Source organism: Schistocerca piceifrons, chromosome 4, assembly GCF_021461385.2.
Source record: "Schistocerca piceifrons isolate TAMUIC-IGC-003096 chromosome 4, iqSchPice1.1, whole genome shotgun sequence".
NCBI classification, from domain to species: domain Eukaryota; kingdom Metazoa; phylum Arthropoda; class Insecta; order Orthoptera; family Acrididae; genus Schistocerca; species Schistocerca piceifrons.
Genome location: NC_060141.1, coordinates 166990061 through 167062149, shown reverse-complemented (window position 1 = coordinate 167062149; position 72089 = coordinate 166990061). Strand labels below are relative to the sequence as shown.

General features: G+C 43.6%; 1 pseudogene; it reads right to left on the bottom strand.

The window, feature by feature from the left end:
* Positions 1-50243: 50243 nt before the first annotated feature.
* On the bottom strand, positions 50244-50361 carry LOC124796703 (annotated as a pseudogene).
* Between the last annotated feature and the right edge of the window lie 21728 nt (positions 50362-72089).

Genomic DNA, 72089 nt, shown 5'->3' with positions numbered 1-72089 from the left:
TCTGTGCGGGGGAGCTACACTACTGGCCATTAAAGTTGCTACACCAAGAAGAAATGCAGATGATAAACGGGTATTCATTCGACAAATATATTATTCTAGAACTGATATGTGATTACATTTTCACGCAATTTGGGAGCATAGATCCTGAGAAATCAGTACCCAGAACAACCACCTCTGGCCGTAATAACGGCCTTGATACGCCTGGGCGTTGAGTCAAACAGAGCTTGGATGGCGTGTACAGGTACAGCTGCCCATGCTGCTTCAACACGATACCACAGTTTATCAAGAGTAGTGACTGGCGTATTGTGACGAGCCAGTTGCTCAGCCACCATTGACCAGACTTTTCCAATTGGTGAGAGATCTGGAGAATGTGCTGGCCAGGGCAGCAGTGGAACATTTTCTGTATCCAGAGAGGACCGTACAGGACCTGCAACATGCGGTCCTGCATTATCCTGCTGAATTGCAGGGTTTCGCAGGGATCGAATGAAGGGTACAGCCAAGGGTCGTAACACATCTGAAATGTAACGTCCACTGCTCAAAGTGCCGTCAGTGCGGACAAGAGGTGACCGAGACGTGTAAACAAAGTCACCCCATACCATCACGCCGGGTGATACGCCAGTATGGCGATGACGAATGCACCCATCCAATGTGCGTTCACTATCATGATGCTGTAAACAGAACCTGGATTCATCCGAAAAAATGACGTTTTGCCATTCGTGCACCCAGGTTCGTCGTTGAGAACACCATCGTAGGCGCTCCTGTCTGTGATGCAGCGTCAAGGGTAACCGCAGCCATGGTCTCCGAGCTGATGGTCCATGCTGTTGCAAACGACGTGGAACTGTTCGTGCAGATGGTTGTTGTCTTGCAAACGTCCCCACCTGCAGACTCAGGGATCGAGACGTGGCTGTACGATCCGTTACAGCCATGCGGATAAGATGCCTGTAATCTCGACTGCCAGTGATATGAGGCCGTTGTGATCCAGCACGGCGTTCCGTATTACCCTCCTGAACCCACCGATTCCATATTCTGCTAACAGTCATTGGATCTCGACCAACGCGAGCAGCAATGTCGCGATACGATAAACCGCAATCGCGATAGGCTACAATCCGACCTTTATCAAAGTCGGAAAGTCCTCCTTACACGAAGCATCACAACAACGTTTCACGAGGCAACGCCGGTCAACTACTGTTTGTGTATGAGATATCGGTTGGAGGCTTTCCTCATGTCAGCACGTTGTAGGTGTCGCCACCAGCGCCAACCTTGTGTGAATGCTCTGAAAAGCTAATCATTTGCATATCATAGCATCTTCTTCCTGTCGGTTGAATTTCGCGTCTGTAGCACTGAATCTTCGTGGTGTAGCAATGTTAATGGCCAGTAGCGCAGTTGATTGTGAGCCGTTGATCGCTTCGAATGAGTGTGTCCGCACGTTCCAAGCATTGCAGGGGTCAGAACTTGTTGCGGGCAGCTAAGGCTGGGTTTACACTAGCAAGTCGCTTGCAGAAATTATTGCTGTAAGTTATTGCAATCCGCTTGCTGCTGTGTTTACACTACAACGCAAGAATTAAGCAAGATTCTTCCGCAAGTTCTTTGGCATTAAACTTCCGTCAATAAGTTGCAGATACTGTTTACATATGCTTTCAGTACCACTACGAGTGTCTGCCGAAGTGTAAAATGACAAGTAGGCGTGTGAGATATGCTGCAGCTCTTGTAATTGTAATGAAAAACGTGAAAAAGAAAATGAGAAGTATTTGGGTTAGAGAGTGGATAATGAGAAGATCGCAATATGGTGCCTATAATAACCTTTTGCAAGAACTTAGTATCGAGAGCATGGATACTTTTGAAAACTTTTGCAGAATGTCCTCAAATGATCTGGAGTGTTTGTTAACGTTAATAGCGCCCGTCATATCAAAACGACACAAAGTTCCGTACTGCTATTTCAGCAAAGGAACGTTTGCTTGTCACTCTACGATTTATAGCTACAGGTGAGCTACAAATACAATAGGTCTTTTCGTTTGTTTGTGTGAAACATACAACCAAAACAAGTTTAAATTTTGAAATCTTTTCTTTGTAGGAGATTCATACAAGTCCCTGATGTACTTGTTTCGTATTCCGGTCAGCACGATTTCTCTGATCGTACCTGACGTATGTAGAGCCATTTTTGACGTATTGAAAAGGGAAAATTATTTGAAGGTATGTGAAAACACAACAATGAAACTAAATTTTTATTGAAATAAACTGCATTTTACAGAATGATATGCTTAAAAAATGTTTTTTTCTAAAGCTCAAAAAATGGAAAGTGATTAGCTAATTAAATAGAACATGTAATAATTACACATCATCTGTTTCTAGACCCTGAAACAACAAGCGAGTGGATGCAGGTGGCAAAGGGGTTTGAAGAGAACTGGAACTTTCTACACTGCATTGGGGCATTGGATGGGAAGCATATTGTAATGCAAGCTCGAAAAGACAGTGGAAGCTATTATTATAATTATAAACATTGCCACAGTGTTGTATTATTGGCACTTGTAGATGCCAGTTACAAGTTGTTATACATGGATGTAGGCTGCAATGGAAGAGTTTCAGATGGTGGCGTATTCAGTACCTGTTTCTTATCTTCAGCCTTCAAGCAAGGACATCTTGACATTCCTCTGCCCAAACCACTTCCTGGCAGAGAAAAGGACACCCCCTATGTAATCATTGCAGATGATGCATTTCCAATGAGGTCATATTTAATGAAGCCCTATCCATTCCATAACCAACTGGGTTCGAACAGAGTGTTTAATTACAGGTTATCGAGGGCCAGAAGAGTTGTGGAAAATTTTTTTGGACAAATTGCACAACGGTTTAGGATATTGAGGCGTCCATTGTTACTAGGTCCTGAAAAAACTGTGACAATAGTTTCAGCTATATGTGCCCTACACAATTTCTTAATGGACAGGAAAGATGGCAATTATGCAAACTGAAGTAATTTTGATGTAGAGGATGTACAGAATGGTGAGGTAATATGAGCCTCATGGAGGAATGAAGAGCAAGGAACACACAATTTAATCCCCATTCAAACAGGACAATGTAACAGAAATTCTCATGATACTGGAGCAATTCGTGAAGAATTCATGAATTACTTTGTATCGCCATTAGGTGAAGTACCTTGGCAGTACAGATACATTTAAAATGTAAACTGTAGACTTGGAAAATATATTTGCTACCTGCGACTTATCATTTATAGCCTTACCATTAAGTTCAGTAGTGATGTTCTTTTCTGTGGCTGGCTGTCCCATCACTCATTTCACTACATTCCATATGACCCTAAGCATGTTTTCGGAGTTACTGATTTCTGACATTACATACATGTTCCTGGACTTTATAATAAAGTTTCTGGTAATTTTTAGTATTTTTTTTAACGTGCAATTTACTGCAGGACCAGTTGAACACTTATTTACTTAATGTTAAATTGCAAAGATTGGCTGCAGTGAAAAGAAGTATAAAGCCTATCAATGTCTGCAAAGAAGCCTGTTAGTAAGTAGTGAAATTCAGTTTAAGATCGGAAGAATTGGAGCTTGCACTACTTGACAAAAGTTGTGCATAATTTTGTTCCACATGGCCATAATGTATGGGCACTCTCATATAATCAGTGTTAGTGTACCACATTTAAGTTTCTAGCTAATAATTATACAGATTTAATAAGCGTTTACTGTTCCTATATGTCAAACATTTAAAAAAATCAATTTCTGAAGATGTTATTTGTAAGACCTTAACAAAAGCCCAAAATGTACACATTCCAGTGAGCCTAAATTCACCAATCATTACCGGTTTACTGAGCCATTTTTTTAAGGTTGTTGAATGAACACTACATTCTGAAAATAAAATAATGTTTTATTTCGGTATCATACAGATATTCTATTATCATTAGTCTATGTTTATAAAATCTGTAACATTAAGTACACATTGACTGGCAGCACTTGTCTCTCTCACTAGCGAAACTGGAGCGGATGGTATTTCTGTACTGTCAATCTCGCTTATTTCAATGATGTTTTTCAAAATCATTATTTTCAGTTTGTTTACTTTTTTTCATTCTTTAGTGACCGAAGTTCACTAGCCACATAATCTCTAAAGGTTTGGAAAGCATCAATTTCCTGGCCCAGAATTTTTTCTGCCTTTTCAATGAGTCCATTACCACTTTCTTTAGTCTCCTTTCTTTTTCGTTTCTTCCCCTCATTAGCAACAGGCGCATCATCTCCTGTAACTATTTCTTCTTCCTGCAAAAAGTAACAAAATTGAATATAACAGCAGATCAAGGAATACAAGAGGCAAACAAATGGAACATAACTGAGTTTCCATACAGTGTTGATAGACTTCATTGGAAGCATATTGCTCATACTACAACCAAAAGACAGTTAAGGTTATTAGAATTTAAGTTCACAATGTAAAATGTGACTAATACATATTAATTATACCATTTTGTACTATCTGTGTTAATGTTATGCGAGAACCACTATTGTGTATTAAGTAAAACAGTCAGCAATCAAAAGATTGTTTTGAACATCACAGGGCTTTACAAGCCCTGGTTCTGTTGGTGGTGGTATTATGAAAATAATTTGTTTACATTCCCAAAAAATGGATCTACTCAATATTATGCCTAATGATCTTACTGCAAATGTATAATTCCACATGGCAATCAAATTTGCAGAGACTAATATAGTTAGTTTCATGTTACGTGGATCATTTAGCATGATAAATTGTAACAATGTGGAAGGAGTCATTATACATAGCAAATTAATTTGTGAACATGTCTACATGCTGAACATTTACAAGGCGTATATATTTTTTATATCCATAAAAGTCTATAACATACAAACTAGTTAGTACCACCACGTACTGCACATCACAGTAAAAGAAATTCTTCTATGGAAAAGGAGTTGTCAAAGAGAAACTTTTTCAGTTTCTTTTCAATTTTTTACTTTGCTATCTGTCAGACACTTCATATCACTGTGTAAGTAGTCAAAACTTTTAGTTGCAGCATGGTGCGCTGATGACAATTTTAATGTAGAATAATGAATGTAATTTCAATAAGGCATAAATATGCTGTGAAGTAGTAGTCAGAATACCCAATACCTTAAACTGGTGTCTACTGGATGATTGTGGGTAAGCATCACATATTATTCTTACAGCACGCTTTTGGACAATGAAGACTTTCTTACTTAGATATGAGTTGCTCCCAGAACACTATTCCATATAACACTGTATGAAAATATGTCAACTTACTGATTGGTCTCTCCCCAATGATTCTAAGTTCAAATGTGGATGAACTGAATTGTTTTAGGATTCCAAAATGTGCTTTTTCCAGTTTTAATTTTCATAAATATGGACACCTAAGAAATTTGAAGTTTCCACCCAATTCATTATTTCCTCACCATCTATTAACTTATCACTAGTGTAGTACACACCTGGATGTGCAGGAGTGATTTTTTTTTCTTTTTAAATTGAGGGTGGGACCATTTGCAGAAAATCAGGCAATGATACTTTTAAGAACACTGTTTACCAATTCTTTTGTTGAAGAATGATTGGATTGATTACAATACTAGTGTCATCAACAAAAAGAACTAATTCTGCTTTTTGGATATTAGCTGGAAGGTCATTCACCTACATGAGGAACTATAATGCTGGAAGGAGATAAGTGTTGTGCTGAAGCATTCAGTAGAGAAATACTACACAGATACTTAATTATTGGGCTCTGAACAGTGATATTATGCTAGACAATCATTATTAAGTGTTATAAGAAGCCTTTAAAAGATATGAACCCACCCAAATCATTTCCACAAATATTGAGGCAACAGACAGTGGTGTAAAAACAAGGTTCTCAAACATCTCAAGGGGGATAAATAAATTATGAGAGTACACTGTCACAGTATTTAGCAGTTAATTCTTTAACATAATACAGATAGGTGGTAAAAGTCATAAAATTGAAATCTCACAATGAAGAGCAGCCTACCCCACTTTTACTTCTCAACAAGGAGCTACAGTAAACAAAAAAGAAATCCCAGCTTAACTTCACAGCTACTTACCTTTGTTGACAGCGAAGATATTCTGTTAGAGGTTGTGGCAACAATACTTTCTAGAAATTTCATTGCAGAAAATACGGCCACCGAGAATCCGAAACTATGCCAGGAGAGCCGCTTTTTATTTTCTGCAGTTTCCTAACTTCTTGAGAAAATTGGGTCTTCAAGTTATGCCACTTTCTTTGTACCTCTTTCACTGACGTGTCGAATATTGACGAGATTTCGTTCAATGCACACGTCTTCTTCATTCTATCCTTAAAGTCCCGGTTATGGTTCAAATGGCTCTGAGCACTATGGGACTTAACATCTGAGGTCATCAGTCCCTTAGAACTTAGAACTACTTAACCCAACTAACCTAAGGACATCACACACATCCATGCCCGAGGCAGGAGTCGAACCTGCGACCGTAGCGGTCACGCGGTTCCAGACTGAAGCGCCTAGAACTGAACGGCCACCACGGCCGGCTGGTTATGTACGTCCCAAATTTCGGGGTAGCTCTCCACGGCTTCAATAAAATTTTCTGTGTCCTGTTTCGTCCATTCTCGTTTCTCCTCCATTCCTGAAATTTGTTCGCATATAATAAGTGAAATGGCTGCTTAATGTGGTGACATTAAGTAAACTGTTAAATATGAGTGTTATGCAGACGACATACTTATTATAACTTGCGCTTCCTACTTGCAGGAAATAGAAATAAATCCTAAAAGCTGCAAGTTACTTGAAGGTAGCTCTTGCGTGGTGTTCACACTGGAAGCGGAAAACGTGCAGCAAGTCACTTCCGCAATAAATTGCTACGGTCGCAAGTCGACTTGGCGATAAGTTTACACTCGAAACTCGCGCGGCAAGTTCTTCCGCGCAAGTAAATTGCTGCAATATGTTGCTAGTGTAAACCCAACTTAACAAACAAGAAATCGGACAGGTTTGCGCGACCATATTGCGATGATGACAGATCCCTCGCCCAACGACTCACCGTACTTTGTTTCACTGCCAAGTCCCCGTAGACATTTTGCAAGCATTTATGAATCTCTGTGATACACTGATTTCTCGCCTCAAGACGCCGTTTCGAAGGATACGCCGCCTATGCGAACTTCATGAAACTATAGGGGTTGAACCGGGAATACTCCTCAATGTCCCACAACAAATTCCAAATTTCAACTGAAACTAGCCGAGAAAAAAGTCTTGGATTAGTTATTCAGCGCCCCTTGGACCACATTAAGAACTACTTACTGAATCTGCTATGAAATCTTCTAGCGCCTCTGAGAATTGTTCAGATACACCGTATAGTTTCACGTTGAACGTTAGCGACTGTACGACAGTACTGTGAAAGGTTCCTCTGATTTGGATAATCATTCAATTCACATTGAAAAAAATTATCAGGGTTGTGGTGTAACACAAAACATCTTGTTAAAAGTAAATGTGGACGTCGTACAGCATTGTTGGCTGCGATATTACAGGCGATCGTTTCATTCGCTTGTCGGAAAGCATGTTCTTCCACCACACACACGGGCCCTTTTCCTTACATATGTGTGTAACACGCCCGGAGCTACAAATGGCGGGTGGACCCTTTAACTGGTTCTCGCTTGCCGCTTCTGACCGTGCGTCTTGTCCACACCACGTACCTGATAATCCTGCGGGGATCGTATTGTTCTGCTCCACACGGCTGCTGGCTTGCCTGAAATTATGTATCTAAATATGCAAGCATTTTAGGGGAGCCACTAAACATTAAACACAACACTGCCCTTCATCTCGTATGAACAACTATATTCTGATACTATAAGAAGAATAGCAGGTTGCACTGTTTACACTCTAACTCACAAGTGTTTATGCCAACTTCTAGATAGTTATCTGTCCACAGTATCACTTGGACGAGTGTACGCGTAACCGAACACGACGTGGGTCATTGTTAATGATGCGGAAGCTGAATGATCGAACGAAAGTTCTTACGTTCGCCACGCATACACAGATTTCTTTTGCTACCAGTCCTCCTTGACGCTAGTAATGATATAACACTGCTCATTAAGTTAAATTACAGTTCACAGAACATACTTGTACGAGCGTGCTCGTAACCGTCGCGGTGCGGCTGATTATTGATGATGCGGAAACGCGATGACCGAACGCACGTTCTCACGCTCGCTACGGGACACTGGCACTTCATTGCATTCTTTTATGGTAACTAATTTCTACTGATTCACATCAGTTCATTCTGAGAGGCCGAACACGGCGCGGATGATTGATGTACGGTGCGACACGCAACGAGAGGATACACAAATATGTTGTCGGCGGCACTGCTTATTTTTAATTACATCATTACGCACTTTCCTCTGAATCGCTTCCATATTTCATCACTTTATTGTAATAGTACTTGTAGCAACACTTGAACTTCCGTAATAACAATGCCTCTCACATGCAGAGCTACCCACAACACAACATAACAGTTCCGTGACCCGTACTCGACTCTGCAAAAGCGTTGCCCGCAAAGATACTCACAAGGGAACCTTCCCATCGCACCCCCCTCAGATTTAGTTATAAGTTGGCACAAGGCCTTGAAAAACGGAACACAGATCAATCGAGAAAACAGGAAGCAGTTGTGTGGAACTATGAAAAAAATAAGCAAAATATACAAACTGAGTAGTCCATGTGCAAGATAGGCAACATCAAGTATAGTGTGAGGTCAGGAACGCCGTGGTCCCGTGGACAGCGTGAGCAGCTGCGGGACGAGAGGTCCTTGGTTCAAGTCTTCCCTCGAGTGAAAAGTTTACTTTCTTTATTTTCGCAAAGTTATGATCTGTCCGTTCGTTGATTGACGTCTCTGTTCACTGTAATAAGTTTAGTGTCTGTGTTTTGCGACCGCACCGCAAAACCGTGCGATTAGTAGACGAAAGGACGTGCCTATCCAATGGGAACCGAAAAAATTTGATCGCAAGGTCATAGGTCAACCGATTCCTTCACAGGAAAACAAGTCTGATACATTCTATACGACACTGGTGACTGCAAATGCGTCACATGACAGGAATATGTTGTCGACCCACCTTACTTGCACACTTGGCGAATGGGTTTAAGGATTCTTCTACCTTGCCCGATTTAGGTTTTATATTCACTCCCAAAAAAGTGATGAAAACAGAAGAGTTTGTCACATAAACTGCAACAAATGAATGCAACAGTTTCACAGTCGCACAGTTTTCTCTGTGCTCTGTCAAAACATATGCTTTTAACGTTCTCAAATTTTTCCGTGTGTAGACCGTCAAATCCTGCATATGTCCAAGCAAATCTGAACATGTCCTGGAATTTTGGAGAGCGAAGTTGTTTATGTGTGAGTGCCTGAACTTTGATAATTGTCTGAAAATAAAAAATTAAACTTTTCACTCGAGGGAAGACTTGAACCAAGGACCTCTCGTTCCGCAGCTGCTCACGCTTACCACGAGACCACGGCGCTCGTGATCCCACACTGTCCTTGATGTTGCATATCTTGCGCATGGACTACTCAGTGTGTATATTTTGCTTATTTTTTTCATAGGTCCACACAACTTCTTCCTGCTTTTTCGATTGATTTGTGTTCAGTTTTTCAAGGCCTATCCACTGTGCCAATTGTAATTAAATCTGAGGGGGGTGTGATGGGGAGGTTCCCTTGTCAGCAACCAAACCAGCGATATGACAATACGCTTACGAGGGCGTTGTGTCGTATGTGTATTTGTAGAGTGTAGGTGCGTGTAAAGGATGTGTGTGTGATGTACTGTGGTGTTTGTGTTGGTGACTGGAGAAGAGAGGGAGTGAAACTCCTCTCGAATAACACCAAGGGGGTCATGAGCTTAACATCCCCATCCGATGGGCGGATCAGCGTCAACAGTGCCCCAGGCCCTCGCTTTCGTGAGACACTGCGGAGAGGTTTGAGCTTTTATCCGAGACACAGGCGCAATGTATGTTGGTTCGAAACTTAACGCAGCCACCTCTCCTTCCCTTGCCGGACTAACAGTGAAAGTTTATCCTCCACCAGGATTCGAACCGGTTTTCCTCCGAATCGTGCGTCACCGCATAAGCGTGCGTACCTCGTCTACGTAGGCGGGCTACTTTGTTTTGCTCAGAGTAAAGCAATTAGTGGAACTTCGTTGGAAACTACGTAACATTTAATAAAATCAATCTCGGTTTACAAGCAGCGTCTCTTCGACTAAAATACTCGAGCTTTCGGTAGCGGTCTCCTGCATCGTCATCAGAACTCAACGTCACTGACAGCCAGCACGAACTGCCACTGTGTTCCGCATTTAGAAGAACGATAGCAGTGTCTGGAACCTTCCAGAGAGGGCTCAAGTGACGCTTGCGGTGAAGGCGAGTTCGGCACCTCTTAGCAGCTCCGGCTCACTGAGGGACCGAGTGACATCAGATGGCACGACGGACCGGCCCCACGTTTGAAACTGCCGCTCCTGCTTCCCTACAAACGTTAAGCACCCGTCTTTGCTTTCGCTTGATGTCCTATGCCCTCTCTGGAAGGTTCCAGGCGCTGCTATCGCACTTATGGAAACGGAACACAGCCCGAACCCCGGCAGTCACCGATTTTAACCCCAGATGACAATGGTGGAAGCAGCTATCGAAAGCTCGAGTATTTTTCTCGATGATACGCTGCTTGTACGCTGAGGAGATTTTTGTGACTTAGGAAGTCGGGATTAGAATGGAAGGTCAAGGCTCATATAATGTCACTTCTTAAACACAACAAGTAGTAGATCAATAAATTAACAATTTATTCAAGACCACATTTATAATACAACTAACATACAATCAACACGTGGCCATCTTAAAAACAATATCCAAAATAACCAATAGCTTCCTTCTCAAGCAAGCAGCAAGTTAGCATTACATAATGAACAATAAATCTCAAGTAATTTAAAAGGGCGGCTCAGTTAATTTTTTTATTTCTTTCGGCTCAGTTAATTTATTTTTATTTTTTTAGTAGTAACTCAACCAGCACAATACATTACATCTTAATATAACTCATTGGCAATCAAATTTAAATTTTAAAAAAAATACATGAGAGATGTTAAATATTTATCAAATGTGCAGTGACGCCAGGCTGCCCTGGGCAAAAGGTGACTTAACTTAAAACGCCGGAAGCAGCAGACCATCCGTCGAAAAGAACACCTAAACGCCGAGAGCCAACCGGGAGTCACTTCCCATTAGACGACACGTCACATCTTCTGTGCACCGAAGCGGAACGTGGCGCCGCTCCCACACAACCCAAATCGCAGAAAACTGTAAAACAAAAAGACAGCAGAAAACACGGCAAACATCAAGCAAACATCAACTAATATAAGTTAAGGGATCAATAAGCAGTATAAGTTAAAAAACCGATAAGTGCTTTCAATACAATCTACTAAAATTTTCCAGCAATATCAATGCTGTAAAAAAAATTAAACTTCGACTTGTACACAAATGCAATGCTGTAAAATAATATCAGACTTTTACACTCTCATAGTTTACCCAACAATATTTAAACCTACGATTAAAGCCGACAATGTGTACAAAGATGAAATGGAGATACATTACTTGGCATTAAAATTGGTACACCAGGAAGAAATGCAGATGGTATACGGGTATTCATTGGACAAATATATTATACTAAAACCGACATGAGATTACATTTTCACGCAATTTGGGTGCATAGATCCTGAGAAATCAGTACCCAGAACAACCACCTCTGGCCGTAATAACGGTCTTGATATGCCCGGCCATTGAGTCAAACAGAGCTTGGATGGCGTGTACAGGTACAGCTGCTCATGGAGATTCAACACGATACCACAGTTCATCAAGAGTAGTGACTGGCGTATTGCGACCAGCCAGTCGCTCGGCCACCATTGACCAGACGTTTTCAATTGGTCAGATATCTGGAGAATGTGCTGGCCAGGGCAGCAGTCGAACATTTTCTGTATCCAGAAAGTCCCGTACGGGACCTGCAACATGCGGTCTTGCATTATCCTGCTGAAATGCAGGGTTTCGGAGGGATCGAATGAAGGGTAGAGCCACGGATCGTAACTCACCTGAAATGTTGCGTCCACGGTTCAAAGTGCAGTGAATGCGAACAAGAGGTGACCGAGACGTGTAAACGATGGCACCCCATACCATCAAGCCGGGTGATACGCCAGTATGGCGATGACGAATACACACTTCCAATGTGCGTTCACCGCGATGTCGCCAAACACGGATGCGACCATCATGATGCTGTAAACAGATCCTGGATTCATCTGGAAAAATGACGTTTTGCCATTCGTGCATCCAGGTTCGTCGTAGAGTACACCATCGCAGGCGTACCTGTCTATGATGCAGCGTAAAGGGTAACCGCAGCCATGGTCTCCGACCTGATAGTCCATGCTGCTGCAAACGTCGTCGAACTGTTGGTGCAGATGGTTGTTGTCTTGCAAACGTCCCCATCTGTTGACTCAGGGATCGAGACGTGGCTGCACGATCCGTTACGGCCATGCAGATAAGATGCCCATCATCTCGACTGCTAGTGATACGAGGCCGTTGGGATTCAGCACGGCGTTCCGTATTACCCTCCTGAACCCCCCGATTCCATATTCTGCTAACAGTCATTGGATCTCGACCAACACGAGCAGCAGTGTCGCGATACGATAAATCGCAATCGCGATAGGCTGCAATCCGACCTTTATCAAAGTCGGAAACGTGATGGTACGCATTTCTCCTCCTTATACGAGGCATCACAACAACGTTTCACCAGGCAACGGCGGTCAACTGCTGTTTGTGTATGAGAAATAGGTTGGAAACTTCCCTCATGTCAGCACGTTGTAGGTGTCGCCACCGGCGCCAGCCTTGTGTGAATGCTCTGAAAAGCTAATCATTTGCATATCACAGCATCTTCTTCCTGTCAGTTAAATTTCGCGTCTGTAGCACGTCATCTTCGTGGTGTATCAATTTTAAAGGCCGGTAGTGTAATTTCAAGATAATATCACGTTATTCAAATGCACAAAACTAGGTTTGTGCACTTTAATTTCGTTGCATAGGTCTGCAATGTAACTACCAATTGTGTAAGCTCGGTATGCAGAAAATCAGAACTAGACTATGAGCTAATATCTTCAATGAGCTAATATCTTCAATACCTTACAGTTGTCTTTTGGGGACGCTGATTTCCTTAAAGGAAGAGGTGACTGCTGGTCTTCATGCGATCACACACTTTGCCGGCTGCTCTTACTTCAACAACACATACATTAGGGCAACCAACCAACAAGTGACAGTCGATACATCACAAACAGTTCCACGAGACGAAGGCACCAAAACCACTTACACCATCGATGGGGAGCGTCGTTCGAGATGGTCTCGAGGAACGGGTCTGTCTCAGAAAACAGGCTCCAAAGCAATGCTACGAGCAGCGCCCGGATATGACATCAGGCAGGTGCACTACAAGCCGGCAGCGGTGGTTGAGCGGTTCTAGGCGCTTCAGTCCAGAAACCGCGCTTTTTTTTTAGGTGAACCACAAACTCGTGACCGTCCAGCAAGGCAGACCGACCGCGCCGCTGCTAGGCAGACCGACCGCGCCGCTGCTGGCCGAGCCCGCGTGTTTGCTCCTTCGTCCCCTCAAGCACGTCCTAGCGCCTCGTAGCCAGTCCCACGACCAACCCCCGACCGCAAATACCCCCCGCCAGATCGCAATAGGGCAAAGATCGTAGTACAGCCGGGTAATCGGTAGTCTTGCCAAAGAGCTGGTGTGCCAGAGAGCCGCACTACGGCTCAATTTTATTGAGGCCTACCACGCGGAAGACTCACACGACACGTACGTAACGTTTAATTTACTGCATCTGTCACATAGACAGACATCTCTATGTTGACGTATGACAACGGTTTCCAGCAGCTGTTTGGTGATGCACAGTGGCCCGCGCTTACGAGAGCGCCCCGCACGCATGCGAGTGCACGCACGGCCAGCGTTGCGTGTCTGGGAAGCCTGCCAGCGTCGTCCCGCCGCTCTCCGTTGCCCTGACGAAACACAAACCTCACCGTCTGACCCACTGGGCAGCGCTTGCGGCGGACGCGGCGCTCCGGTGCGTGCAGCGGGTCCCAACAGCGACGGACATCCTGTCTGCATCGTTCATCACCACCGTGACACTATACTTGCTGCAGTCGCCTGCCGTCGACACCACTCTGTGTCGTCACTGATGTCTTTATCTGATACTAATCCCATTGGGAAAAATATTTGGGTATAGAAGTTGTAACAGGTAGTTACGTCACTCTCCACTGCTAAAGTACGTCAGCGAGGTGAACTGGTGCGTATGTACCAGTTGTTTGGAATTAGTGCAGTAAGTTGGGCAGACATAGAGACATGACGGAATGGCTCGTCGAAGTTGCCCAATTAGTTGTTGTATCAACGTGGACTGGCCTGTGTACCAACAAGGAATGCTGTACCACTTCCAGTCGTGTAACACGTCGTGAGAACAACGGTCGTAAAGAGGTAATAACCGGCGGCAGTCAGAGACGAGTGCCAGGCCTTTTCGCTGGCAATCAGTTTCAAACTCGGCAGGAATTGCTGCTGTTAATGAATGTGGGACCATTCAACGAGATTCCGAGGGAATATTGCGAATGGAACTGCGTGCAGTGGATACTCAGAGTCGAGTTCCTCGCGAAAAGACATTGCCCACAGTGGAACATAAAGAGCTGGATGTGGTGATGCAACCAAGCGTAATACATACTATGAAATCTGCGATACCGGTGGGTACCAATCACTACATGTGAAAAGAAAACAGAAACTTTCTAATAGTCGATCTTTATGGCCTTATACTACAATCATATTATAAAATGCAAATTTAACATTTGTCTAGTTAAACTGACATGAACATAAACCTCCCAGTTTTTATAAAGTAGTTTACAAAATTTTTGCACAACCTTTCTATTATTTAGGTATCATTTAATGTAAGACTGAACGTTTTGTCGAAAATCTATGAAAATCATTGAAATCTTTGGTCTACTTGTGCATTATACACTGAAAAGCCAAAGAAACTGGTACACCTGCCTAACATCATGTGGGGCCACCGCGAGCACTCAGAAGTGTCGCAACACGACCTGGTATGGATTCGAGTACTGTCTGAAGTAGTGCTGGAGGGAACCGACACCATGAATCCTACAGGGCTGCCCATAAATCCGTAAAAGTACGAGGGGATGGAGATATCTTCTGAACAACATGTTGCAAGGCATCCCAGATATGCTCAATAATGTTCATATCTGGGGAGTTTGGTGGCCAGCGGAAATGTTTAAACTCCGTTGGCTCTCTGGGACCAAGATCCATTCCCCAATTTCCAGCCTGACAGTGGCAGACGATGTTATCGTGGACCCTATTTCTGTCTCCAGTCTCCACCACCTTGGGCCGCCATTTTGTGGACATTTTTGAGCTCTTCCCACTGTCATCCTGCCTTCCTGGAGTGTTCCTGGAGCCACTCTGTAACAATTCTAGAGGTAAGGGCTGTCGCATTGTCCTGCTGAAAATGTCCAAGTCCGTCGAAATGCACAATGGACATGAATGGATACAGGTGATAAGACGTGTCACCTGTCAGAGTCGTATCTAGCCATATCAGGGGTCCTATATCACTCCGACTGTACACTCCCCACACCATTACAGAGCCTCCTTCAGCTTGAACAGTCCCCTGCTGACATGAAGGGTCGATAGATTCATGATGTTGTCTCTATACGCGTACATGTCCATCCGCGCGATACAATTTGAAACGAGACTCGTCCGACCAGGCAACATGTTTCCAGTCATCAGCAGTCCATTGCCGGTGTTGACGGGCCCAGGCGAGGCGTAAAGCTTTGTGTCGTGCAGTCATCAAGGGTATACGAGTGGGCCTTCGGTCCGAAAGTCCATACGATGATGATGTTTCGTTGAATGGCTTACACGTTCACACATGTTGATGGCCCAACACTGAAATCTCAGCAGTTTGCAGAAGGGTTGCACTTCTGTCACGTTGAACGATTGTCTTCTGTCATCGTTGGTCCCGTTCTTGCAGGATTTTTTTCCCGGTCTTAGCGATGTCGGAGATTTCATGTTTTACCGGATTTCCGATATTCACGATACACTCGTGAAATGGTGGTACGGGAAAATCTCCAATTCATCGCTGCCTCGGAGATGCTATGTCCCATCGTTCGTGCGCCGTGTATAATACCACGTTCAAACTCAGTTATATCTCGATAAGCTGCCATTGTAGCAGTTGTAAACGATCTGCAACTGTGCCAGTCACTTGTTTATTTAGGCGTTGCCGACCACAGCGCCGTAGTCTGCATGTTTACATTCTGTTTGAATAAGCATGCCTACACCAGTTTCTTTGATGCTTGATTGTACTTCACCTTCTTATCGCACTTGACGGGAAGAGTGGTTGTCAAAGAGAGTCTGGCGTAGGCAGTGCAACTAGTCATAAACTTCTGTTTGTTACAGAAGATGTCTATCTCATGTGATTCAAATGGTTCGAATGGCTCTGAGCACTATGGGACTTAACATTTATGGTCATCAGTCCCCTAGAACTTAGAACTACTTAAATCTAACTAACCTAAGGACATCACACAACACCCAGTCATCACGAGGCAGAGAAAATCCCTGACCCCGCCGGGAATCGAACCCTGGAACCAGGGCGTGGGAAGCGAGAACGCTACCGCACGACCACGAGCTGCGGACTATCTCATGTGAACGAATAATAGAATATTAATGCGGAAGTTGTAATATCGTTGTATTCAGCCATCTGAGGGGTGAAGAATATAAAAGATTAAATGAATAAACTGGTTTTATTTGGTAGTTAGTGATCCATCTTAAATTCAGAATACTGGAAATAGTGTAATTCCCTGGTAGAAGCAAGACGTGTGGAGATTGTCGTAGCAATGAGAAAACATAACCCTGAATGTGTAGTTTCGGCCTGAGGTGATCGTGTGATGTCTTGGGGATATTTTTCTCATTACGACATGCACCCACTCATTTAGGTTATCCTGAACACGAATCATTTGCAACATTCTCGGCGATAAAATGTTGCCGTCTCCTCATAAATTTCGAGATGAGTACGCTGTGGACACACCCATCTTCCAAGATGGCAGCAGTCGTATTCACACTGCTTCTCGTGTACATTCCTGGACTGGCGAACACTCAGGCACCCTGTCATCTCGCGTGGCGCACATAATAACCCGATCTTAATGCCACAGAAAATGCTTGGTACTATTTAGGACAGAAAGTGAAACGAATCAGTCAACATCGCCGGAAAAGTGACCTCGCTTTAGCGCCGAACTGAAGTGTTTGTCAAAACTGGAGCCGATATTAAGAAGTATTATTGTGAGTTCTCCTCCAGATGTCGAATGTTTTGTCTGGTGTGCTTACACATTGTACATAAACTGCTGTTCTAAAAGTCCACTCTTCAGTAATAATAAAAAATTATGTAAATTACTTGCCTTAACCCACCCAGGTAGCCGCGAGTGTTAACGCGACCGATAACGGCAGGGTAGATATGCCAGCCCTGGACCAAAAGCACACGGCGGATTAACGATTGGGGGGGTCGCTGTGCAGACCAGTCTGGATATGTTTTTTAGGCGGTTTCTCACCTCCCACTAGACATACAGTATGTTTGAAAAAGAACTCCCTAGTTTTAGTATGTCCTAGAATCTGTACAAAGGGACATACACTATTCTAGTTTGTGGTGTTTGATTCATCAACTCTCCAAGTTTGGCTCCCCTGCAGTTGGCGGGTCTGCTTAAGCTTGAGACGGCACCAGTGCTGTTTTCTTCTTCATTTCCCTCATTTCAGTCCAGGCGTGCGTGCAGTGCAGTGCAGAGCAAATCAGCAACGACGTGTACTCCGCAACAGAAGGCACAGTGTGTTATATGGCTTATGAAAACTGAGTCAGTTATAACAGTGCTACGTAATTTTAGACGTCAGTATGGTGGTGAACCACCTACACCAAAAACTATCCGTCATTGGCTAAAGTCTTTCAGGGCAACTGATAGTGTTTTAAAATCAAAATCACCAGGTAGAATGAGAAATTCTGAAGAGGTTTTAGAACAGATCCGTGTTTCGTGTGTTCAGAGCCCGAAGAAGTCATTGGCCAGACGTAGTCTACAATTAGGACTGCCTAAAGGTACTGTGTATGATGTTGTGCGTAAAAGACTTAAGCTGCGCGGCTACAAATTGCAACTGTTACACTCGTTTCCCAGGAAGGTGGATAGGCAGAGCTGGCCCAATGCCTTGGCCACCACGAAGCCCAGACTTAGCCCCACTGGACTTTTTCTTTTGGGGCCACATATAAAATGTTGTGTACAGTGAACAGATCGCGGCGTCTGGGACAGTTACACCTGAAATGTTGGTGAATACATGGCGAGAAGTGGTATATCGTCTGGACGTGTGCAGGGCAACAAATGGATCCCACGTTGAAGTCTACTAACATTAAACAAAACTTGAAGGAATTCTCTTTCGTGATGTGTTCTCATTAATGTAATTTTTCATTAATTTCCCCATTAAATTTATACTTAAAACTACAGAGTTCTTTTTCTAACACCCTGTGTACCAGAATGGTTTCCATTTTCCGCCTCAGATACATGCTACCCAAGCTTTCTCACAGAATATACTCAACACGCAGACAGATTGGATACACTGCTTCTGTTATGGGGTGTGAATAGCTGACCTGGCATCATCACTTTCCGTAGCAGTTATTGGAGAAATAAAACATTCCAGTTCTCTACAAACATGGACTCTGCTAAAAATAACAGGGTGAATAATACGAATGCGGGTTTTCAATTTGGCTGACTATAGGTTGTAGGATTTTCTATACATAGTTGATTTCTTTTGCCCCTGTGTAGAGCGAACGGAGTCTGATTATGAAATATTGGTTCTGCTCATTTTTTATAATTATATTTTTCTGCCTGATGTTCCCTCCTGGCGATATTCCTCGTTATTGTTATTGATGTTATTACATCCCAAATTGAAGACGTGTTTTCACTGTTGTCACGGGAAACATCTGCCAGTTAATGCAGCCTAGAAACTCTTGAGGGGCATTCTGAGCACACTGGAAGACTTTCTGTATGCTAACCTCGGCGAACACTGTGAAAATCTACCCCGTGTGGTACACGTATGCCAGCAAAAATGATATTTCTTTGTTGTAAGAAGCCTGGATGCACTTATGGCTGACTGTCTGTACTGTATTGTATTGTATTGTGTGGAAGTGGGGACCTAGAAACGACGGAGAGGCTTCGTCCCATCCGTAGCCCTCAGTGGTTCACAACCCCACAACAGGCTACAGCAGTCCACCCACCCCACCGCCGCCCCACTCTGAACCCGGGGTTATTGTGCGGTTCGGCCCCCAGTGGACCCCCCCCCCCCTCCCCCCCCCCCCCCCCCAGGAACGTCTCACACCAGACAAGTGTAACTCCAGTGTTTGCATGGTAGAGTAATTATGGTGTACGCGTACGTGGAGAAAGTGATTGCGTAGCAATCGCTGGCATAGTGTAACTGAGGCGGAATAAGGGGAATCACCCTGCATTCGTTGAGGCACATGGAAAACCGCCTTAAAAACCATCCACAGACTGGCCGGATATGAACATTAGGAAACTGTCTCTCATACTTCGGTCCAATTATGTAAATGAATCAAATTTAGAATTCGAATTACATAATTTAGCTCTTATAAAAGTGCCTTGCACACCTGAAGACTTCAAAAAATTTCGACTACAGCAGAGTTACACGCGTTGCTTTAAATTTGTGGGTCAAATGAGACCCATGACAAAGATCGGGATTAATTTAAGGAAAACACGGAGAAGGTTGGCCCAAATTGATGCGTCATTTATTATTCTAAAACACATACTTTTATTTAATAACAATTCTATAATAAGCCAACTAACAGTCACCAAGATTCTTGCCAAATACACACAAATAGTTAAGATTTTTAAATTAAAATCACAGTGCATAAAGACATTTGCATTATATATAAAATTACAAATGGTACTCGAAGAACATGTTACCTGTGCAATACAATGGTGGTCTGATGACAAACAGTTAATTGATAAAATAGACCTGCCGCGGCACTCTGTCCGCGCAACTAGCAACACAACTGTGGGCTAATCCCACAATAGGACTTGAATATAAGTTCAACAAAATTCAAGTAAAAGACATTAATACGCGTACACCTGCACTGTTTATTCTGCTCTCATATAGACATGATACGGCCAAGCTGTCCAGACGCTACCCACGTGTAAAAACCGAAGCAAACAGTAGTACTTCACTGATTGGCCACAAGCCTGTTACACATAAATGAAGTTAAGTACTTAAATGAACTACCGGGCCCCTAAAATACTATTAAAATAATAAATACAATTGAACTCCACCCTTTTTAAAGAAATCAAGAAATTCAGCCCAAAGGCTTCCATCACATGCCAACAAGGACCTTACAATAATAAAACTATTGGGTAAACTACTTCCTAATCCGGCGACAACACCGCCGCCGCTTGATACCAAAAGAATGATAATAGACTACTCAACTTGAGGCTGGGACGGGAAATCCGCAGAAGTGCGTGTGACCCGTCAACACCTAATCCTCATGAGATAACGAGAAAGCCAGCAAAGCAGAAGGAAAACGCACACCCTGCCCCGGACCAGCAGAACAGCAACGCCTTAACCGCTGACGATACAAAGCTATCAACATATACCAAACAACAAACAGCAAATAAGTTTGATAGAAATTAACATACACAGCAATAGTAAAACAGCCAATTAAAGATTATTTTCGAGGAAACCAACTATTAAAATTTCGGTACAGGAGCGCCCTGCTTATAAACATTGTAAGTTAACGTTCCTAGCAGTAACAATAAACAATGTAAAAAGTCATTTAAAAAATAATTGCTTAATAATTCACGCAAGATTAAATAAGTCAAAGTATAATTTTTCTGGGGCATCTTAGAGACTAGCAGACACTGTAATTTGGATACATACCAAATGACATATGGCCGGTTAAAAAGTACATCTGTAACCCAAAGGGCTCCTCAACACGGAGTAATAGAGTGTGCAAATACAAGCGTAAACACACACAAGACCCACACGTACGTACTTTTAAGCTGAGCGCAAGCAACTTTAGTTGCAGGACAAATTCAGTAACTCGCCCTGCAAGGGCCATAAGGTATTCAACAAACAGAAATTACAATTAGTAGTATCAAATGCTCAGTGCTAACAAACAATGATTTCAAGTACTAGATTAAAGTTGCAAATACTAGCTCGGTGCTTACAGAAAGCTCCAGATTGACACACACAGCCTCAAAAGGGGTCACTGAAGGACATAAAGTAACCGAATTCCTGCCCAGCTCACACCGGGGCACAAGTAATAAGCTTTAAGTGCAGTACTTACGGAACAGTCTTCATACATATTTTCAAATAAATGCTAAGGAGGCCAACAGCTTCAGGACTGCAAGTAGGTGCCGGATAATACTGCTCTCCTGCTCGTAGTTGTTGGAAGTTGACCAATACATCTAGGCCCCCTATTTAGCACACCACAATTGACAGATGCCCTTCGTAATCAGGTTGCACGCGACGAGTGCCGCTAAACTCACCGGTAGCAAGGGTCAACGCTGCAGGAAAACGGGGCCCCCCATAGCCCAGAGGTCAACGTTTTTAACTCGCTGCAGTCACCAGGACGCCGAGTACTCACGCACACCCGTCCAGCTCCGTGTCCCACACACCACTCACTACTACACAGCCCTAGAGGGAACACATAACCAAGCAAAGATGGCCAGAATCGAAGAAACGCGCGCGCAAGTGGAGAGGCATGCTTTGTGTACCATCGCATAAACACTGGACATGTTAGGTATTAACACCTTCATCTCAAAGACGCCGAAAGTTTACATTAAGCCATAGAAATTAATATACATTAGCTACAGCATTTGGCTGTTTCGTTGTGCGCGGTTGGACATTGTGCATCACGATCTTCTAGTGACTACGGTTACTTCTAGCACGTACAGTCTATATTTTTTGTTTCCGCCGTGGGTTTTCATACGAAGAAAATTTAAAATGCTTAACTATTATATTGATAACAAAGTGTTTTTCCCGTGGGTTTCAATTCAAAGAAAATTTGAAATCCGCTGCTATTTTATAAATGACAAAGTGTATCAGTAACAGGGATCAGGAAATAAAAATAAAAGTGCTTACATTTCCGAAACAAATTGACTCCATCAACATTTACCTACAGAGAAATACTGAAACAACTACTATCTACAGTTGTCATGTAAATATTTTATTGGTTCAAATATCTTCTACGAGTTTAGTTTTGAAAGTTACTATAATTTTTATTAACTAGTGATGTAATGATCGCGGCCTTGTAGAATGATTGTGTCATTTGTTGAAGTTTCATTTTCATCATTATCTGGTCTACGTTTTCATTTATCGGAGTTTTAAAACAGTTTTGCGACTACTGAACCAAAGCTGTTGCTATTAGTTACCCTCTATTCTGCCGCATAGAGTTGCTTATGAGAATCGGCCAACCAGATTCAGGTTTTCCGTGGCTTTACTCACTTAGGACAGACGCCGGCAAGAATCCTATGAAATAGACATGGTCGATATCCTTACCCGTCCAGAGCTCGTGCGATCCTAATAACTCATCGTCGACGTGCTACCAGATGCTAATCTTCCTTCGCTCTTTCCTTGATTCCGCCACGTAGCTCAGAATTCAATGAACGTCTTGCAGTTGATAAAGGAAACAGGACTAAAGAAAAATCAAGACATGTTCTTAGTACTTGTCGACCAGGAAAAGTGCTTGAAAACGTCAAATCTGACAAAAATAGAGCTAAGCTATAGGGAAAAACTATCAAATAGAATATATATAAGAGCCAAGAGGGAACAACAACAGTGGAAGATCAAGAACGTGGTTCTCGGATTGAAAAGGGTGTAAGACAGGGATGTAGTCTTTCACTTTTACTTTTCAGTCTTTACGTCGATGAAGCAATGACGTAAATAAAATAAGGGTTCAGGATTCGATTGATATTCAACGTGAAAGGATATCGATCATAAGATTCCCTGATGATATTGCTATCCTGGACGAAAGTGAAGAAGAATTCCAGGATCTGTTGAATGGAATGAACACTAATGCATACAAAATATGGATTGAGACTAAATCTAAGCTCGTAAGTAAAGAGAAGTAGCAGAAATGACAATACCGAGAAACGTAACATCATTGGTGATAATGAAGTAGAAGAGTCAAGAAATTCTGCTGCCTTGGAAGCAAGGCCGGCCGCGGTGGTCTAGCGGTTGTAGGCGCTCAGTCCGAAACCGCGCAACTGCTACGGTCGCAGGTTCGAATCCTGCCTCGGGCATGGATGTGTGTGATGTCCTTAGGTTAGTTAGGTTTAAGTAGTTCTAAGTTCTATGGGACTGATGACCACAGATGTTAAGTCCCATAGTGCTCAGAGCCATTTGAACCATTTTTTGAACCTTGGAAGCAAAATAAACCATGATGGACGAAGCAAGGAGTAATGGCGAAAAGGGCATTCCTGGCTAAGAAAAGTCTACTTGTATCAAATACAGACCTGGATTTAAGTAAGAGACTTCTGTGAATGTAGGTGTAGAACACAGCAATGTTTAGCGAAACATGGGATGAGGAAAAGCGGAAAAGAAGAGAATCTAAGCACTTGAGATGTGGTGCTACAGAAGAACGTTGGAAATTAGGCCTACTGACAAGGTAAGGAATGAGGAGGTTCTCTCTGAATCGGCAGGGAAAGGAATATACGAGAAACTCTGACAAGAGGGAGGGACAGGATGGTAGGACATCACGGAATAACTTTCATGTACTTCTGCATCTACACGGCTAATCTGCAAATGACACTTAAGCGCCTGGCAGAGGGTTCATCGAACTATCTTCACAATAATTCCCTATTATTCCACTCTCGTAAAGTGCGCAGAAAAAACGTATACCTATATCTCTTCCGTGCGAGCTCTTATTTCCCTTATTTTTTTATTATGATGATCGCTTATCTCTGCGTAGGTCGGCGTCAATAAAATATTTTCGCATTCGGAGGAGAGAGTTGGTGATTGAATTTCCTCAGCAGATCCCGCTGCAATGAGAAGCGACTTTGTTTGAACGAAATTCACCCCAAATCCTATGTCACAAGTACAAAACATGCTGACATTCTTTGAACTTTCTCGATGTACTCCGTTAATCCCTCTGGTGAAGACCACACACAGCGCAGCAGTACTCTAAACGTGGACGGACAAGCGTAGTGTAGGCAGTCTCTTTAGTAGATCTGCTGCATCTTCTAAGGCTTCTGCCAATAAAACGCAGTCTTTGGTTCGATTTTCCAACATCATTTCCTAGGTGTTCTTTCCAATTTAAGTAGTTCGCAAGTATAATTCCCAGGTTTTTAGTTGATTTTAGATTTGATTTGATTGATTTATCGTGTAACCGAAGTTCAACGGATTCCTTTGGCACTCACGTGCTTGACCTCACACTTTTCATCATTTAGGATCAATTATCAATTTTCGCAGCATAGAGATATCTTACCTAAATCGTTTTGCAGTTTGTTTTGACCTTCTAATGACTTTACTAGACGATAAACGGCCGCATCATCTGCACGCAACTTGAGACGTCTGCTTAGATTGTCTATTAAACCGTTTATATAGATAAGGAACAGCAGAAGGACTATAACACTACCTTGGGGAACGCCAAAAATCACTTCTGTTTTACTTGATGACTTTCTGTCAGTTACTATGAACTGTGACCTCTCTGACAGGAAACCAAAAATCCAGTCGTGTAACTGAGACGATATTCCATAAGCATTCAATTTGATTACAAGCCGCTTGTGGGGTACGGTGTCAATAGCCTTGAGGAAATCTAGAAACATGGAATCAATCTGAAAACACTTGTCGATAGCAGTCAACACTTCGTGTGAGTAAAGAGCTAGTTGTGTTTTACACAAACTATGGTTTCTAAATCTGCGTTGGCTATGTGGCAATAGACCGTTTTGTTCGAGTTTATTCATAATGTTCGAACAGAATATATGTTCGAAAATCCTGTTGCTTATCGACGTTAACGACATGGGTATGTAGTTTATTGGATTACTCATCTTGCCTTTCTTGGATATTAGTGTGACCCGTGCAACTTTCCAGTGTTTGGGTACGGATCTTCCGTCGAGCGAGCGGTTGTATACGATTGTTAAGTATGGAGTTCTTGCATCAGCATACTCTGAAAGGAACCTAACTGGTATAAAATCTGGACCGTAAGACTTGTTTTTATTGAGGTTCAGTTGCTTCACTACTCCGAGGATATCTACTATGTTACTCACGCTACTAGGGGGAGCTGTAGAGGGTATAAACTGTAGAGGGAAATAGAGATCGAGCAAAAAACTGAGGAGTAGGTTGCAAGTGCTACTCTGAGAGGAAGAAATTGGCACAGTTGAGGAATTCGTGGCGGGCCGCATCAAACCAGTCAGAAAAGTGACGACTCAAAAGAAAAAGTCTTGATAATGAAGCAGATAATCGAGATGCCTGTTCTGCAGACTGGTGGTTGGGCTTCCGATCTGCCTTACCGAATCCGGGTCGTCAGTGGCTGTGCTGATAAGGTTCAGCAGCATATTGGGATCTTTATCTCGGAAGGCGTCGGTCTTCTTCGCACTTGATTTCATAATGTCTACAGCCAAGTTCCACTAAAGTCTGTGGCTTTAGTTTTCGGTGTCATAGTCCCGAACTTTTGTGCTGTTGCTGACTTGCGAGGAGCCTCGCTGTTTGCGCTTCTTGCTACAAGTGCGCTGCCGCCGACCGACCCCGGCGCTCGCGCTGTGCCCAGCTGCCTCCCTTCTGCTCTCGCTCGGGTGTCCCTGTTCTCCTGCTCTCCTGCTCCCCTGCTCCCGGCTCGTCACGGCGGCTTCCAGACGGCGCTGTCGCTTATTTGCGGCCGTGACTGCGCCGCCCGCCGCGCGTATTTCTGAACGCGGAATCAGTTTTCAGGCGGACGAGCGAGTGTGCGCGCCGACGGAAATAACGACCTCTTATCTCGGCCACTCGCCTCGCCTCACGTCGCCTTCCAGTCGAGACGGCAAGGTCTGCAGAGCGACCGTTGTGTACCGAAACTCAGCCGGCAGCACCTCGACCGACATTTCACCTGAAGAAATTAAATTACCTTGCATTTATCATAATCCGTGTATCCCGTAGGCGGGGGAGGGGGGGGGGGAGGGGGGAGGGGGGAGAAGGGAGGAAGAAGGGTTGAGTGGGCGTAGGACCCGCTTCTTAATACCTCTTCTAGTCTGTTTATTGCTCTATCACGAAAACAAATACATCATACACTTTCACACTTCGTATCAAAAAATTGACAAGTAATTTGAAACTTCTTAAGAGAAAATTGGAAAAATGGAAAATTGTACTGAAATGCAGGAGAATCTGCAGCGAATTGTAACATATCACGAAAATAAAAAATTAAAAATTAAAATAAATGTAACACTGGTGACGAACCACTGTTTTGTCGTCAGTGGATGTGGAGAACATCGTTTTCGATTTGCAGTGCAAGTAATCCGCTCAGTTGTTATTGTTATTGTTGTTGTGGTCTTCAGTCCTGAGACTGACGCATGGTGCAGGGAATGGCAATTGAATCTCAATGTAGACAAGTGTAATGTGGTGTGAATACATAGAAAGAAAGATCCCTTATCATTTAGCTACAGTATAGCAGGTCAGCAACTGGAAGCAGTTAATGCCATAAATTATCTGGGAGTACGCATTAGGAGTGATTTAAAATGGAATGATCATATAAAGTTGGTCGTCGGTAAAGCAGATGCCAGACTGAGATTCATTGGAGGAATCCTAAGGAAATGCAATCCGAAAACAAAGGAAGTAGGTTACAGTACGCTTGTTCGCCCGCTGCTTCAATACTGCTCAGCAGTGTGGGATCCGTACCAGATAGGGTAGATAGAAGAGATAGAGAAGATCCAACGGAGAGCAGCGCGCTTCGTTGCAGGATCATTTAGTAATCGCGAAAGTGTTACGGAGATGATAGATAAACTCCAGTGGAAGACTCTGCAGGAGAGACGCTCAGTAGTTCGGCACGGGCTTTTGTTGAAGTTTCGAGAACATACCTTCACCGAACAGTCAAGCAGTATATTGCTCCCTCCCACGTATATCTCGCGAAGAGACCATGAGGATAAAATCAGAGAGATTAGAGCCCACACAGAGGCAGACCGACAATCCTTCATTCCAAGAACAATACGAGACTGGAATAGAAGGGAGAACCGATAGAGGTACTCAAAGTACCCTCCGCCACACACCGTCAGGTGGCTTGCGGAGTATGGATGTAGATGTAGATTAAGTCTGCGTGCCGAATCGGGACTCGAATCTGGGACTTGTGCTTTTCTTGGACAAGCCCACTATCTACTAAGTAATCTGAGCACGGCTCACGCCGAATCGCGCTGCAGCTACGATCGCAGGTTTGAATCCTGCCTCGGGCATGGATGTGTGTGATGTTCAAAAATGTTCAAATGTCTTACGGGACTTAACTGCTAAGGTCATCAGTCCGTAAGCTTAAACACTACTTAACCTAAATTATCCTAAGGACAAACACACGCATTCATGCGCGAGGGAGGACTCGAACGTCCGCCGGGACCAGCCGCACAGTCCATGACTGCAGCGCCCTTGACCGCTCGGCTAATCCCGCGCGGCTGTGTCTGCTGTCCGTTGGTTAGTTAGGTTTAAGTAGATCTAAGTGTAGGGGACTGATGACCCCAGATGCAAAGTCCCATACTGCTGGGTTCCCGGGTTCGATTCCCGGCGGGGTCAGGGATTTTCTCTGCCTCGTGATGACTGGGTGGTGTGTGCTGTCCTTAGATTAGTTAGGTTTAAGTAGTTCTAAGTTCTAGGGGACTGATGGCCATAGATGTTAAGTCCCATAGTGCTCAGAGCCATTTGAACCATTTGAACCCATACTGCTGAGAGCCATTTGAACCATTCGAGCACAGCTCACGACTCGCACACGTTCAGGAGAACTTCTGTGAATTTTGAAAGTAGATGGTACTGTCGAAAGTAAAGCTGTCAGGACAGGTCGTGAGCCTTGCTCGGTTAGTTTAGTCGGTAGAGCACTTGCCCGCGAAAGGCAGAAGTCCCGAGTTCGAGTCCCCATACAGCACACAGTTTTAATCTTCCAGGGAGTATCAGATCAGCGCACACTCCGTTGCAGAGTGGAAATTCGTTCTGGAAACGTCTCCCAGGCCGTGTCCAACTCATGTCTCTGCAATATTCTTTCTCCCGGTAGTACTAGTCCCTCAACGTACGTAGGAGAACTTCTCACAGTTAATAAAATGTTTCGGGCTGTTATGTCGTGGTCGAATGGATTTCACCATGAAACCCAACGTTTCGTCTCCATCTGCGGAGAACATTTTCAAGTAGTATTGTAGCTTCTTTGAATGTCCTGGTCACACCCTGCCTCGCTACTAATTACAACAAAATTCCACTTCCGCGCAGTGGCGTGACGTCACATGTTTTGAATGTGCGAGCGCAATTGGCCGTTATCGACCGCCGTCGTCCACTGTTGCTATCACCCCGCGGTGGAAGACTGATACACATCTTCTTCAGCCCCAGAAGCCAGATATCATTCAATTTCACGCCCTCGTCCTTCCTACTGAAATTCCTGGTTGTTTTACGATCTCTATGGCCTATCTAAGTGAGCTGCCGCAGGTTCTAGTTACTGCGAGCCCTTGTGCATATCGTAAAAATGAAATGGAAGTATGGCATTTTTGGCCGAGAGGCCCCATGCGGGAGAGTTCGGCCACCGTATTTCAAGTCCTTTTTAGTTGACGCCACTTCGGCGACTTGCAGGTCACTGATGCTGAAGGACACACAACACCCAGTCCCCTGCCGGGAACCGAACCCGGGCATCCTGCGGTAACACTACCGATACGCTACAGAGGCGGACTGTGCAGACTGTAGCGACAAGTAGCATGAACACGAAAACTGTGTCGCTGTCGCGATTTAGGAGCTGCAGAAGTGTAGCGTGTATGTTGCTGTCACGTGGAAGCGTGGTGGCGGCGGGTGGTGTTTTATTTCATTATGGTACATATAGAGTTCCAGTTACGAAGCAATAGTCCAACCGGTTCAATAAACGTATCTATATATGATGTAATAACACTAGTCTTTAAGTGGTTTAAGTGTCCTCCTTTGATAGTACTGCGCAGTGATCTTTCCAAAAGCCGAGAAACGTATATGTGTAAGAAGGTATATCTTTGACGTGTATTATCTTCCACCTGCCTTACATAAATATCCAGATGAGCTATTTGATTAAGAAGTAGCTGCCGTGTCTGAGAGGAAAAGCTCTAACAGCTGCTCAGAGAACAGAACAGTTCGGAGTGGCTTGCCCTTAACCAGTGCAAGATGTGACATCACATGCAGGCAAGGGGTAGCAGTGCTTTTCACTGGGACCAAATGCATGGAACATTCCGTTTCTGAATGCATACAGCGCTACACTCTTCACGGGCCATCGGGTCAGTCTTTGTCGTTAGTATCTGACTTCAGGCTAAACAGGCGCTATCAACGACCATACTCAAAAAGGTGTACACAGAGAATAGATAGACAGAGCATCATGTAGCAGTTTAATACACTATAAATGCTGAACCACATGGCTGCTCAAACCGTCTCTTCATTTAAGGTTGCAGAAACTGTCATCCATGACTGTGGTTGTGCTATACGCTTTCCAGCGACATAAAAATAGCTACTGTGGTTTGGAAGCATGAGGAAGATCTCTTTTGATGATTAATCATAACTCCACTAGCTGTTTTCATATATTCCAATCAATCTAATATCTTTATCACAGCATACGTGACGGAGATTCCAGTTGCACACGTTTCCTCTCAGGCAGGTGAGTCGCGCGTGGCAGGCGAACATAGAGCCCAGCATTGCCCCTGTCTTCCAGCAAAGTAGTAGTCTTCTCTGATAGACAAGACGCCTACACTGACACTGTATTGAGAAGTATAGCCACTTACGGCGTACTGCATGAGAAAGCCTAAGAGGCGGCTCCAAATGCGACCTTCTCGCCCGTGGACTGCCCCCGTCTAGCGCAGTAAGACTGATTTCTTTCTCCTTTCCAACAAGCGTATTCTTCCCCTCAAAGTTATTGAGGTCTTTAGCACAAAGACAGGTCTGATGCAGTTCACCATGATAGTCTATCCTGTGCAAGCCTCTTAATATCTGCACAGCTGTTGCAACGTAAATCTATTTGAGCCTGCTTACTGTAGTCAAGCCGTTGTGTCCCTCTACAATATTTATGATCAACATTTCGCTTAGTTATCAAACTCAGTACGCATTGATGCATCAGGTATATATTCTATCAACTGGTATCTTCTTTCAGTCAGTTTATGCCATAACGTTCTTTTCTCCCCACATTGATTCAGTGCACCTTCGTTAATTACTCGATCTTTCCATATTATCTTCAGCACTCACCTGTAGCACCACATTTCAGAAATTTTTATTTTCTTCTCGTCTATTCTGTTTATCGTCACGTTCACTTCGCAAAAATGCTGCACTCTAGACAAATACTTTCAAACAACAATTTGTAACACTTATTTCTTGTTATTTCCAGTCTGCATTACACACTATCTGATCAAATATGTGTAGACACCAATTACTGCACATTAATATTGTGCATGTCCAACCATTGGTTTTATGACGGCTTGAAACCTCATGGGGACACTTTCATACAGGTGTCTGGATGTCTGTGGAGGAATGGCAGACCATTCTTTCCCAAGAGCCGAAACCAGACAAGGTACTGATGATGGACACTGGGGTCTGAAACGAAGTCGACGTTCTAATTTATCCCAGCGGTGTTTCATTGGGTCAGTTTGGGACTGTTGGCAGGCCAGTCCACGTCTCTGCACCTTTCACCTGCTGCATGTATCACCCCCTCCTCCCCTTTCTCTTTTCAATTCCTACTCTCACTCTTCCCATCCCCTCCTCTATCCATCTCAGCCTGTCGCCAACCATACTTATCGACATGTGTACCCCTGCAATACAGTGCAATAAAGCAGTCTGATACCACTTCCTCGTCTGTCATGCAGCATAGGCTGCACATCAGGGGCCCCTGACATATAGGCCATCATGCAGAGCAAGTCAATACTACTACTACTACTACAGTCAATAGTACTGTACTCCAATACAGCACACATGTTGTGCACAGCAGCCTATGGGTTAGGGTCTGGAAAAGAGTTACATGCTCTTATCATGTAGGCTGCCCTGCAAAGCAGTTTCATTTTGCATACAACATGCATCTTTGCAGGACAGCCTATACGCCAGGGGCTGTAAAAAATCTCCTCCTGTTTGAGCTAGGAGATTATAAACTCCGCAGCACAGATACTCAAGAAGCCTGCTGCTTCTGTGCCACATTTTGTTGAGATCAATCCAGGGATTTGGGAGGAGGTCCCAACACACACACACACACACACACACACACACACACACACACACACACACACATAGGGTGGTCCATTGATACTGACTGGGCCAAATGTCTCACGAAACAAGCGTCAAACGAAAAAACTACGAAGAACAAAACTCGTCTAGCTTCAAGGGGGAAACCAGATGACGATATGGTTGGCCCGCTGGATGGCGCTGCCATAGATCAAACGGATATCAACTGCATTTTTTTTAATAGCAACCCCCATTTTTTTATTTCATATTCGTGTAGTATGTAAACAAATATGAATGTTTTAGTTGGACCGCTTTTTTCGCTTTTTGATAGATGGCGCTGTAATAGTCACAAACGTATAAGTACGTGGTATCACGTAACATTCCGCCAGTGCGGACGGTATTTGCTTTGTGATACATTACACACGTTAAAATGGACCGTTTACCAATTACGGAATAGATCGATATCGTGTTGATGTATCAAAATGCCCAATGGGCGTATGCTATGTATGCTGGACGACATCATCCAAGTGTCCGGACCGTTCGCCCGATAGTTAAGTTTGTTATGGAAACAGGAAGTGTTGAGCCACATGTGAAACGTCAACCGCGACCTGCAACAAATTATGATGCCCTAGTAGGTGTTTTAGCTGCTGCCGCGGCTAATCCGCACATCAGTAGCAGACAAATTGCGCAAGAATCGGGAATCTCAAAAACGTCGGTGTTGAGAATGCTACATGAACATCGATTGGACCCACACCTTATTTCTATTCACCAGGAATTGCATGGCGACGACTTTGAACGTCGTGTACAGTTCTACCACTGGGCAAAAGAGAAATTACGGGACGATGACAGATTTTTTGCATGCGTTCTATTTAGCGACGAGACGTCATTCATCAAAAGCGGTAACGTAAACCGGCATAATATGCGCTATTGGGCAACGGAAGATCCACGATGGTTGCGACAAGTGGAACATCAGCGACCTTGGCGGGTTAATGCATGGTGCCCCATTATGGGAGGAAGGATAATTGGGCCCCAATTTAACGAAGGCAATCTAAATGGTGGAATGTATGCTGATTTCCTACGTAATGTTCTACCGATATTACTACAAGATGTTTCACTGCTTGTCAGAATGGCGATGTACTTCCAACATGATGGATGTACGGCACATAGCTCGCGTGTGGTTGAAGCGGTATTAAATAACATATTTCATGACAGGTGGATTGGTCGTCGAAGCACCACACCATGGTCCGCACGTTCACCGGATCTGACGTCCCCGGATTTATTTCTGGGGGGAAAGTTGAAGGATATTTGCTATCGTGATCCGCCAACAACGCCTGACAACATGCGTCAGCGCATTGTCAATGCATGTGCGAACATTACGGAAGGCGAACTACTCGCTGTTGAGAGGAATGTCGTTACATGTATTGCCAAATGCATTGAGGTTGACGGACATCATTTTGAGCACTTATTGCATTAATGTGGTATTTACAGGTAATCACGCTGTAACAGCATGCGTTCTCAGAAATGATAAGTTCACAAAGGTAAATGTATCGCATTGGAACAACCGAAATAAAATGTTCAAACTTACCTACGTTCTGTATTTTAATTTAAATGACCTACCTGCTACCAACTGTTCGTCTAAAATTGTGAGCCATCTATCTCAAAGCGATAAAAGTGGTCCAACTAACACATTCATATTTATTTACGTACTACACGAATATGTAATAAAAATGGGGGTTCCTGTTTAAAAAAAACGCAGTTCTATCCGTTTGACCTATGGCAGCGCCATCTGGCGGGCCAACCATAGCGCCATCTGGTCTGCCCCTTCAAGCTATACAAGTTTCGTTCTTTCTAGTTTTTTCGTTTGACGCTTATTTCATGAGATATTTGGCCCGGTCATGATCAGTGGACCACCCTGTATATATACTACTAAGCACGTAGCTTCTCATAACTTCTATACATGTTCCATACCTGATTGTCCATGCTGTTGGACCTAGAAATTTCTTGGTGCCACCAGCCGGCAATGCGAAGGATCAGAGCACACATTTATGATCCTTCCCGGTCTCTTAAGGCACACTTCTGCCCACCTCCCACCATTCTTCCGCTACTGGGTCAAGCGATCGTAGCGCTACTGAGTTTCATTCTCGTTTCCTAGTGTTGTCTACAGGCCTTACTCGTCTCTGCTGCGGTGTCTGTTGGCTATAGTTTCGCCTTGTATTTTTTTTTTCACTGGAACTGTGTCACCTAGAAGATTTAGGGTATAAAAGTCGTCTTTTACTCTAATTATGTTATAGAAAGTTGTATTTTTTAAAGCCTGCCTAGTAGTTCTTACTAGGCCAACGGCCTTGCCGTAGTGGTAACACCAGTTCCCGTCAGATCACCGAAGTTAAGTGCTGTCGGGCTGGGCTAGCACTTGGATGGGTGACCATCCATCCGGTCTGCTGAGCGCTTTTGGAAAGCGGGTTGCACTCAGCCCTTGTGAGGCAAACTGAGGAGCTACTCAATTGAGATGTACGGCTCCGCTCTCGAAAACTGGCATACGGCCGGGAGAGCAGTGTGCTGACACATGCCCCTCCATATCCGCATCCAGTGACGCCTGTGGGCTGACGATGACACGGCGGCCGGTCGGTACGATTGGGCTTTCTTGGTCTGTTCAGGAGGAGTTTTTATTAATTCTTACCACACCTTCAGTCAGGGGACATTCCCAGAGACCTTGGTCTGGTGTGATGAGTTCGCCACAGCCACAGCTGAGCGTTGCCTCTAACTAATTTCAGTCAGGTATGTAAGACATGACGCATGTCCGGAAAGGTAGTAGACCAGTCGTCTGTTAGGTTCCAGTTAAGTTACCTCAAGCTTTCTGTTTACTTCAGGAAGAAACTGAGACGTTCCCCTTCATGTGTCTGAGGAAATACAGTTGAGGCGCCAGTCTGTAAGTACGAGTATTAAATTCTTTAAACATAAATTTGTTTCTGATTCCCGAAGAATTTGTGTATTTCTTCGTATTTGATTTTCTTCAATTGAAAACAGCTTCGTACCTTCTTAATGATTTCATTCATTATAACTTCCTTTCCTTGCTACATATTCTAAGTGAGTATTGAATGTCCATTGTTCGTCTAGGTACACACCTAAATACCTGAGGTGGTATGCCTTCGAATTCTCGCTCGTTTAATTTTAGTCGTCGTTGTTGTTGTGGTCTTCAGTCCTGAGACTGGTTTGATGCAGCTCTCCATGCTACTCTATCCTGTGCAAGCTTTTTCATCTCCCAGTACCTACTGCAACCTACATCCTTCTGAATCTGCTTAGTGTATTCATCTCTTGGTCTCCCTCTACGATTTTTACCCTCCACGCTGCCCTCCAATACTAAATTGGTGATCCCTTGATTTTAGTCGTAGGATCCTTAATAAGTCATCTTTTAAGTAACATTTATGTCTGATTTTTTTGTGCTAACCTGAGTTACACCTGCGCGCACAATTCATGCCCGATTCCAACAAGCATGCCACAGTTTTTTTCTAGTGGACCTCGACAGTTGGCGCATGGTAGAATTAACAAATCGTCAGGTCAACTTCTAACTACGACTATTAATGACACTTTTATACTCCAGAAGTGATTCTAACTTAACATCACAGAATTCGGGACAGCAGGGGCACGGATGGCATCCTTTCGTTGTGCGTTTGGTAACTGTTGATGGAATACTTGACAGCGTCACGTATCCGATTCTATACTAATCAAATAGACAGTAGGAAACCTGTTTCCCTGAGTCTCCTGAAGAATGCAAGATTTAATAAATTAGCGAACGTCTCAGATATGCTATCATTATACCTATTGCATATTTTGTTTCTATAGTGTAAAATGATTTTATCGTGTCATTAGCTGCTCTCTCAATACACTTACCTGACAGAGACTGGAGTACATCGAAAAAAGACGGAGGGTTTGTTGTGCTATTCTCAAAGGAAGACGTTGGCATATATCAAACCGTGGCGGGCCGCATCTAGCCAGTCAAAAAACTGCTGACCCAAAAAGCATTACCGGGTGCTCCGTAAGTTACCTATCTATCCACTTTGACCTTTTATGGCACTCACACGGCAAGCTCTTTGTAAAGCTCAAAAAAATTTACGTTGTTAGAGATTCTGTTTTACGACATATAGTTATGCCAATTAGAAACCTATCCGTTATTTTTAAAGCTCGTAAAAGGATTATTACTGTAGCTAGCCTTACACGAAACTTTCGCCTGGGTGTGCCACGATCGTGGAAGGTCGTTAGTTAGCTCTTTGCCTGGGTGAGAGGCAGCTAGAGAAAGTGTTCGCAGAATTTACAAGATCTGTATGTCACTAGATAGCCACGAGCTCTCTGAGAATGGTGAGTTTTGTAATCCACTACTTGCTCACTAACGTGGCATAGACAATTAATGGCTAGCAGCTAGGCTGGACCTGGCGTGCTGCATTGTGCGCCAGCTAGATGCGACTGTTCCGATTGCAGTGTGGTGTATGTTGCACCAGACAGTAACTAATGATTCTCGGATCCGTGTGAGAGGTGAGGCAGGACTTTCTTTTTGCCCACGCTATTGTTTCTAGCAGAGTAGGCCATTACTTGAACGACTCTTTTACAGGACTGAATCAGGTTGTTGCAATTACTGACAGGTGTTTCGCTGATTGTCGAGGTGACCCTATCTCAGAACTGTGTGTGTCCATCCTTATACAGATGGTTGCGGGACATCCGCTGTTTAGTACAGAATGTCAGATCAAAATACCTTTCAGCCGTCTAAATTTCGAAATGATTATTTTATTGAGCAACCAATTTCAGCGATATTTTATGCCATCTTCGTGACATCTGACCGATGTGTAGGAAGAGTCACACCTCTGGTCCAGTCAAAATAGGCACCAGCATTCAATGACTGGTAACTGTAGATTTTTGACACAGCGATAACTTGAATCATGATTACACGGGTGGATGTAGTTTTGTAATAAAATTTTATGCATTTCTTAATATTCGAGTGACTGCAGTGGATTGGTTTGTTTTAACTTCTGACATACTCGCTTCCGCATCTCCCCTTACCACGATAATTTGTAATATTTCTCTCTAACTCCATAAAATACTTCTGGACTCACGTTGTAAAACGTGCCAAAGCTTCGGCCACTGTTGCAAGTACACACACACACACACACACACACACACACACACACACTAACGACGAGGCAGGGTGAGGTATTGTCTTTTTTTGCATTCATAGTGAACTGCCGTTCTGTGGCCCTCTGTTGGGTAAGATGTGTCACCTGCTGAAGAGAGACAAAATCAAATCGATCTTCAGGCTTCCGTCTCAAACCTGGCAATTTCTGAGACCGTTTAAAGATGCGGCAGGTCTGGATTCTACAAACTACCATGCAAGTGCGGTCGGTCGTAAGTTCGGACATAGAATGGGCACTGCAGAACAACACAAGAAGGAGCACCAAAGGTCTTATCGCCTACGACACACCGAAAAATCCACTTTAGCTGAGCATGCTCTAGAAAACGATCACACTAACAAACTCTAACGAAACTCATGTCGTGGCTTGCACTAACGGCTTCTGGAACAGTGTGGTTAAAGGAGCTGTCAAAAAAAACAAAAATGGCCGAGCGGTTCTAGGCGCTACAGTCTGGAACCGCGCGACCGCTACGGTCGCAGGTTCGAATCCTGCCTCGGGCATGGATGTGTGCGATGTCCTTAGGTTAGTTAGGTTTAAGTAATTCTAAGTTCCAGGGGACTGATGACCTCAGAAGTCAAGTCCCATAGTGCTCAGAGCCAATTTTAACCATTTTTTAGACGACGGAATGCAATTCAGCTTGACGTGGAATCCAGTAGTGGCGAAGTTTGAAGTGAACGCATCTAAGAGTCAACGTATGTCATTTTTGACGAGACCGCCGGCGCCATTGACGTCACAGCCAGTTGCTGGAGTAGTCGTCGTCGTCGTTGTTGTCGCCGCCGTATGCAGCTCGATTCCAAGTACGCACAGCTTCTTCCTGCATTTAAGTCGACTTCTGGCTGTGTTCCCGGTGACTGAACAGACCAGTCCCGGCATAAAACATGCGTTCGAACAAATCGCAACTTAATGGTTGGAGGTTGTAAATGTCGGAGGTTAGTTGCTTGTCGCTTGGCCTCTTCATCTCTGCGGCGTTCTCCTTCAGTTTGACAGCGGTGGTTTTAGTGTTTCTCCACATTAAGCAGTCCACAACAGGAACAGGTTCTTCTCATATTTGTATGATTACACCAGTCGCCTTCATGTTGCGCTTAAGAGAGGCTCCATGAGGTCCACAACCAGAGTTCACCAGAAGGAATTTGACGTGGAAGCCTTGTGTCACTCATGCGATGAACACGGCGTAGCCATCTCAGTTGATGAGCTGTGATGGTTGCCTCAGTGCTGTTTAGATGCCCTTTCTCAAGAGCCACAGTGTTGGTGACATGGTCCTCACACTTAATTTTGAAGAACATCTCATTTTTGTTGGTGGACGCGCTCACGTTTTTTGATATCAGTGTGATAGAGTGTCCAACTTTCACACCTCTGTAGACCATGAGTTAGGTAAGCATTCATGAAGACTCAGACAAGGGAACCTCCCCATCGCACCCCCCTCAGATTTAGTTACAAGTTGGCACAGTGGATAGGCCTTGAAAACCTGAACACAGATCAATCGAGAAAACAGGAAGAAGTTGTGTGGAACTATGAAAAAAATAAGCAAAATGTACAAACTGAGTAGTCCATGCGCAAGATAAGCAACATCAAGGATACTGTGAGCTCAGGAGCGCCGTGGTCCCGTGGTTAGCGTGAGCAGCTGCGGAGTGAAAGGTCCCTGGTTCAAGTCTCCCCTCGAATGAAAAGTTTTTTTTTCAGGCAATTATAAAAGTTCAGGCACTCATACATAATCAACTTCCCTCTTCAAAATTCCAGGACATGTTCAGATTTGCTTGGACATACGCAGGATTTGACGGTCTACAAAAGGAAAAATTTGAGAAACGTTAAAAACATATGTTTTTACAGAGCACAAGGAAAACTGTGCGACTGTGAAACTGTTGCATTCATTTGTTGCAGTTTATGTGACACACTCTTATGTTTTCATCACTTTTTTGGGAGTGGTTATCACATCGACAAGAAAACCTAAATCGGGCAAGGTAGAAGAATCGTTTTACCCATTCTTCAAGTGTACAAGTTAGGTGGGACGACAACATATTCCTGTCATGTGACGCATATACCGTCACCAGTGTCGTATAGAATGTATCAGACGTGTTTTCCTGTGGAGGAATCGGTTGACCTATGACCTTGCGATCAAATGTTTTCGATTCCAATTGAAGAGGCACGTCCTTTCGTCTACTAATCGCACGGTTTTGCGGTGCGATCGCAAAACACACACTAAACTTATTACAGTGAACAGAAACGTAAATGAACGAACGGACAGATCATAACTTTGCGAAAATAAACTTTTCACGCGAGGGAAGACTTGAACCAAGGACCTCTCGATCCGCAGCTGCTCACGCTAACTACGGGACCACAGCGCTTCTGAGCTCACAGTATCCTTGATGTTGCCTATCTTGCGCATGGACTACTCAGTTTGTATATTTTGCTTATTTTTTTTCATAGTTCCACACAACTTCTTCCTGTTTTCTCGATTGATGTATGTTCAGTTTTTCAAGGCCTATCCACTGTGCCAACTTGTAACTAAATCTGAGGGGGGGTGTGATGGGGAGGTTCCCTTGTGAGTATGAACCGTCCTAATGGACAGCCTGAGTATATAACGAAATACTAGCATCCCATCAGCAGTCATTCCACTTGACAGTGGCCAAGGAGTACCTGGAGGAACTATTTGACGCAGCTGGAAGCATTAGAAGATTTTATTCAATTTTACCGCCGCGAGACTACATGGCGGCGTATCAAATGGTTCAAATGGCTCTGAGCACTATGGGACTCAACTTCTGAGGTCATTAGACCCCTAGAACTTAGAAGTAGTTAAACCTAACTAACCTAAGGACATCACAAACATCCATGCCCGAGGCAGGATTCGAACCTGCGACTGTAGTGGTCTTGCGGTTCCAGACTGCAGCGCCTTTAACGGCACGGCCACTACGGCCGGCGGCGGCGTATCACCCAATTCTCTGTATATCTTGCCGCCCTACATTATACGACACTTTAAAATCGAATGTGACTCTCAGTCAATAATCGAAGAGTAGGACGGCTGGACGAAACGATAGCTGTCGTTCCTCGGAACCGTTCTGGGAACCCACGTCGCAACCGCAGTCGCAGATACAAGCAGCCGGAATGCGGTCGTACTGCCGCCTCTGCTACCCATGGCTGTGCTACGTTTGATATATCACCACGTGACTTCCGCGGAGAAAAGCGTAGCGCCTGTCAGTTCGGTGACACTGTCGATCTCTATCGCTTGCCGCTTAGCCGTCTCGTGCATGTGTGTGTGTATGAGAGAGAGAGAGAGAGAGAGAGAGAGAGAGAGAGAGAGAGAGAGAGAGAGATTGATTGAGTGAGTGAGTGAGTGAATGAGTGATCGATAGCTTCCGAAACGCGGCGCGTGTGCACGCTTCGAACTCGGTGGTATGCGCGGTGATAATTCCCATCGTCATATTTGTGCCGCTCGCTAATAGAGAAAAATAGGTTTCAGACATCATTTATTAATTATCAGTATACCGGAGTTACGAGAACAGCTCGGGCTGCATGAAATAAAATTGCGTCACCCAGAATAGAGTTGAAGTAAAGCCCACAATATCATTAGTATAAAATGGAGGAAGTAGCAACTCTTCATAAACTGACCACCCACGTCCGTAATGCGTACATCAGCTTCGTCTCGTATCTGCAGGCGTAATTAACCTTGACGATTTGCTTAATCATTGTGATTATGATCATGCTACAGGTGGGAGTAGGATTGGGGAGAAGAGGAGTTTGTGGCACAACTTGACTAGAAGAAGGGATCGGTTGGTAGGACATGTTTTGAGGCATCGAGGGATCACAAATTTAGCATTGGAGGGCACCGTGGAGGGTAAAAATCGTAGAGGGAGACCAAGAGATGAATACATTAAGCAGATTCAGAAGGATGTAGGTTGCAGTAGGTACAGGGAGATGAAGAAGCTTGCACAGGATAGAGTAGCATGGAGAGCTGCATCAAACCAGTCTCAGGACTGAAGACCACAACAACAACAAACAGGTGGGAACGCTGCAAAGCTACGTAAATAAGAGTAGTAGCCAGACTCTTTAAGACTCCAATATATAGGAAAAAAAACCTCAGATACGAACCATGAAGCTCACTTCATCAGCTGATGAGTTAGCACTGAAACTAGTGGCAAAGTGTGCTTACATTTCATATATTCCTGAGAGTGTCAATCTGGGGGCGATCTACAATGTGTGCTAACTGAAGAAAACTGCACAAGCCAAGCATTTCATTGGATGACCAGTTTCGACAGCGCTATGCTCTCATCATCGGACCTGCATGAGGATGAACACGAGTTGATAGGAAAACATTTTACAATTATGATATTACGACATGATAAAATTTTTTAATATTTAACAATGAAATTCGCCAAACAGCCGTGCAATTGAATGTAATTTTATTTTATTTTTGCTGCCAGTTTCAGTCATTCATTATGCCATCTTCAGGACTATATACACCTCATAAAAATACGCTGGCATACTGGGGTATGTGTTTCTGGACGTCTTGAATTTGTAGTTCAAGTGCTTCCTTCGATGACTTGAATGAGACCCCAAGTTGAGGAAACTCAGAAACATATGGCTCCTGTATGCCAATATCGATTAGTTTTGAAAGATGCATATTGGGCCTGAAGACGGTATAATGAACTGCCGAAACTGATAGCGAAAAGAAAATGAAATAACGTCTCAATTGCAAGGCTGTTTAGGGAATTTAATTGTGAAGTATTTGACCATCCGCTGTCCCATGTCCACAACGGATAAGCAGAGAAATGATAAAGTGTCTTGTTACATAACCTATGGAATTACAACATACCTTACGCCTAAATTTATACAACATAATGTCCATCAGTGTTGCAAGTTGCTTCACACTGCGTATGGCTTTCCCACCACTATGAAGATCAATACACATCGGGATATCAAATAGAAATGTATTATGTACAATTTCCACTATCAAGAAGATCACCACACGTCGCCATGTCAAATACAAAAGCATTATGTACAGACATAAATGTAACTATATTGGCCGATTCCAAATGTTCGGCATGATCCCCACCAGCTGGCAACTGACAGAGAAGTGGTGTAAATACAACGATCACCATGTACGTCCACCAGGTGTCATTGTGACGGTTGACCGGATTATACCGTCTTTTATACAGCAGAAAACATAAATAAATAATTCCATATAATTGGTAACACATTATTTAGGACAGTTTTATTTACTTTATTATACAATCCAACTCACAGAAATATAGAAAATTTACTTATAATTAATGTATGTACCTCTGATAATTTTGTAGGATAAAATATAGATGACATACATTAGGGTACAAGAATTAGACTCGCATTATGCTACATGTAGACAACAATTTAAAAAGAAATTCTTGAGGCACGACCATGTAATAACGAGTATATGAATCGTAAGCTTATGTTTATAAATTACATCTGAATGTCAACAGTTAGCGTTTCTAATTTCACATCATAAGGGCTAGACAACATATTTTTTTTGTTTTTTATTTTTGAAAAACAGTGCTATAAACTCAGTACTGTAAACAGGTCACCGTTAAAAAATAACAACTTTTTATAATTTTAAGCATGGAATTCTGATTCAGTACAGTGCATTTTTATCGATTTTGGCTTGTGAAGTTTTCTTCAGTTATGTGCTTAAAATGTTCTATTCGTACATGATATTAGACCGGCATTGACGGCTCTGCCAATAGGAGAAAATTACGCACGATTAATGATGAAATATAAAGGAGAAACGGTGAGTGATAGAGATTCTGTCAAATGAAGTTAGGTCGACAGCAAGACGTTTAGAATTACATGAGGATCAGCAAGAACGACTCAGAGATTCAGTTGCGGTCATACTTCCGAGCTGTCGTCGATATGTTTGTTAACTAAAATCCAGCCTAGTAATCTAGTGGTGTAGCGCCTGGCTGGGAACCCAAAGATCACTGGATCGAATTCTGGTCGGGTAAAGAAACATTTCAGTCTGCCTTTAGCCTAGCCCTTACCTCTCAACGATGGGAAAATCCACGGGTAACGACACGTGATTTGGATTCCACGATTAACTTTATGTTCCTCTTCTCTGGTAGGATTACTGGCGTGGGTTGTGCACATGTAGGTGGCTGAAATGGCGTCCAATAGAAAGACTTGGACTTTGTTGGTGTACACCAACAAGTTCGTGTTGTGACATTTATTATAGCTGAGAGTTTGTTGGATTATAACTCAGTCAGATGCACTGAAAATGGCTATCTATAGCAGAAATCTGTATACGCATTGGATTACGACTGGTTGCTGTATAAATTATTCCATTCCGTTGCGCCAGGGTGCGACAGCAAGCAGTTACGAATAATTTCTGAATAAAAACAATCTTGGTTATGAAGTTAATTAATATCAATGACTAGTTCCACCCAAGAGGTGAAACTCATAACTGAGATTAAATAATTCACAACCAAGACTGTTTTTATTCTGAAATGATTATCGTACTCCTATCCTTCCTTATTTTCAACAGTAATGGAGTGTGTGCATACACAATTATGAGCAAAAATGGTGAAGTTACTGTTTAAGCACCCGATCTTGCTCCAGGACGAATTTCTGAATTATGGGGATAATAGTGAGGGTGTTCAGCCATTGTTGATCCAGAAAAATGTACTCAAAAACTCGCCTGAACATCTGAACGCAGCATTTCACTAAGCAGTCACATCAAGAAATCTCCGAGATCACTATGATTTTGTTCGTTAAGGTACCGCAGTTACCAGCAGTAGTATCGTTGAGTGCTGAAAGCGATTTCTTGAGACAGAAAAAGAGCCTGACTTGTGGCTGCTGCACAAAGGCCCTGGTTCCGTACCCATACTTCACACCAGGTCTGACGCCCTGTTACCTTTCTCTGTTATCTAGAAAGAAACCAGACACATGGGCGGGTTTTTGGACTCAGACGAAACAGAAATCGTTTGGGGTATTATTCTGAGTACTATGTAGTCTAGAAGATACGGAACAAAGCTATACATAGATCGTCGAGTCGCCTAGTACTCAGGTGTAACTAAGTTTAAGGCTAGCCCCCAGGTGCCCTATGGGAAGACCGGTTTCAGCTTGCGGCGTACCTCACACAAATAGTTCCCTAATGGACATCCATCCGTCAGATGTGGATACAAACCAGCATACGACTCCAATCAGTCAGTCCATTATCGGACTCTGTGAACAGTATGTCAGGGTGACATGCTCGCCACCAAGAACAGCCAAACTGTATTTTATCGTCCACTGGGTACTAGAGTGGCCAGAGTTATAGACAGATCAGCATAAGTGAACATTCTACTACGGTTAAGTGTTATAGTCCCTATAAGCGGCGATCAAAAAGTTCGAAGGCTGTACAGTACAGAATCGTATCTCAATCAGGTTCAAATGGCTCTGAGCACTATGGGACTGAACTGCTGAGGTCATCAGTCACCTAGAACTTAGAACTACTTAAACCTAACTAACCTAAGGACATATCACACACATCCATGCCTGAGGCAGAATTCGAACATGTGACCGTAGCGGTCGCGAGGTTCCAGACTGTAGCGCCTAGAACCGCTCGGCCACAAAGGCCGGCTCTCAATCAGGAAAAGTCGCCGTAAGTATCGAGGCAATCAGCGCACCGCTTGGTAAAACACTGTGCCTGCTGAGTGAAATCCGTAACTGTCTGTTGCACATCCACGTTGAAATAAATCACACTCCTCAAATATTACCTTTTTTTATATAGAGGTAACCGATACCATGTAAACTATCGATTCTTGCATAGGTTAAAATTACCTCAGCTGTTTCATTAAAAGAATTCATATGATTTTGTATACGATGTATTATATTTCATGCTAAAGTGCATAAAATGAAATTAATGTGTTACAATCGATATATACGAACAGTTAAAATTACTCTTCTTTTAAAGCTATTTCAAATTACAAAATTTCTGGCATACTTAAAATTCATATTATTAATTGCGCAATCAAACGCTAATTATTAAATTTGCTTCTGGATTTACGCAGGAAATACTGTTATATCTTGGTGATGGTCTTTCTGTTGTCAAAAAAAATATGTAAACTCTTTTGTTTTGTAAACTCTTTGGAAATTGTAAGTACCGCAGAATACAGATAGTGGTAGGCATGCCTTTGATGGAAACGCACTATTCTGCTAAACTTGTCAACAACATTGTAATTATTGGTTTTTTGGATGTGGAAATTATATAAGGTCAGTGTAATTTAGAAGAATGGGATAAAATAGTTATTTAGTGCAACAAGACCCCGTAATGTTAAAACAAATACTTTGAGCCATCGACAACAACGAGATAATCAATATAAGTTAAAAAGCTTTAATTTTGTAATCTTACTCCTCTCGAAGCTTTTGAAAATAGTGAAGATACTAAGACAGTGACTTTAATAGTGGTGTGATAGAGGGAGGGGGAGGGTGGTAAGATTACAACGTCCAACAGGCAACAAGACCCTTCAGAGCCTTTTCAACGGACCGAAAGCTTGATAATCGCATGGCGAGAGATCAGGACCATAGGGTGCGTGCTCGAGTGACTCCCACTTAAGTTGGCGTAACTCCTGCGTTACGACATTTACGGTGTGGGGACGTGCGTTACCGTGGAGCAGCAGCATCCCTTCCACAACGGTGACTTTCGAGAGACATGGTGACCCATAGGCATTCTTCATTCTCCGACGGATGTCTACCGGTGTTTCTCCTTCGGCAGCCAAGAAAAGAAAAATAGCACGTTGGTCCTGTTTGGACGCAAACGTAGGAAAGACACGATGCCACACCGAGGCCTTGCCTATGTTTCGGTCCTTATACACCCGCATCGGAGACCCGCTACGTTGCAGATTCTCCCTCAGACGGGAACCTTTTGATCGCCCCCTTGTATTACTCAATTATGATAAATTGTTATTAATTGTGTTGTCGTAACTGTGGCCTACTTTTGGCCTTGTGGCGAAGCTGTATACATACTGAATGCAAGCAAGGTATCTCATAACAACTATTTTCAGTGGCAGGAAGTTCTCTTCTTCCCACATTTATATATTTGAGGCCAATATGATACTGTGTACCTGCGGTCAACTTTAAATACAGTTTCCATCGACGCGTGAATTTCGGCACGTGTGAATTAGGCCCCATGGAGACTCTTCTCAAGCCGGCCGTTGTGGCCGAGCGGTTCTAGACGCTTCAGTCTGGAACCGCTACGGTCGCAGGTTCGAATCCTGCCTCGGGCATGGATGTGTGTGATGTCCTTAGGTTAGTTAGGTTTAAGTAATCAAAATATCCACGGGTGTACTGCCGGTGTACAGTGTCCAACGGGCACAATATTTCGGCGGTCATACATGTCGCCATCATCAGGTGAACTGACGGACTGTGCTCCTGTGAACGTGCCGGCACGGAGATCCGTACGCTATGCCTGCTCAGAGGGAACTGGGTTCGATCTCGGCGCCGGCCGATTTAAATACCCTGCGCCCGCGGCGCGCTCCTTCCGCCGTCCGCGCCCCGCGCCACGGTTTAAGTAGTTCTAAGTTCTAGGGGACTGATGACCTCAGATGTTAAGTCCCATAGTGCTCAGAGCCATTTGAACCATTTGAACTCATCTCAAGGTGTTACAAGGGTTGTACGTAAAATAAGGTTCCCATGGCGCTACAGTCCTGAAAAGCGCAGTTACGGTGGATCCCGCCATTCTGTAGTGTACTTTGGTTCCCCCCACTCCAAATCGCCTCTCTAGCGAGCTGCCTGCGGAGCTCAGTCTTGGCTCGGCAGCCGTACGTGATGGATTTCCCCCTCGCTCCGCCAGATGTGAGCTGCCCTCGGTGATCCGTTTCCTGTCTTCAAAACACATTGCGCCGGCAGAAATCCATTTCCACATATGCGAAATCTATGGAGACTAGTGTATGAGCGTACAACACGTCCGCAAATGGTGCAGAGAGTTCAAGAACAGGCGCACTGACGTCCATGATGAGGAGCGTTCCGGACGGCCATCTCTGACGAAACAATCGCAAAAGTGGAGGCAGCGGTGCTCTCAGATCGAAGAGTGACGGTTCGTGAGCTCTCGTAAATGATCCCTGATGTCAGCAAAACCTCTACTGACAAGATTTTGACGGAGCTTCTAGAGTATGCTAAGGTTTGCGCGAGGTGGGTGCCAAGAATGTTGACAGAAGACCAAAAACGTCAACGCTTTGAAGCGGCCCAAGAACTACTTCAAGATCACGGAACTGATGGCGAGGAATACCTCGTCTCCATCGGCACTGGAGACGAGACTTGGGTGCACTGCCACACACCCGAAACCAAAGAACAGTCCAAACAATGGAATCACCCAGAGTCGCCGAGATCGCGAAAATTCAGACAAACGCAAAGTGTCGGCAAAGTGGTGGCAACAGTGTTTTGGGACAGGAACAGCGTATTGTTCGGCGAGTTCTTGCCCAGGTACTGCAAGACACTGCAAAAATTGCGCCGTGTAGTTCAAAACAAGAGGAGGGGTATGCTGTCCAAGGGGGTGCGTTTGCAACGCTCTACAGCACAGCGCTAAAGCCTCATCGCTAAATTTGGATGGGGTATTGTCAAACACCAACCCTACAGCCGTATTTAGCCCCATATGACTACCGTCTCTTCCCTTAAGTGAAGAAACACCTGGGTGGAACGTATTTCGGCGACAGAGCTGGGAGAAGCTGTTCTCAGGTATCTGCGCGGCTTGGCGGCAATTTTTTTGACTCGGGCCTTCGAAAGCTCGTACACCGCACGCAAAAATGTATTGACCTCAGTGGCGACTATGTAGAAAAATAGGTTAAAGTCTGAACTTTCCAAAAATGTACGCATTCAAAAACGTATACTCCCGTGAAACATATAATGTCTAACTCAACAATTCTGGATACTTTTAGGTACGCAATCATAGATTTGACACGAAAATTATTGTTATACTATCAAGCTTATGCCGGAGTAAGGCTATGGAAAACTACCTGCAATACTGCAGTTCCAAAAAAGGAGAGCAGTATGTCCTCGTTACCCACAAACTCCATTAGTGAGCTTGAAACGCAGTTTCTTTCTTTCGTACAGTGCAGTAATTTAAGCTCCTAGCATTCTGTCCGTTGCTGGGATGCCTTTCTGCTTTGCAGCCGTACCTTTTATGTAATAACCAGCTGACGCTTTACCGCACGCAGCTGTTTTCGGCAAATGGTGCTCTTTGACGGTGACTGTGGTCGCCCGAAGCACAAGTGGGTAAATGCACAAGGCGAGCGGCGCAGCGGGGACACACCACGTTTGTTATGCGCCTGCACGAACACTCCTATGCGAATTGCGGGATGCAAGAAAGCACCCACCGTGTTTTGTTTGCCTTTGCTTCAGTTGCTTCCTCTTCCAAGGTCACCCAAACGCGCTGCCTTATTTCCACGGACAGGATGAGCAGCTATGCAAGATTTTCCGCTATCGATGCTACTGGGTATGGAAAAGTACTGTCGTTGGACTGAACTGGAGAAAGACTTGGTGCAATGATTTACAGCTCTCATTACATGTGGCAAAATGTAGGATAACGCCCGTAATTAAGGAAATCATCAGATAGTATCTGATTACAAGATTAACAGTGAACTTGTTGAGCGCGTTAAAACTTATAAGAAATGGAGCGATGACGTAAAATGAGCCGGCCGAAGTGGTCGTGCGGTTCTAGGCGCTGCAGTCTGGAACCGCGAGACCGCTACGGTCGCAGGTTCGAATCCTGCCTCGGGCATGGATGTGTGTGACGTCCTTAGGTTAGTTAGGTTTAACTAGTTCTAAGTTCTAGGGGACTAATGACCTCAGAAGTTGAGTCCCATAGTGCTCAGAGCCATTTGAACGCAAAATCAGACTGCTGGGAGGCAAATGGAAGACAGATTTGTTGGTACGGTTTTTGGAAAGATCGGTGCATCTGTAAAGAAGGTCGCATACAGACGCTAGTGTGACCAATTCCAGAGTACTGTTCCAGTATTTGAGGTTCTTATCAAGTAGGTATGACAACAAACATCAAAACAATTCAATGCGCGGGTAGGTTCTTAACAGATCGGCAAAGCTCATACACAAGTGCAACAGAAATTTCCAGGGAACTCTTGAAATAAATACGATGGAGTAGGAGCTGTTTTCGAAGAAGGCTGTGCGAATAAGATAAGAGAGATTAGAACACGTTCAGAGGTCAATTAATGAAATAAGATCGCAGATAATCATTTATTTAAAAATTATGACCGGTTTCCGCCGTCAAACTGGCCATTTTCAGATCTACGACACTGTAAAGATATAAAATAGTGGCAAAATCGGAAAGTCCGAAAATACGTAGAGTGCAAAACAGCATAACTACCAGAAGTTAAAATGACGTGGCATTTACCCATGTGGCTGTAGTCGGCGGCGCACAGGGTAGTTGCTTAATGCCACGGTCGTTTACTGTTGCTGATAGCTAATGTGCCACAGGTGAAATAGAGTGGAAAGCGCGCGCTTGTGGTGCGTGACTTCAGCATCAGCAAAAGAGCAATGACTCTTCAATCGTTTCGCCATCGTTATACCTCTAAACATCAAGACACTCTCCCATCAAAAGATGCGAGTTAAATATAAAGTCCAAGAATGGCAACGAATGTTAAAAATGCGCGAACGCGCAAGCGCAAGAAAAAGAAATTTGGAAAAGAAGTGACATATCGAACTCCAAGAACTGCGACCAACTCGTGACACTGTCGACCTGCTGCAAGTCTAATTGTCAGTACGCCACTTCTTAAAGTAAGTGTAATAATCTCGTGTTTCTGAATGTAATTAATGTGTAACTGTGTGTGTGTGTGTGTGTGTGTGTGTGTGTGTGTGTGTGTGTGTGGTGTGTCGTGTTCATGATCTACAAGGTGAAGAAAAAATGCCGCACTTAGCTGTCGATATGCCATTCCTGATTCCAGTTCAAGACCAAACTGTACCTTGCAAAACATAGTCCCGCCAATAGGTTTAATAGAAAGACAGTTTAAAAAGCGAGGCTCTGGTAACGCTGTAACTGCGTGCAACTTGGCCAAGAACAGGTGGCATCAACTCTGCGCTGTGCCGGAGCTGCCCCATTAGCTCAGTGAGACGAGGTAATTTCATGAGGAACATACTTGCAGACTCGCCGATGTTCGAAACCCCTTTGCGCCACACTTTTTTTCTTTTAAAGCATCAAATTATATCCAATTTACGTCTCCACAATGAGGTATCCTGTGTATTTTTGCTGTTGCTGTTAACTTTATTTAAACATTAAGATATGACATGAACTTCTTATAAACGACCGCTTTGTTTCGTCCGTGACACAAATAACTCTCTCCCCTCCTCCTGAACAGGGCATGAAGGCCCAACGGTACCGACCGGCCGCCGTGTCATCCTCAGCACACAGGCGTCACTTGATGCGGATATGGAGGGGCATGTGGACAGCAAAAAAATGGTTCAAATGGCTCTGAGCACTATGGGACTTAACAGCTGTGGTCATCAGTCCCCTAGAACTTAGAACTACTTAAACCTAACTAACCTAAGGACATCACACACATCCATGCGCGAGGCAGGATTCGAACCTGCGACCGTAGCAGTGTGGACAGCACACCGCTCTCCCGGCCGTATGTCAGTTTCCGAGACCGGAGCCGCTACTTCTCAGTCAAGTAGCTCCTCAGTTTGCCTCACGAGGGCTGAGTGCACCCCGCTTGCCAACAGCGCTAGGGAGACCGGATGGTCACCCATCCAAGTGCTAGCCCAGCCCGACAGCGCTTAACTTCAGTGATCTGATGGGAACCGATGTCATCACTGCGGCAAGGCCGTTGGCTGACACAAATAAAGCAAACAGAAAATTATAGCGGATACACTAACATCGTCTATACGCAGTGAGGTGCAATAAAACAAAGTAGATAGACTACTCGACATTGCACATTATGCCACGCACTATATTTCCATTCTGTACGTCTGACGTGCAGGTGACGATGATGATGATGCTGATGATATTGATGTTTGGTTTGTGGGGCGCTCAACTGCGCGGTCATCAGCGCCCGTACAAAATCCCAATTTTTACACAGTCCAACGTTTTACACAGTCCAATCTGGCCAACGTCACGAATGATGATGATGAGGGCAACACAAACACCCTGTCCCCGAGCAGAGAAAATCCCCAACCCGGCTGGGAATCGAACCCGGGACCCCGTGATCCAGAGGCAGCAACGCTAGCCACTATATCACAAACTGCGGACATTTGACGTCCAGGCTTATCATCACAGAGCGGGTTTGTACACGTACGAGCAACTTTCACCTTAGAGAAAATATTCAAAGCGATCACCCTGCATTTGCAGACACTTCGCCACCAGCTTGACCATACTTTGTTGGACCCTACGCAACACACCTGCATCCATAATCGCTGAAGCGGCAAGCACGCCAACTTTTAGGTCGTGTACAATCATGGGTTGAAGTATTTAAACTTCTTCCTTTAAGTGTCGCCACAAATCAAACTCTAGTGGATGAAGATTCATGGAACGTGAAGGCCAGAACATTGGACCTCCACGACCAATTCACTTATGACGAAACGCTTCATTTAAATTGTTGCGTACATTCATTGCAAAGGGAGGTGGTGCACCATCATGCTGAAACCACAGTTGTCACCGTGCACCAAGAGAAACGTTTTCTAATGTGTCACATAAAGTATTGCAAAGAAACATACGATACAGGAGCGCTCTGAACTTTACAGCAGTAGATAAGGGCCCGAACGCACACCTCCCACGATTCCAGCCCACAGGTTTATGCCAAAGCGTGCCTGAAAGCCACGGGTGATATGTGGGTTGTGTTTCGACAACAATGGCTGTTGTGGAGGTTGGAAACACCTTCACGAATTAAGTTAGATTCGTCAGTTAATATCACGTTATGTATAAAATCTTCGTTATCTTCCATCTGATGCAAAAGCCATTCACAAAATTGCACTCGTCGAATGCGGTCTTCTGGCAACTGGTGTTGAATTAACGTGTAACGATATGGATGCAGTGCTTCATCGTGCAACAATTCAGCAACCAGTCTTTGACATATCTGGAACTGCGTCGTAATATCACGGGCACTTACCGAGTTATTGATGTACGGTTTCAAGAGTCGCGTTCAATGTTGGTGGATTACGTCTAGTCCTTGGACGACCTCTGTCATTTACTTGTAGACTACGATTATCGCTTGCCCGAGAGGTGTTGTTCCAGACGAAGAAAAATATCCACAGTCGAGATGGCGGGCATCGTGTGTACCGTGTAGCATATGCACGAGCATCAGCAGCAGCTTGATTATCAGGTTCACCCAGAATAAAAAACATATCGATATACTCATCGCTTGTGTTCTCCATCAGGAAACCGCCCAACATGGACTTTACAGGACCGGTTATGGTCGTGCTCTGCGCGGTTAGTAGACACATACACGCTGTTTAATGGATTCCACTGTCATGTGATAGACTATTCTCATGTGACAAAATGATGTCCTACTTGTAAACGACGACAACTGGGGAACGGACGACTAAGAAATAGAAAAGGAACTTGACGGGGATTCGAACCATAGCTCCATGGTGGGTGTGGGTTTGACGTCCCCGCAATCTACTCAATGAGCTACTACCGGTGGTAGGGTAGTGTGGGCTGATATACGTTCCTCTGTATATTCCGATGCGCTATGTATTAGTGTCTCCAGGACCTCGTTTTCATGTATGTGTTTTCAAAAAATGGTTCAAATGGCTCTGAGCACTATGGGACTTAACTTCTGAGGTCATCAGTCCCCTAGAACTTAGAACCACTTAAACCTAACTAACCTAAGGACATCACAAACATCGATGCCAGAGGCAGGATTCGAACTTGCGACCGTAGCGGTCGCGCAGTTCCAGACTGTAGCGCCTAGAACCGCTCGGCCACTTTGGCCGGCATGTGTTTTCAAAACGAACGCGATCTGATTCTGCTAAGTACTGAATCCAGATGAGGAATCGCATGCCGACCTCCGAGTGCAACAATTTCTCTTCACCCTGTATATTATTAAACCGCTATCCCAGAAGTCGATTCCAGTTGCAGGTTGCCTGTGTAACGGCTTCCAGATGCAACAAAAATTTTCGATATTTTGCGTAATTATCGACCGAATTAAAAAATTTTAATGTTGTCTCAATCTACCTATTATGATAAATACATTCATATCAGAAGTATAACACAATACGACAAGTATTACATTTAGAAACTGTATGTTTGCCTCGACGCAGCACAAATGGCAGAACGCAGATACCCGGACTACATTCGTCTAGTATTTGAGAATGAGAACACTTAGCGACTTCCAGCAAATTAAAGCATAATTAAAGCCTTTCATAAACTTTTTCTCCCATACATGCCTAAATTAAAATATCTAACACATTATCAGACCTTTGAAACAGTTTTGTGCGTAGGAGTTCATTTCTTTAAAGAATCATGCGTTTGTTGGTGGGTACAGAAGGCAGAAGGAGCCGGTGGCGCCGTATAGCCTGCTTCTCTTGTATCATTAAGAGCGACGCCGAACGCTTCGTTCCCATGCGACAGACGGGCCACCACCATCTTCCAAATGACTCCGTCCGTAGAAAACATGGAATTGTGTAAACGATCCTCATTGGTCTGTACCATCTGAAAATCTGCCTCCTGGCCACCCACAAAAGTGCACTGCATGGCGTGCTTTCAATCGCCTACAGTTTGCACTCAGAAGATTCAGATATACTCTCCAAAAACTGAGATTTCCAGTCGTCACTACCAACTGTGGCTGTGGAGAAGTGTAAACCAAGGACTACATTAGTCAAATGAAACTATAATTACGGTTCCAGAGAACTTTACGAGGCTTAGAGATCTATGATGTATGTATGCAGATTGATGTGACGGATGAAAATTTGTACCAGGACCAATATTGGAAACTGGGTCTTCTGCTCACGAGGTAGATGCACTAACTACTACAGTACCCTGGCGCCATGGATTCGCACAATTGCATGAAATACCCCAGCACGCTTCCTTGCCAATCCAAATTCCCTTTGGCGCGTCAGCCCACTTCGTATTCGCTCTAAATTACCCAAGTGGGCTGAGGCGTGAATGGGAATTTAGGTTGAGGAAGGAGGCGTATTAGGATAGCCCATGCAGTTGTGCAAATCCACTGTGCCAGGATGGTGTAGTGGTTAGCGCACCTGCCTCCTGAGCAGCAGACCCGGGTTCAAACCCCAGCCTTAGTATCAACTTTCGTTCGTCGAATCAGTCCTGCACGTTTCGCAATATAACTTCCGTGAAGTTTGGAAGGTAGTAGGTGAAGTACTGTGGGCAGGGGGGGGGGGGGGGATACTGAATCGTGCTTGGGTAACTCAGTTGGTAGATCACTGGCCCGCGAAAGGCAATATTCTCGGATTCGAATCACGTTATGCCACAGAGATTTTATCAGCCAGGAAGTTTCGTGCACTACTTTCCCTGCTGCTCGCTCTTTCCCACGTCCTGTACAAAGGAAGGTCTCCTTTAGGCACCCCAAATCTACATATACATCTACATCTATATCTACATGGATACTCTGCAAATCACATGTAAGTGTCTGGCAGAGGGTTCATCGAACCACCTTCACAATTCTCTATTATTCCAATCTCGTATAGGACGCGGAAAGAAAGAACACCTATATCTTCCCGTACGAGCTATGATTTCCCTTTTTTTATCATGGTGATCATTTCTCCCTATGTAGGTCGGCGTCAACAAAATATTTCCGCATTCGGAGGAGAAATTTGGTGATTGGAATTTCGTGAGAAGATTCCTCCGCAACGAGAAACGCCTTTGTTTTAATTATGTCCATCCCAAATGGCTCTGAGCACTATGGGACTTAACTTCTGAGGTCATTAGTCCCCTAGAACTTAGAACTACTTAAACCTTACTAACATAAGGACATCACACACATCCATGCCCGAGGCAGGATTCGAACCTGCGACCGTAGCGGTCACGCGGCTCCAGACTGTAGCGCCTAGAACCGCTCGCCCACTCCGGCCGGTTGTCCATCCCAAATCCTGCATCATTTCAGTTACTCTCTCTCCCATATTTCGCTTTAATACAAAACGTGCTGCCCTTCTCTGAACTTTTTCGATGTACTCCGTCAGTTCTGTCTCGTAAGGATCCTACACCGCGCAGGAGTATTCTAAAAGACGACGGACAAGCGTAGTGTAGGCGGTCTGCTTAGTAGATCTGTTTAATTTCCTAAGTGTCCTGCTAATAAAACGCAGTCTCTGCTTAGCCTTCCCCACAACATTTTCTATGTGTTCTTTCCAATTTAAGTTGTTCATAATTGTATTTCCTAGGTATTTAGTCGAATTTACCGCATTTAGATTTGGCTGAATCAGCGTGTATTCGAAGTTTAACGGATTCCTTTTAGCACTCGTATGGATAACCTCACTCTTTTCGTTATTTAGGGTCAGTTGCCAATTTTTGCACCATACATATATCTTTTCCAAATCGTTTTGCAAGTTGTTTTTATATTCCGATGACTTTACTAACCGAGACACGACAGCGCCATCTGCGAACAACCTAATTGCTCGCTTTCTGTCATCCATGGTGTAATCTTCCATTTTTAAGCTACTCCTTTAATGTATTCTGTATTTTCTTATTTGTGTTTCTTTGTGTCCGTGCTTCAAACAAGAAACTATGGTGCCCTTGTTACGCTGCGGAGTGTTTTGGAATTTGATCCTGCACGTTGGCCTGACGTAAGGAGTTACGTAACGGCACTCACACTTCTCCCTTTGCCGACCGGAGACTGGCGGTGAACATTTCTCCCACCACCAGGATTCGAAAAGACTACCTATCGATAAGCGATCTTACAAATTCAAACGCAAAATAATCAACTCATGTAATTAAAGTGCTCTTCATGCACTAACGAACATAAACAAAAAATTTTCTGGCATGTAGTTGATCCGCACTGCCAACTGCGTAGCCCGTCATTGAACCTTACCGGCTACGGAAGAGACTTGAATTCCACAAACTTCCAGCGCGTGTCACTCCTATGGCGATCGTTTGTAAAACAACAATGCACCAATTTTCTTAGGCTGTAAATGTTGCTCTCAGATTATTTTTTTTTTATGACTACACTGATGAGAGATCCTCTATGCTTAGCTATAGAAATTGCTATTTGATGTTTTTCCTAACAAATAATAGGCCACGAAGATATAAGTTTCGTTGCATTTGGCGGCACCCAGCAGACAGAGCACGGGATCGCACCGCAGGTGCCTCGTTTGCTGCATAAAAGCGCCCACCAAACTACGTTACCGTGGGCAAATGGTCACATACGCCGATCAGTACTTTCTGATGACGTCGCTTGCTTGCTACTGGATGCAGGAAGCTTTGAAAGGAATGAGCCAGAAAGGATACAACCCTCGCGTGAAGAGGGGCTCATGCTCACTACAGCGTCACTGAAACAGAAATCGACATTTTGTCAACAACTTTAAATTTATTTAGTTTTCTGACACAGTTGCATATAATTTTCATTGGTGGCTAGTTTCAAACGACTGCGTTCATTTTCAAATACTGACTACATCAAAGTGTACAATATAAATAAAAATGTAAAATGTTAAAATGCATAAATGTTTTCCAGCATTCTGTACACACATATTACAGTAGGGCAATACTTCGCTTATGCCACATCCGCCTCTCTAACGTTTGACTGTAACATAATTCCATTGTAACAGTCCAAATGCAGTCCTTTTTGTAGCCTAGCGCACATACCAAACGTGATTAGGTAACTCGACAGGCGCATTCAGTTGTATGTGTTCAGGCACTTGGCAAGTCGTTCTAATCACATTTGTTATGGTGCATGAACAAGTCTTTTGAATGTTTCGTAGAATTACTGCTGTAGGCGCTTTTTTAATGTGAATTCAATCAAAACTGTTTCAAACTAGTAGCAATTAAAAATTATATGCAACTGTGATATATATATATATATATATATATATATATATATATATATATATATATATATATATTCTCTGAGTGTGTGTCCAGCATTTTGTCCTAAACCACTAGCCCAGTTCAACAAAATTTGGTACACATGCTATTTGCTATCTGGGAATCACCACTCCTAGCTCCCATATGAGCGGAGATAGAGGAGAAAAGGGTTTTCAAAAAATGGTTCAAATGGCCCTGAGCACTAAGGGACTTGACTTCTGAGGTCATCAGTCCCCTAGAACTTAGAACTACTTAAACCTAACTAACCTAAGGACATCACACACATCCATGCCCAAGGCAGGATTCGAACCTGCGACCGTAGCGGTCGCGCGGTTCCAGACTGTAGCGCCTAGAACCACTCGGCCACTTCGGCTGGCAAAGGGTTTTCAGTCCTATCATTTAGGCTGCCCTGCACCACAGACATGCTGAACAGGTAGTATCAGGATTTGTTCCAGGGGCTACACGTGCAGCTGGACAGATAAAGGTGGGAGGATGAGGTGGACAGAGACTGGGGGGAGAGGAGGAGATGGGCAGACAGAGAGGGCAGAAGGAGAAGATGGACAGACAGAAAGGGGGTAGGACGAGATGGACAGAGAGATGGGGGAGGTGGAAATGGAAAGAGGGGGGGATGGGAAGATGGATAGAGAGATGGGAAAGGACACATGTATATGCTACTGCCAATTTAGTTAGTTAGTTAAGACTGTACATCATTTGAACGACTCTTATACCGACATTATGTACAACGAATCTATTAACAGGACATGTATATATGAATATTGTTAACATTAATGAACGTGTTATTACTTTCAGATCCACTCATGTAATCACACTTAACCTTTTTATGTAGTTCTTGAGCTCCAAAAATTGGGTACTAAATCTTTAACTGAGGAACATCATTATGCTACCGTCATTGTAGATCTTCTCGAAAACTTACATGGAATTAATATTCATATTTAATTACTTAATAACTAATAACGTTTTCCTTCTAATTTTAGCTCCAATCACTTGTTACAATGCTTTCCAGGTGCAATTTACGTACAAGTGTGATACTGCTGCTCCCTTGAAAATTTGGTAATTGTCTACCTACCATTTTATCGATGTACATCTACATCGATACACCGCAGGCCACTGTAAGGTGCGTGGCGGAGGGTACCATGGACCACTGTTTATCAGTTCCCCTCCTGTTCCATTCGCAAATAGAGCAAGGCAAAAATGACTATCTGTACGCTTCCGTATGAGTCTTAATTTCTCGTATCTTATCTTCGTGGTCCTTACTCGCGATGTATGTCAGCGGCAGTAGAATCGTTACGCAGTCAGCTTCAAATGCCGGTTCTCTAAATTTTCTTAAAATTGTTTCCCGGAAAGAATGCGGCCTTCCCTCCAGAGATTTCCATTTGACTTCCCTAAGCATCTCCGTAACAGATACGTATTGTTCGAACCTACCAGTAACAAATCAAGCACTCCTCCTATGAATTGCTTCGATGTCCTCCTTTAATCTGAACTGGTATGGATACCAAACACTCGTGCAGTACTCAAGAATAGGTCGCACCAGCATTCTAAATATGCGGTCTCCTAACAGCTGAACCACGCTTTCCCTAAATTCTCCTAATAAACCGAAGTCGACCATTCACCTTGCCTGCCACGGTTCTCACATGCCAGTTCCAGCTCATATCGCTGTTAACGTTCCGCCCAGATATTTAAATCACTGGACTGTGTCAATATGGACGTTAGTAATACTGTATCCGAATATCACAGGTTTGATATTCCTACTCATCCGCATTAACTTACAGTTTTCCACTGGGAATCTTGTCTAAGACGTCTTGTATCCTCCTTCAGTGACTAAATTTCGACACCTTACCGTACACCACGACATCATCAGCAAAGAACTGCACACTGCTGCCCACCCTCTCCGCCAAATCATATATGTATATCGAGAACAACGGCGGTCATATCACACTTACCTGGGGCACTCCTGATCATAGCATTGTCTCTGATGAACACTCACCGTCGACGATAACATACTGGGTTCTATTATTTCAGAAGTCACTCACATGTCTGTGAACATATTCCTTACGCTCGTACCTTCGTTAACAGCCTGCAATAGGGCACCGTGTCAGATGGTTTCCGGAAATCTAGAAATATGGAATCTGTCTATTGCCCTTCATCCACAGTTCGCAGTTTATCACGCGAGAAAAGGGAAAGCTGACTTTCGCACGAGCGATGCTTTCTAAAACCATGCTGATTCGTGGGCATTAGCTGCTTAGCCTCAAGAAGGTTTATTGTATTCGTACTGAAAATGTGTTGAAGGATTCTACAACCAACAGAAGTTAGGGATACTAGTCTGCAATTTTGTGGGTTCTTTCCCTTACCTTTCTTATATACTGGAGTCACCTGCGCTTTTTTCCTGTCGCTTGGGACTTTGTACTGGACGAGAAATTCACGATAAATACAAGCTAGGTAAGGGCACATGTCATAGAGCACTCTTTGTAAAATCAAACAGGATTCCATCTGAACCTGGTGATTTATTTGTTCTCAAATCTTTAAGTTGCTTCTCTTCGCCAGGTATGCTTATTCATATGTCGTCCATACGGGTCTGTCCAAGGTCAAATGACGGTATGTTTGTACGGTTGTCCTGTGTGAACGATGTCTTCAACGCGAAATTTAAAACTTCGGCTTTCGTTTTGCTATCTTCAACTGCCACACCCGACTGGTCAAAAAGGGACTGAATGGAAGCCTTAGACCTAGACTCCCTTAGCGATTTTACATACGACCAAAATTTTCTCACGTTCTCTGCCAGATCTTTAGCTAAGCTGTGACGGTGGTAGTTGTGTGCTGCGCGCGTAGATCTTTTCACAGACGCACGAATCTCTACTAACCTTCGCTTGTCGATGTTTGTGAGTCCCATTTTGAACCTAGAGTGCAACAGCCCCTGCTTCCTCAGCATCTTACGAATTTAGTTGTTAAAGCATGGTGGCTCTTTTTCGTCCTCTATGCGCTTACTAAGCACGTAACTCTCCAGACCACGATTTACAATCTGCTTAAACTTTGCCCATATTTCCTCTACATCTTGTTGGTACTAAGTGAGGCCCGTTCACTCTCTATGTAAGATGTTAATAACTGCTTATTTTCTCTATCTAGCAGAAACACTCTCCTAGCCTTCTTGACTGATTTATTAACTTTCCTAATCATAGTTGCTATAACGACATTGTCGATTAGGTCCGACCCACTTATAGCTACGAACTCTAAGATATTTCCATTGCGTGTGGGCTGCCGAGCTAGCTGCTCAAGATAATTTTCTGAAAATGTGTTCAAAAGTATTTCGCATGACTGTCTGTCTGTACACCCCACAATGAATCTATAGACGTTCCAGTCTATAGTCGGCAGGTTAAAGTTGCCTCCAACTAGCATTGCATGATCTGAGTATTTACGCGGTATTGACCGTAGAGACTCTTTGAATGACTCTAGAACTATCACAGCGGAATCGGGTGGCCGGTAAAAACATCCAACAATTACCTAAGTTTCACCTACACCTGTTATACGCGACCAGACGACTTCATTGCCACACTCAACTTCGAACTGAATACAGACAATATTTTTTTTCAACTGCAATGAAAACTCCCCCCTCCTATTTCCCCTAATCTGTCTTTCCGATCTACGTTCCACGACTCACTAAATGCCTCAGAGCTTTCCACTTCGGATTTCAGCCAGCTCTCAGTCCCAAGAATGATTTGAGCAGGATAACTTCTTGGAGGACAGTACATTCGGGAACTGTATTACGAATACTTCTACAGTTTAGTGAATAAATTATGACAATCGAAGTGTCTTTATTCTGAACACCATTTGACTTCCTTGTGGTGAATCGACTGGCGAGCACCTAAAACTACCGTCTAGCCTAAAAAACCATCATGTGCACGCCACAAGTACTGTGCTACCCGAGTAGTTGCTTCCTTTGTGTAGTGCACCCCTGACCTATCAGGGGAGTCCTACAAATCCTCACACGATAACGCAGGTCCAGAAATCTGCAGCCAAGACCGTCTCAGAGTAGACGAAGCCTTTGGTTGAGATCCTCCATTCGGCTTCATTTTGTCATGTAATCCAGTACAGGACACTCTTGGCCCGTTTCCCATTCAGTATAATGAAGGAACCGTGCATATGAAAATGCCGAGTGTCCCATGGCTGCCCTGTTCGTTGACTGCAAGCAAAAAACGCTTTTTGCTTGAAATTTCAAAATCGAATTTGAAATGAAGGATTTCTAGCGTCGGTGTAATCGAAATGTGAATGCAACAGTCAGCTTTCAAAACAGAAGGTACAAAGGAGAAGCGGAATAACATTAATAATACAATTTATAATTATCAAAAGTCCGCTTCTGCTGTGCACCTTCTGTTATGACTGCTTTTTTATAATAATTTATTATTATTAATTGGTGATATTGTTATTGATCAGTTTGTCGCGAGGAACGATCAAGAAGATGCTTAAACGGTTTTCTCGTTGAGAACAGGTAGCCTTCCCTTAAGTTCTATTACTCAGAACACAGAAACACTGCTACAACAGACCTAACTGGCAGAATTGTTCTTTTCCACCTGTGTCTTTTGCAGCATTCTGGATGCATTACTCTGGGTCCGTGTTACGCATTGTCGCCTCCGTAATGGCAAATTTCACCTTGCAGGTGTATCCCTGCGCATGAAAACGATCAAGTTCATGTAAAGACTTGCTTTTGAGTGATATCGCCATCTTGGAGATAACTAGTATTTTCCGATACTAGAGACCAACTGGAAAAAATCAGTGAAACCACCTCGTACGTATTATCATTACCTGTCATCTCACGGCAGTCTTCGCATGACACATAAAATTGTTATGCAAATTTGCCGGTTCTTTAATTACAGCAGTTTCTGAATTAGTTTTTAGCCTCGTTTCCTTTGGTCTAATTAATTTCAACTTTTATCGCAGTCACATGGGGAACAGGCTTCATAACAGTGCTTTATTTTTGTTTTCCCTTTTTATACCAGGATGAAGCTACGAAAATCTTACGGGCCACATGAGACTTTATCCATAAGGCTGGAAGTTAATTTTATATAAAAAAAATATCGTGGTACTAGTATCGAAGCAACTACAATAATTATTTGTATCAGTAGCGAAACGAGTTTCTCTTCATTCTGCAGCTCCTGCGTAATCCAGCAGGACAGCAAGGTATGTTTCAAGTGATCGATGCTTTTGGGACCCTGTCTAACACCACTGGAAATTCCACTCTGTTCAGGATAGCTCATTAGACTGCGTCATTGACCATCTCACGAGCAACGCGGCGTCCACGTGTCATAGTCCACGTGCAGCCCCGCTTGGCTGTTTACGCATCTCATATCCACGAAAACTTCGTTTCCCTGCCCATTCCAATGGACACGCCTGCTCCATGCGTTGCTGGCAACCCGCAGCACAGTGTCACCCTTTCTCTTCCACAGTCCTGTTCACCCATCCTAGAAAACATGGTATCAAAACCCCTGCCTCATTGCCTTTATGTAACAGACGTACTGAAATCGGCATATGAAATGGCATTTTTGTGGGCGTAGCTCCGCTAAGGCGTTTAAAGCAAAAGGAGAATTAGCCATTGCCAGGCACATTACGCTCATTACGTTTAACTACAGCTATGAACGCCCACTCAGTTAATACATTTTTGCACAAGACGAGGAAAATCTATGTTATTACAAGGCTGCGAACTTGGTTTCAATAGCTGCAGTTAGAGGCTAGCAGAACAACTACGTTAATCGTTCTGTAGAAGACACTAGATCGCCTAAACTACCAACAATAAGCTATTGCGTATCTACAGTAAGATGAACTACTGGGAAAAAAGAATGAACGTCCTGTATCTCACATGAATGAAATTTTATCCCATACACTATATATTTAGTATTGGAGGGCAGCGTGGAGGGTAAAAATCGTAGAGGGAGACCAAGAGATGAAAACACTAAACAGATTCAGAAGGATGTAGGTTGCAGTAGGTACTGGGAGATGAAGAACCTTCCACAGGATAGAGTAGCATGGAGAGCTGCATCAAACTAGTCTCTGGACTGAAGACCGCAACAACAAACAACACTACATACGCTGTACGGTGCATATGACCACAAATATAGGATCACTCACATGCAGACATATCAGCTTGGACCATTGCTTATCTTATATATCGAAATTCAAATGCCAGTCATTAACGACTGCTGCTGCGAAAATTAAACTGTTGGGCATGTAATATCTAAGGAAATTATAAATTATTAAAAAACACAACCTATTAATTATGGTACTTCTTGTTTTAATAACTTACCAAAATTTAATAGGCCACATTACAGTAGTGAAAAAGAGCACTTTTAAAAGCATGACAGGAATAGCGTATTTCCTCGGTGCGTTGACAGCTAACAGGTAAATAAATCTAGGGCCGTAGTGTTGATGGAGTAGAAACAACAAACTAAACGTGTGAAAGGTAAGTTCTTGACTAATACTTCTTACATTGCAGCCCTTGTTGTACATCATAGTTGGCCGCCTACTGCAGACCAGTTCCTATGCTTATTTGTACAAGTATTGTGAGGTGTCACAAGGCACTGCGTTTCACAGGCTGGTGTTCGAGGCCTTACATAATCATTCTCACCAAGAAGTTCGGTCGACATTCAGTGTAGTATCTCAGCGTTTAGTGTAGTCAGGGATAGAAAGAGACTGCCGCGAGTGGACGAGATGTTGCCAACTTTGCAAAATCACTCGCCACATTCATCTCCCGCTCGGAGGGTTCCCAGATGCTTCTTCAAGCTTCGCCCACGTTCATCTTGGAACCACTTCCTCCGTCGGACGGCCAGTGTTATATGTTCACAATGATTGACAGATACACGCGATGACCTGAGGTAGTACCTACAGACAACATCTCCGCAGAAACACTAGCCACCGCTTTCACATAAACCTGGCTGGCGAGGTTCGGCTGTCCATTCCACATCACTACCAACAGAGCCCAACAGTTTGAGTCAGACTTGTTCGATCAGTAATTGATTTTAGGTTCCTTGACGGATTGGCCCAGGTGTACTCGTATATTTCTTTGTGCTGAAATTGGCCATTCATAACAGTACACTTCTGAACCTTACAGAAGTTAATTAACTCCCTTCCTTTACCGTTTTCTACATCCCCTACCCACCGTTCTACAGAGTCATCATTTGATCTTCTTCCAATTCGTCCTTTCAGTTCTTCAATTATTAAAAATTCACGTTCATCTGGACACTCGTCAACCACTTCTTGTAAGTCATCGAAAAAAAACCTCTTCTTCTTGCCAGGCGCATCTTCGTTACTGCCATACACCCCATTTAATTCCAATTTTATTACATGAATTTTTATTTTTACACTGATTATCATTTCATTCACTTCCTTCCAATTAATTTTGCATTGTTCCCATTTTCTTTTCATGAGAACTGCTACTCCTGATTTTGCTCCTTCAATTTTTTTTTCTACTTCACTCCAAAACAGTTTATAGTCTCCAATTATTTCTTCTCTAGACCTTTTCTTTTTCGTTTTGGTCATTACCTGTATATCCATTTTCAGTACTTCCATTTCCTTAATTATATTCTCAATTTTTCCGGCTAACACCTGTACATTCCATGTTCATTTCCCACATATCCGGTCGCAGGTTCGAATCCTGCCTCGGGCATGGATGTGTGTGATGTCCTTAGGTTAGTTGGGCTTAAGTAGTTCTCAGTTCTAGGGGACTGATGACCCCAGAAGTTAAGTCCCATAGTTCTCAGAGCCATTTGAACCCATATATCATAACTAGAGTCGATGCTTATTGATCTGTCTGTTTTTTTATTTCGGTTGGGCCACAAGACCTTGATTCATAGACACAACGGGATTAACTTTCCACTTTGTGTTAGACAATATGCAGAAAGAAAGCTTAAGTACAAGCAGATAAGTGCGTTGTCGTTTGGTGAATAGCAGGATGCAAACGGTTTTTCAACACACACGAAACAGTCATATGTGGGATTTGCAGTTCGTTGAGATGGACGCCGGGTCGATTTCTTAGAGCTGCTGACAAAACGTTGTCTCACTCCCTCAACGTCAGATGAGCTTGGGCGACATAATTTCCCATGTCTTACCGAGTACCCTGTTTCTACAAAACATTTATGCCACTCATAAATTGTAGGTCTACTAGGAGGATCTTCAGCGTACTTGGTACGGAAATTACGCTGAGATGCTGTCGGCGACTTCGAGTAATCAAACCAAAACACACAGCTAGCACGCTCGGGTCCAGTGAAGGCAGCCATCTTTAACGCAACTGCCGCTAGCGCTCCTTAGGTGCGATTCAGAATTAGTGAACTACTCGAGACCAAACTTGGTGAATTTCCCTACAAATTGGCACTACAATCACCTCTGTATGTACTATGAACTAATTTCCAGAATTTTCAAAGTTGTAAAGCTCTTTTTCATACGCCCTGCATATGACAACCAGGCTATTTATATAATAACTTTAGCATAACTCGGCAATCCGAAGAAGCTCTAAGAACGAAACCGGTCGGAAAACAATAAATGTACAAGAATTCAACTGAAGTGGTTTTCATTAATCATTGGAAATTAATGCCACACAAAATCAGGTTGTAAATGTCGTCATACAGAGGGTTTAGATGCGCATACCTCTGTTTTTTTTCTTTTTTAGTACTTCGCCTGGTGTCCAGGGTCTAGAAGCAAGTGGCTGACAGTTCGCTTCTACATTGTTAATACTCTGCCAACCTGTCGAAGCAATTTGAAAGTGAGGTGATAGGCTATTCTTAAGGATGTCTGGAACGTATTAAAAAGAGCACTATCGTGATATATAGTTTGATAGTATTTTCATGATACAGTCTAAATGTGGTAGCTAAGGCTGCAGATATATCTTCATTTTTTGATTTTTACTTAACTATGTGTGGCCTTGGCAGGTATGTGGATTACTCCGGCTTTAAAACCGATGTTGTTGCTTTCGTTGTAAATATAATTATGGTCTTGTATCACAAAGTGAATTTCTCTATTAAAGGGCATAGCGTTTGAAAGGGGCTAATTCGGTAGATCTGTCATGACTCTGTATACCAAGTTCATAGCCAGAAATGATTTAACTAGCTCCATGCAGTTAATTACTGTTGGTCTACAGTGTCTGAGCTGGTGACTATCTTGGTGGTGATACTGTTACGTTAGAAAGCGATAAAATTGATGAACACGTCACACTGACTGCAATATTTTCACTTATATTTCGTAAATTTATTGCTTCCTACTGTAACACTTCTCACTTCATCAACTCAGGCACAGTAGATCGGAAATGCAGGAAGTTAAATAAAATCCATTAAATTCTGGACTTACGTATTAGTATGTATGGTTACTTCTGTACTTATCACGGAGCAACAATCGTCCAGCATACACCAAAATACTCGCCCTTTGGCAGACAAGATTACTTAAGTAACATTGTAACGTATGACGAAACGCGACTCTAGCACAAGAACAAACGTTGGAGTGACTTCATTCTCCTGCATTTCTCTATTTCTCTTCTTTTTATGTCAGAGTGGGTGAGCAGGCTACACAAATTTAAATTTAAGAGTCTGAGGTGAGAAGATATTCTTACATGCTTGTATTCAGCTTGCGAGTTCGAGACAGAACACAGGGTGCTTCAGCTGGAGCGCGTTATGTACGGAAGTTAGGTTTATTTAGAAGGTTGTGGGCCTATGGGTTACTCGAAATTAGTCCAGAAGAGGCACGAGATGAGCGGCTTCTCTCGTGTGCGAAAACTTTCGCAGTGACGAAATTTGGAGCTATTTTCGTCGCGTGCAGCTAGTGCTACGTCCGCTTCGCACTTTCGCACGCCAGATTATGATCACACACAATGGCCATTACGTCACGGCATACCAACATCGCCGGGCGAGCATGCCGCTCTCTGTCAATGAATAACTCATGACGGCGAAACAGACTGGGAAGGCCGCCGCTCTTCGTGAGTTGCAACTCCGTCGCTGTCATCTTAACTACGAAGCCTCGAAAGTAACGAAAGTAATAATACTAAATCTAAAATATATGTACGAGGACTATCTAGAAAGTAACCTCCATTAGGCTAGAATATAATTAAACAGCTGAACCAAATTTTGTCAACCAGATGTTCAGAGAAACACGAATTTTACTGTGTAATCTTTAGCCGTGAAAGCAAAGGTTGTTATGTTAGTATTTATTCAAAATTATAAAGTTCAAGAACAGAAACTACACTACCGCTCATTAATTTCAATGCACCCAATAAATGACATCTGGTTCTCTTTGGATAAGGTCTAATACCGTAGATACGTTTGAGGAAGCAAAGGAATAGCACAACAGTTGTACACATGTCATGATTTTTGTTTGTGGTCATCGAGATAAAGTAGTATCCAACAAGCAATGTTGTGTACGTAAACGTTATGCACCTATCTGATATGTTTGTTTACCTATTTGCCGACGGACGCCGCATTTGCTGCACCTGTGTTGTTCCCTCTAGTGATGTGATGTCCGAAACGAACGGCAAGATTTGCTACGATACATAAAATGTAGTTCTTGCACATCAGTTCATTAGTGACACTGAAGTGTGCACATCGCTAGTATGGCTTCACGAGTGGAGATATCCATAGAAAAACGTGCTGAATTTTAGCACTTAGCCAAGCAGGTTTATCTATTCGCCAAATTACGAAACAGTGTAATGTGTTATAGGAGGAGCGTAATACACCCCTCACCGCCACAGAAGACAACGTGCAGCAATAAGGACATACCACTACCAGGACGACCTCGTAAAACAACTAAAAGTTAAGATAAATATATCGGAATTACCAGTAAGAGAAACGGATTCAAAACAGCGCCCCAAATTCGTGCAGAATTGGTAGAAATGAACACGACAGCAATATCTGTTGCAAATGTAAAAAGGAGACGGACTAAAGCCAGCTTGAAAGGTTGTCACAGCAAGAAAACCCCTTCTAAGGCCAATAAATAAACTGAAGAGACTTGCATGGGCTAGAAAACATCGTAATTGGACATCGGAAGAGTGGACGAAGGTGTTATTCACTGATGAATCGAAGTTCGAGATTTTAGGAAAACCAGAAGGAGAATATTTATTAGCCGATTTATAGAGGAAAGGGTAGCCCAGCAGTGTGTTGTACCTAAAGTTAAACACGATAGAGGTTCTATTGTGGGTTGGCGATGATTTGACGGAGACAGAGTTGGCGACATTGTGAAAATAGAAGGATGTATGGATCAGAATCACGATCACCCCATACTTCAGTATAATGCAGTATCAAGTGGATTGCGCTTAATAAGGAAAGTGTTCACCTTACAACAGGATAATGACCCAAATCATCGATCGGCATACTGTACGAACTACATTGCATCAAAGAAAAAACAGAAAGTACTGAATGATATGGTATGGCCGTCCCAAAGCCCCGAGTGTAATCCCATTGAAGTGGTCTGGGATTAAGTGGACAGACGTATCGGGGAAGTTAATATATCCAGCAAGGGACATTGTTAAGGATGTGTGGAATCTCATACATTCACGATATCTACAAAAACTGATTGACCGCATGCCTCGAGTTTGTGAGGCAGTCATTAAATCCAAAGGAGGATACTGTGATGAAAGTAAAATATAATGATTGTGATTGTATTACATATGTGAAGTTAATTTAATTACATTTTGTGTGAAATAACGTTTTATTTGTGTTGTAAATCTGAAATACCAGGGTGTATTGAAATTAACGAGCGGTAGTATACATAAGGGAGATTGTCATAGTTGTAATTATCACATCGAAAAAATAAAGTTATGTAATTTTGGCATCCATTATAGTAGATGTTGAGAGCGCAACCATGTGCTGATTTGCAACTGTAAATCAGTCAGCCTTAGGGTGCAAGAGTGGGAGGGACTTGAAGCACGTTTGACGTTTGATGATGACAGCCAGTTGTGATCCCAAGAAAATGTTTCATAACATGGATTAGATGTATATTTCAAGGTGCATGTGAAGATGGGACTGGCAGTCCCGAAATCGATTATGCATCAAAGCAATTAAAACCCTTGTAGCCAGAGGCTGGTTTATTTACAGTTATAAATAAAGTTAAGTACTTATTTTTCTTAACCTAGGACTTTTCTGGAAGTCGTTCCGCGTCATGTTGTAAAATAACTATTACTGAAAGAAGCGAAACTTGCGGCCACGGTTGCCTTGCGTCTAGACACACAGGAAGGCCGCTACATACGTGTCCGAGACGTCGATTCTGTCCAATAACTTATTTTACAGTGCGACGCGGGACTAAACCCAGTGAATTTTTGTGTCGGCTGACTGTGGCCAAGGAAGCATACGCTATTATTATTAACTTTTTGTTTAATTACAGGTGCATTCCTGTAGTCCTGGTACATAACTGAAATTGCCATGTCACAGAATCGTCGCACGCTGCTAAAGGAGCAAAACGAAAATAGCGTAACACATTTAGAGAGTGGAGTATCGTGTGTTAATTCGTTTCCTGCATCTGAAGGTGAACAACGCTGCAACAAACCATGTTGAGTTGGTGGAAATGTACGGCAACAATGCATCGTCAGTGACACAGTGCTTATGCACGCAGACGCCTCCAGTTTGGTCAGACAAGCCTCAATGGCATAGAACGGAGTGTTAGACCATCACCCTGTGAAGAACCGGGAGTCGCACGAGAAGTTGATACCTTCATGTTCTAAGACCGGTGGACCACTGTGTTACAGATTAAAACGAGGTAGTTGTTAGTTTACAAAACGGGGTCCTACAATTATTACACATACCTTGCGCTGCTGGGCTCATAATTTGTTCAAAATGGTTCAAATGGCTCTGAGCACTATGGGACTCAACTTCTGAGGTCATCAGTCCCCTAGAACTTAGAACTACTTAAACCTAACTAACCTAAGGACATCACACACATCCATGCCCGATGCAGGATTCGAACCTGCAACCGTAGCGGTCGCGCGGTACCAGACCGTAGCGCCTAGAACCGCTCGGCCACTCCGGCCGGTTCGTAATTTGTAGCTCGAAGTTTAGGTACTAGTTTGGAGCACGAGGTGCAGGTCTAATGAGAGGAGACAAGGTAGTAATAATAAACCAGATATTAGTATTAAAAACATAATACACACTAAAGTATAAGTGCAACATTGTACATGGTCGACTTTTCAGCTGTCAGTCCCTTCCAGATGGTCACTCATGAATTAAACAGTCCGCCTGCTTAGCTGGGTGGTAACGTGCTCGCCTGCCATGCAAGCGGGCCCGGGTTCGATTCCCGGCTGCGTTGGAGATTTTCTCCGCTCGGGGACTGGGTGTTGTGTTGTCCTCATCCTCATTTCATCCTCATCATTGGCGCGCAAGTCGCCCAATGTGGCGTCGAATGAAATTAGACTTCCCCGAATAGTGGCCTCCCGGCCAACGATGCCATACGCTCATTTAATTTTATGGATTAAACACACGGATATGGATTCATTTTAGACAGTATATGTTAGGTAAGGGAATCGACATGCTGAGAATTAAAGCTATATTCGCCACCACCACTGTAAAAAAACCATTTACTTTGTATACTGCGTACAGTATAGTATGAGCACAAGGTAGTCACGGAAACTGTCGCGCGATGTTTTGGTATACTCCAGTGGACATGTAGAAACCAACAAGAAAAAAACAGTTCGAAATAAAAGCGTAAAATACACTTTAACGTATTGTCAGTCTGGTATTGTATTATGACGTTGTCTTTCGTAACATGGTATTAAAGTTATAACCGTAACATTCAATATCTAGACTCCCTGGTGCTCGATGTCTGGGTGTAGTACACATCAAACCAGGAACAGATCGCCTCCAGAGTAAAATAATGTCTAGTGCATACGATTTACACATAACATAAAGCACTTCGTCCTTCTTTATTCAGTGCAACGACCTCTGCGAAACATAAAAAGGTAATACTTTCCTTTTTTTAGCACTCTGTATCGCATCATTTTAGGTGAAGTCGTATTTTAATTTACTTGTGATTTCGACATTCAGTTGCCACGTGACCGTGGCCTACGAGCCGAAAGCCGGTTCATGGTAAAATAAATATTTTACAGAACATGACGAAAGAGATATTTTATGTCGTCCCAGAAATGGTACAGTTCCCGTATAGAGCGAAATGTTAGAAATAACTTGATACCGAAGTGACGCTGACGTAATGCGCTTTCCGTGCGATGGCACAGGGCTGAAAGAAAGTTTCCCCTCGGTGGAGTTCTCGCTGTGTTTCTGCGAGTCGTCGAGTGCTTGTTTGGTTGCGTGGGCTCCAGCGCTGCGGGGGCTCGCCCTTAAGAATCGCCCTAGAGTGCAGTCCGAGTGGCGTAACGCGCTAAGGACAGAGGCCACGCACACACAATGGGCGTGTAGCGAGAGAACAATGGCCGCCGGGGCCTGTGTTGTTCCACGCATCACCAGGTCGCGTGTCTCGGTCACGCCTTTCCTGCTGACTCTGCCAGGCTGTGCATTTGCTGTGCATACTATTTGTTAGCGAGTGGCATACGGAGCCGCCCAAGCTGTATTTAGCCAGAGAGGGAGGGGGGGGGGGGGGCAGGGGTGGCTTACGCTGGAATTTGCACTGTCATCTGCCTTCTCATGTACAGATGTAGCCTAGGGATCGTAAAAATCGACAGACTAAAACCGATACCGGTATTTTAGCTCTGAGGATCCGGTATTTTTCGGTATTTGTTTGGTCGGCTATAACAACTGATTTTTGTGTTTTCCTAACAACTGGGTAAAATGTAAGTCTGCAGGATTTCGTGGCCGTTGTCACTGAAGTTTAAATATTCTGGGTTATTAGGCCGCGTCATGTTTCTTACAAACTGATCAACGTTTTGAGCCCTCTGCTGGGATCTTCCTCAGCATCTTCTGGTGTCTATGGTAGCCATATGAATTTTAACCAATACTATCACTTCTCCAACACGAACGCGTGAAAACTCCCCCTTTATAAGAGGACGCGACACTCGTCTCTGACAGTGTTCTAGCAGTAGTAGACACCAGAAGATCCTGAGGAAGATCCCAGCAGAGGGGTCGAAACGTCGATCATTTTAGAAGAAACATGATGCGGCCTAAGAACCCAGAAGATTTTAACTTCAGCTGGGTAAAAGATAGCAACAGCAGTAGTGCTAAAATTAATGGTTCATAATACCCCTTTCTTACAAAACGAGTAACTTCGCTTCTTAAAATTTAGATTATTTGAAATATAGTGTTATTATAGAAAATAAGAAAAGCGATTCGTGCAATTTTAATAACAGCACTGACGGAAACGAGCAACAACGCATGGAATAAGAACTGGTACAGCATTGCTGAGACAATAATGTACCTGTTAGCATACCTATTAGATGGTACGTGTGTACATGCAGTGTGTAAGACAAACCCCATCTGATAACGTATGCAGTTTCTCGCTGGTATCGATGGATATCAGTTGTCTTATAGAATGGTAGCAACCGTAGTCGGGAAGTATTTTACGAAGTGCGGTTTCGTTGAAGCATATTGCTCCATTTGCTTCAAGAGATTGAAAACTGGAGGAGCCACAACGAAGTTGCGACGCTACATAAGGAGAAAACTTAAAACTTTTCAGTT